This window comes from Callithrix jacchus, chromosome 3 (genome assembly GCF_049354715.1).
Source record: "Callithrix jacchus isolate 240 chromosome 3, calJac240_pri, whole genome shotgun sequence".
NCBI classification, from domain to species: domain Eukaryota; kingdom Metazoa; phylum Chordata; class Mammalia; order Primates; family Cebidae; genus Callithrix; species Callithrix jacchus.
In genome coordinates this window covers 40,536,677-40,608,765 of record NC_133504.1, presented here as the reverse complement: position 1 = coordinate 40,608,765, position 72,089 = coordinate 40,536,677, and the positions used below count along the sequence as shown (strand labels likewise).

At 38.5% G+C, this 72,089-nt stretch overlaps 2 protein-coding genes across 2 annotated transcripts; one reads left to right on the top strand and one right to left on the bottom strand.

Annotated features, from left to right (window-relative positions):
• Window positions 1-19,673: 19,673 nt before the first annotated feature.
• On the top strand, window positions 19,674-36,225 carry TDO2 (tryptophan 2,3-dioxygenase). The gene is made up of 12 exons (XM_002745296.7): window positions 19,674-19,765; window positions 19,990-20,095; window positions 21,019-21,109; window positions 23,654-23,724; window positions 24,797-24,924; window positions 25,812-25,998; window positions 27,438-27,545; window positions 30,395-30,506; window positions 32,045-32,102; window positions 33,247-33,326; window positions 33,993-34,083; window positions 35,665-36,225. Exons 1-12 carry the CDS (start codon window positions 19,731-19,733, stop codon window positions 35,816-35,818), a joined length of 1,221 nt encoding a protein of 406 aa, XP_002745342.1. The 5' UTR covers window positions 19,674-19,730; the 3' UTR covers window positions 35,819-36,225.
• Window positions 36,226-39,866: 3,641 nt separating this feature from the next.
• Window positions 39,867-70,986, bottom strand: CTSO (cathepsin O). The gene is made up of 8 exons (XM_008992551.4): window positions 70,806-70,986; window positions 59,478-59,586; window positions 58,747-58,886; window positions 55,615-55,782; window positions 53,693-53,814; window positions 45,607-45,770; window positions 44,610-44,702; window positions 39,867-42,377 (listed from the first exon to the last, which is right to left on the bottom strand). Exons 1-8 carry the CDS (start codon window positions 70,929-70,931, stop codon window positions 42,343-42,345), a joined length of 957 nt encoding a protein of 318 aa, XP_008990799.4. The 5' UTR covers window positions 70,932-70,986; the 3' UTR covers window positions 39,867-42,342.
• Between the last annotated feature and the right edge of the window lie 1,103 nt (window positions 70,987-72,089).

Here is a 72,089-nt window from a genome sequence, read left to right as displayed (position 1 = left end):
CTCAATGCCACCAATCTCTTTGCTAAAACATAGCAAGGGTCACCCTTGCTCCAGTTTCCAACAAGATCCTCATGCCCATCTGCGACCACTTCATCCTGGACCTTATTGTCCATATCACTATCAGCATTTTGGTCAAAGCAATTTAACAATTCTCTAGAATGTTCAAAATTTTCCCACATCTTCCTGTCTTCTTCTGACCCCTCCAAACTGTTCCAATCTCTGCCTGTTAAACAGTTCCAAAGTTGCTTCCACATTTTGGGTATCTTTACCACAGCACCCACTTTACCAGTACCAATTTACTGTATTAGTCTGTTCTCACACTGTTAATAATGACATACTTGAGACTAGGTAATTTACAAGGGAAAGAGGTTTAATGGACTCACAGTTCCACATGGCTGGCGAGGCCTTACAGTCATGGAAGAAGGTGAATGAGGAACAAAGTCCCGTCTTACATGGGAGCAGGCAAGAGGAGGTGTGCAAGGGAACTCCCCTTGATAAAACCATCAGATCTCATGATGCTTACTCACTGTCATGAGAACAGCATGGGAAAGGCCTGTCTGCATGATTTGTACCTCTTACCAGCTCCCTCCCACAACATGTGGGAATCACAGGAGCTACAATTCAAGATGAGATTTGGGTGGGGATCAAGCAAAACCACATCACTAATTTTCCACAATTATCTATTAAAAGTAAGTGATGGAAAATATGTTTTAGAAGAAAAAGCATTGATAATTTGATAATTCAAACTTGTAATGCTTTAGAATTGGATTTCCTAATTTAAAGCACCAACATATTTAGCTATGGAAAAGGAGATAGGTTTCCTGATCATTCCAGCTCTCGATAATTTGAGTGGTTATGAAGAGAGAGTTAAGGCAACATATAGAAATACTAGCTTCTGGATATTCCTTTTAAATAACAATTTACTTATGTTATATTTATTTTATCCTTTTTTTAAAATCAGATATATGAAACTCCTAAACTTCTTAGGTCAAAACAGAAGCGAATCACATACTTCCTATTTTTTTTTCCATCTTTTGTACATGTCCATTTTGAACTTGTCCATTTCTTCTGGTTTTTACTTTCATTTACTCATTGAATGAAATGCTCATCCTTAGATCTTTAAATATAGGAAGCAACTGTTTTTTTTTTTTAAATTATATGCACAGGAGTAATACACATAGGAAAATATTACTTGCCTGTGACATCATTATCAACAAACATTTATTAAATGTGCCATGGATATATCCTAATCATTTGTACTTTTTTTTTTTTTTTTTTTTTTGCCAATCAGTTTGAGCTAATCAGGTTGCTCAGGTTAGCCTTGAACTGATGACCTCGCCTTCGCGAGCGCCATGAGCTCTGGCGGGAGCCACTTTGGACCCCTCGTTTGTACTTTTTAAAAAGCCCATAGCTAGCTGGTGTACTCAGCCATTGAAAAATGAAAGGCTTTCAAGAACCTTTTGATGAGTTTCTTATTCCAGTTCTTTAGTCTCTTGGTCAGTTACTGGCTTACTTTGCAGGAGGTTTCTGCTTGTCACTCAGTTGCAGCCACAACATTAGAGGCAAAGTTTAAGTTTAAAACAACTCCATGGTTTGTTGTAAAGTATTGAAAGCATTTCTATTATTGGTCAAGACAAGAGGAAGGACTCCACTAATGTTTAACTTGTAGGACCATTAGGTTGCCAAATTATTTGTCCACACAGTACATGATTTCATGGGTCAAGGTGACTTGGACAAGGTTTCTCTAAACATTCTCCCTGCAGTTTTATGTTTCTATCTGATTTCTCAACTCTGATCTCTTATCTCTGTGTACTAGAACATTAGTACTGTTACAAAAATATTGATTTGTCATTATTTCCATAACTTTGGGCACTATTCTAATAGAGGGTTATTAGTTGTGTGGTTCATGCATTTTCTAAGAAACAGAGCAAAATAAAACAAAAATAACTCAAAGATAGCAAAATAAAAAATAGAACATTGAAAAGGTACAAATCCTGGGTAATAATAGAATATAAATGATTAACAATTTTTTCTTATGTAGATTTTACACACTATAGTAAAATAGTATTTCCCAAATTCATGTGCATCCAGAACTTTAAATTATGACCTTATTTGGAAATAGGAGCTTCATAGTTGCAATTATTTAAGGATATCAAGATCCTGCAAACAGCTAGTGTTTCCCAAGATCCATGCCCATCTAGGATTTTAGAATGTGACCTTATTTGAAAATAAAATTGTTATAAATGTAATTATTTAAGGATCCAAGACCCTGGACTTAATGTGGTTCCTAAATCCAATAACTGGTGTCCATAAGAGATCAAAACAGAGAAGGAGATTTGGACATAGAAAAGTACAGAAAGGAAAGCTGTGTGAAGATGGAGGTGAAGCAGAGATGAAATTAATGCTGCTGCATGCTCAGGAAGGCTAAAAGCTACCAGAAGCTGGAGAGGTCAATGAACATAGTGATCCACTATGTCAAATGCTGCGGATAGGTCAAGCACAATGAAGCCTGTATACTGAGCACTGGTTTTAGCAATGTGGCAGTGTTTGTTGTGGTAGAGGCAAATAACAGACCACTGTCTTGAGGAGATTTACTACTATGCAAAACAATAAGATGGTGCTGACATGGAAAATGTAACCAATAAAAGTTTTTTTCATAAATTAGAGAAATAATACATATTTATACATTTATAAATGTATAAGTATAAATGCCCTAAAAAGTGAATATGTGGGAGGAAGATGGCTATTTGTTGGAGCAAAATTCTTCAGGAGTTCGATGAATCATAATGCAATGCCCAAATAGAGAGTTTGGTATAGATAGTTCATTTGTGATATGAACAGAGGAATTTAGATTATATGGGAATACATACTAGGAGGCTATAGAAATCTAAATGGTAATATTCCTCTGATTATTTGAAATTTCTTAGGATAAAAGACATCAAAGTTATCAACTGAAAGTAGAAATAGAGGTTGGAGAGAGAGGCTAAGGTGTGAAAATTCAATGGTCTAGTAGGCTGGGCGCAGTGGCTCACGCCTGTAATCCCGGCAGTTTGGGAGATCAAGACGGTTGGGTTGCTTGAGGCCAGGAGTTTGAGACTAGCCTGGCCAACATGGTCAAACCCCACCTCTACTAAAAATATAAAAATTAGCTGCACGTGGTGGAGGTGGAGGCACAAGAATCACTTGAACCTGGGAGGCAGAGATTGCAGTGACCCATGATTGTGCCACTGTACTCCAGACTCTGTGACTGAGCAAGACATGAGGCTGGCTCAAAATGTAACACGTGATCTAGCAATGTGGAGAGTCCACTTGATTTTCATGGTTATGGTTTTCAAGTGAACCTAGAAAGTTTGGTTTTGAGTTTTTGTTTATTTGTTTTTCTCCAGCCACATTCAGTTGCCAAAGAGCAGGCACAGAGTCAGTGGAGAGTGCAAGTTAGCCAGGATAGAATTTTGGATCTAGACATGTGACAAAGTGAGAGAGAACAAGGGAACTGAGAATAAATGCCAAAGAGTGACTGCAGTCACTAATCATTAATCACCAAGTGCAACAAAGTGAGAATGGGGCAAGCACATGCAAGGGGTGAGGGACACAGAAAAGTTAGTTAGTTCAGTGCAACATCAGAGATACCAGAAAGATTGCTGAGGTCAAGACGGTAAAAGAAGCAAGCCATAAACAGAAAGGCGGGCAGAAAATGGTTTGCAGGAAATTAAATTATGAAGAGTGACAGTTACTTGTTGTAGAAAGGTCCAGACTAGACCCATCCAGTAGAAATATAGTATGAGGCACATACATAATTTTGGATTGTAGATTTAAAAATGTAGAAAGAAATAAATGCAATTTTAGTTTTTGTTTGAGATGGAGTCTCACTCTGTTGCCCAGGCTGGAGTGCAGTGGCCTGATATGGGCTTACTGCAAACTCTCTCTGTCAGCAGAGCCATTCTCCTCCCTCAGCATCCCAGGTAGCTGGGGCTACAGATGCATGCCACAATGCCTGGCTAATTTTTTTGTATTTTAGTAGACATGGGTTTCACCATGTTACCCAGGCTGGTCGTGCACTCCTGAGCTCAGGCAATCCACCCGCCTCAGCGTCCCAAAGTGCTGAGATTACAGTCGTGAGCCTCTGTGCCTGGCTTAGTTTTTATTTTTATTTTTTTGAGACAGAGTCTCGCTCTGTAGCCCAGGCTGGGTTGCAGTGGTGCCATCTTGGCTCACTGATACCTCCACCTCTGGGTTCAAGTGATTCTCTTGACTCAGCCTCCCGAGTAGCTGGGATTACAGATGTGTACCACCATGCCCAGCTCTTGTTTGCATTTTTAGTAGAGATGTGATTTCACCATGTTGGTCAGGCTGTTCTTGAAATCCTGAACTCAGGTGATCTGTCCGCCTCTGCCTCCCAAAGTGGTCAGATTACAGGCTTGAGCCACCACACCTGGATGTAAAATTCAATTTTAATAATAGATTTCTTTTGGCCAAACACGTACGAGTCTTATTTCAACTTGTAATCTAATCAACATAAGAATTGTTTAGGAGCTAGTTTCTATCCTGTTTTAGTGCTTACTCTTTGAAATCTGGTATATATTTTACACTCACATCTCGATATGAACCAGCCACATTTCATGTGCTCAATAGCCACCTGCAGCTAGTGGCTATGGCATTGGTGATGCAGGTCTAGGTAATGACTGCAGAAGTGTTTCACTGAGAGAGAGCCATGTTCAAGACCCTCACTCAGGGGAGGAGGGGCTTCAAAGAACTGAATGGCCAGGCTATTGGTATGTTCATCCTCCCATGTGTTGCAGATTTCAAGAAGTTTTAAAGAGAATAGCTGTAAGCAGGTAGGTTAAATTATTGAGAAGTGTGGAGGGTGATGCTGGAGTTGATAGATAACAGTGACAATGAGCAGTGATGAGGTTTTTAGGAAGAAAAGGAGAATGGTGTGAAAGCAGTATTTAGAAGTAAGTAGGACTTCTCACCCACTTCCAGATCCCATGCTACCTGGGTTGGGGGAGACAAAATACCCATCCTTTGAGAAGTCTTCTGTGGGAGTAAGTACACCTTTAGTAGGAGGTTTTCAGTAGAGTCAAATAATCCCATTTTTAAAGAGATTCTGCTTTATTTACAGTTTTTATGTGTGTTTGTGAGACAGAGTCTTGTTCTGATGCCCAGGCTGGAGTGCAAGGGTATAATCTCAGCTCACTGCAACCTTTGCCTCACAGGTTTACGCTATCCTCACGTCAGTCCCCTGAGTAGTGGGGGTGACAGGTACATGCCACCATACCTGGCTATGTTTTGTATTTTGTGAAGAGACAGGGTTACACCATGTTGCCTAGACTGGTCTGGAACTCTTGGACTCAAGCAATCTGTTTGCCGCAGACTCCCAAAGTGCTAGGATTACAGGTATGAGCTACCATGCTCAGCCTACAGTTTTTAAGGATCAGATTTGGCTGAGACTGAACAAACTGTGTAGTAAGAATTGTCAAATATATATATATTTACACTTTTCTGGCAGACAAAAGGCTTTATCTAACATTGTATTGAAAATAATTGTTGTTATGGGAAAATTCAAGGAGGATATGAATAAAGTTAATGATGGGCTATTCCTGGAAGGTGGAATCCTGGTAACTTTCATTTCTTTAAGGAGTGTATTTTTATTTAAATATTTTAAGTATGTATGTTTGCATTTTAATAAGACCAGTTCTCTACTTGAGATCTTTTAACTTGATATAACCTGGCCTCTAAAGAAAACACTAGGTATTTTAAAAAATGGCTGGGTGAATGAGGTTGTTTTCTGTGTGTGTTTTTAAATATTTAGTCAGATAATGATTACAAAGGACAAATGAAGCAACGAAATAGTCAATAACAATTCTGGGTGTTCACGACAAACAAAGCAACACCAACCTTTCCCAGGAAAAACATGTTTCTCAGGCAGGACACCAAGGCAGGTAGCTAAAACAGAGCTGAAATCTATTGGTATACACATATTGCATTGTTGCTAGTTTCATGTACTTCCTACTTTAACTCCATGTACTTCCTGCTCCTCAACAGCCAATAGAAATGCCTTCTCTTTGTTTCCCCAGTAGTCAATCAAGGCCCACTTACCCAAAGTCCCGCCTGCCTACCAATGGCAGCTAGTTTCATATACTTTCTACTTTAACTACATGTACTTCCTACTCCTCAACAGCGAATAGAAATGCCTTCTCTTTGTTTCCCCAGTAACCAATCAATTGCCTGCACTCCCCATAAAACCCCACACCCTGAACGGCCAGGTGCAACTTCTCTGCCCCCCAGTTGGGCCACTGAAGCTTGCCCGGGAGCTGAATAAATTGGCTTCTCACTTTTTTATACTCGCCTCAGTTTCCTCATTTTACCTTGGCAATAAATCTTACATTTGGCACCGAAACCCAGGATGAGTTGTGAGACCCCCCTTCTGGGGAAGGAAACCGACTCCTCCACTCGGGGCCAGACCAGGAGCCACTCTGCCACAAGGTAAGACTTCTGTTGCCCATTACTTTTTTTGCTGCCTGCTCTCTGGAATCCCTGCTAGTAATCGCAGCCGCGTCAGGGACTCCTTCTTGTTACTTGCCGTGGGCCCAGGGCCCTGGCCTCGTTCCGAGGACCTGAGCGTAATGGAGACATCCCTACACTCTTGTCTTCTCCCTGTAAGGGGTCTCTCAGGGCCAGGAATCTGAGGGAGACGTCCCACCTTCCTGAACCCTCTCATAATCTCCAGTGTTTGGGGGGATGGCCCAGGACACTGAGCCACCCTTCCGATCATCTCTGCAGCAGCGGCTAAGGTTTGGGTGATAAGAAGTCCTGTTCATAAGCCCAGGCTCTGCCCAGGACTGAAACAGACCTCTGGCTCTCAATCTCAAACTTGCCCTTTGGCAGGTCAGCTCCCACTTACGCACTTTTAGTTTCTCTCTCTCTCTCTCTCTCTCTCAAGCACTTTTAGTCTCTCTCTCTCTCTCTCTCTTTCTCTCAGGCACTTTTAGTTTCTCTTTCTCTCTCTCCCTTTCTCTCTTCCCGAGCGAGTGTGTGAGTGAGTGAGTCTACGCGTAGTCCCACAGCTTAACAGCTACAGGGCTTGTGTAGGCCTCCACCTGCGGTTCCACGGGGACATCATAAGGCATAACGGTGATTCACCTCAGGAGCAACCTACTTCCCTTGAGGTACTGGATATTCTACAGTGGATAACAGACCACTAGCTTCAGGGGAACTTCATTGAGTTCCTGCCTCTACAAATAACTCTGTGCTCCTTTTTCCTTCTATTCTTCTTCTACCACTGAAACCCCACTTCCCACTTCCACTAGTTTCACTTCCTCTAACTCTACCATGTGGCAAATAGCTCTAGCCCTGTCCCTTTTTATTTTCTTCCTCATTGTTATCATTGCAGCCTGTAAGTTCTCTCAGCCTCCCCCTCCAGGAAAGGAGTTTTTCTGCCCGTGTTAGGTATAATTTCTTTTCGTGTCCACTTCTTACTCTGCCTCTCCTCTGTGGCCTGGCCACAATATCCTCTAGACAACCAGTCCAAGTGGCCTCCTGGGGGCACCCTTGACTTTAACATTCTAACAGATTTAGACAACTTCTGCCAAAGAAATGGCAAGTGGGTGGAGTTTCCCTATATTCACGTTTTCTGGCACCTCCATTCCGACCCCAGCGTCTGCTCATCCTGCAGTACTGCCCAAGTACTCCTAGCAAAAAACATCCCCCCACCTCCCTCAGCCCCTTCAACAACCTCCTCCTCTTCTTTTTCTGACCCCAATCTGCCTGAAGAACTCTCCTTACCCCCAACTTGGTCCACTAATCCCCCACCATACACAGACCCCCAACCTCCTCCTCCTCTTCCAAGTTCGAATGTGGACTCTCTTATTAGTGCTCACACTCGCTCACACAGCACTCCCAGTGACAAAAACTCCCTCCTTTGTCCTCTCTGCGAGGTGGCCAGAGCAGAGGGTGTTGTCTGAGTGCACGTTCCCTTCTCCCTTACCGATCTGTCCACCAGTGAGAAGCACTGAGGGTCATTCTCTGCCAACCCTACTACTTACATTAAGGAATTTCATTATCTCACTCAGGCATATGACTTAACCTGGCATGACACTTATGTAATCCTGTCCTCTACCCTTACTCCTGACGAGCGTAACCACATCCTCATGGCAGCCAGGGCACACGCTGATCAGGTACATCTCACTAATGATCAGATGCCAGTAGGTGCATTGGCGGTCCCTGAGGCTGATCCTGACTGGGACTATCAAACTGGCCAAAATGGCTGCCGCTGCCGAGACCAAATGCTACAGTGCCTCCTAGCGGGCATGCAGGATGCAGCCCAAAAAGTAGTTAATTATGATAAACTGCAGGAAATAACTCAGGGTCCTACTGAAAATCCAGCTGCCTTCCTAGACTGGCTAACTAACACTATGGTCCTTCATACCCAAGTAGATCCAGAATCTTTAACTGGGGCTACCCTCCTAGCGTCCCATTTTATTTCCCAGTCTGCACCACATATTAGAAAAAAAACTAAAGAAGGCAGAGGACGGCCCCCAAACTCCTATACGAGACCTGGTAAATATGGCATTTAAAGTTTTTAATGGCCAAGAGGAAAAGGCTGAGGCTGCCCGCCAAGCCCAGCTGCAGCAACAGGTCAGCCTCCAAACCCAAGCTTTTGTAGTGGCTCTGAGGCCAGCAACTCACCAAGCATTTGGTGTAAGGGGCCTATCAAAGCCCCTCCAAAAAGGTCCCTCAGAACCCTCTGGACCCACCCAGACTGCTTCAAAGATCCTGCCCGGGCCCTGTTTCAAAAGCAGCCAGGAAGGACACAGGGCCTGACAGTGCCCCTGTCCACGTCCGGCCCCTGGACCCTGTACTAATTGCAAATGGACCAGACACTGGAAGGTAGATGGCCCATCCCGGACTACAGGCTCACCCCCCACACCTCCATGTGAGTGACAGGCTGGTCTGAAGGATATAGTCCCTTCATTTGAACTCCTTGGCCTCCTGGACGACTGATGTGGCCTGGACTCAGAGACCCCTATCACCCTTGCCAAGCCCAGAATAACATTACAGGGAGCGGGTAAGTCCATTTCCTTTTAGTGGACATAGGGGCTACCTATTCTGTATTGCCTTTCTACTCAGGACCTAGCACACCTTCCCAGGTGTCAGTTATGGAAATTGATGAAAAGCCCTCCTGCCCCAACCAGACTCCTCCCTTAGCCTGTAACCTTGAGGGACACACATTCTTTCACTCCTTCCTAATCATGCCTTTATGCCCAGTTCCCCTACTAGGGTGGGACATCCTCCAAACTCTAGGGGCCACCCTCCAACTCACTAGCCCCTCACAGCAAACCTCATCCCCCACCCATCTTCTAATACTAACCCTAACTGGCAATGCACCTAGTCATAACCCTTCCCCTCAACCCCCTATCCCTCCTGAGATAGTTAGCCCCTCAGTATAGGATATCTCCAAGCCTGTAGTGGCCACATATCACACACCAGTTAAAATATTTCTCAAAAACCCTACCCATTTTCCCTCCAGTCTTCAGTTTCCCATCTCAAAAACCACCGTCAAGGCCTAAAGCCAATCATCCCTCGACTTTTGGCCCAGGGATTCCTTATCCCCACCAGTTCCCCTTGTAATACTCCTATCTTACAGCCATCCAGCAACTACCACCTAATTCAAGACCTCCGTCTAATCAGTGAAGCAGTAGTACTTCTCCACCCAGTAGTCCCCAACCCTTACACCCTACTATCCAATATTTCTTTCACTACCTCTCATTTTATAGGTCTGGACCTCAAAGATGCCTTCTTTACTATTCCCCTTCACCCAGAGTCTTACTTTCTCTTTGCCTTCACCTAAATTGACAAGGTATCAATGTGTTAAATTTAGCCAAATACACAAATTTCACCAACTGCTTTTTATGTGCCTCTCTCAACAAACCCCCCTTTGCCGCAGTTCCCCTCCAGACGAGGTTCAACCTGTCACAATCACCTAGAGGGCAGCCTACCCTCCCCTTAACAGACATCTTCCTGTTTAAAGTACACTCTCAAGGACTCATAAAAAAAAAAAGAAAGAAAAAGAAAGAAGAAAAGAAAAGAAAAGAAAAGAAAAGAAAAGAAAAGAAAAAGCCTTTAGCCACAGTTTCCTACTCACCAAATGCGTGGCAATCTGCTGGCCCAAGACTGGCAAATTAATTTTACTCATATGCCCACCCACAAAAAACTTCACTACCTCCTAACATTTATAAATACTTTTTCTAGATGGATTAAAGCCTTTCCCACCTCCAGGGAAACCGCAGACATGGTGGCCTCCCTCTTAATTCAAAAAACCATCCCTCTTATCATTATTTGTCTTTTACTTAATGTTAGCCACTTTCTTTCTCAGGTTTTTACAAACTCGCATAAAGAAAATTTCCAGGGTAGCCATAAATCAAATGCTGCTTCACCCCTCCGTCTGACTCACAACCGAGAAGCCAACCAACTGACCCACCACTCCGCCCCTGTTCAGCAGGAAGTACTCAGAGAGAAGCGGCATCCTATATCATCAAAAAGGTCGGAATGTAAGGCTGGTTGCCTTGCTGGGAGTCAAACGGACACATTCATCACTCTCCGTGCCTGATAACTGCGTCATCACCTGAGCTCATTATCTGGCTTCCCTACAAAGCTTCCTGCACCTGCCTCTGTACACCATGCTCAAGCCCACACTCAGTACTAAATTATGCATCCAACCTCCAGCCTGCTGTTAAAAAACCCTGCAGAGAAATTTTTTTAAAAGAAGCCCCACCGTTCCCTGCCCAGCAACAGCCTGACCTGTACGCCCCCAGCAGGCCCGCGTACCCAAGGTCCTGCCCGCCTACCAGTGACAGCTAGTTTCATGTATTTCCTACTTTAACTCCATGTACTTCCTGCTCCTCAACAGCCAATAGAAATGCCTTCTCTTTGTTTCCCCAGTAGTCAATCAAGGCCCACTTACCCAAAGTCCCGCCTGCCTACCAATGGCAGCTAGTTCCATGTACTTCCTACTTTAACTCCATGTACTTCCTACTCCTCAACAGCCAATAGAAACGCCTTCTCTTTGTTTCCCCAGTAACCAATCAATTGCCTGCACTCCCCATAAAACCCCATACCCTGAACAGCTGGGTGTGACTTCTCTGGCCCCATTTGGGCCACTGAAGCTTGCCCGGGAGCTGAATAAATTGGCTTCTCACTTTTTTATACTCGCCTCAGTTTCCTCATTTTACCTCGGTAATAAATCTTACACCTGGCTCACTAATAGTTTACTACATGAATTTTAATTTTTTTCCTGTTCTCCCTTTGTTTTTAGCTGCATTTTTTTCATGTCCATTGAATGTATGTTGTACATATTTTTAAGTTTTCTTTTTCCTTTTGGAACAGAAAGGTTATAAACAAATAATATTATTTTAACAAACTACCTTTTATGCATTTTGTTTAATGAGCCCACTCTTAAAGAAGTTTTGAAACATAAGGGAATGATCGTTGGTGCCATGACACTTTTAAATGGCTTAGTCCCACTTTCACCTCTATTTAGCTGATGCATTTAGGCAATATTTTGAAATTCTCTGGGCTTCCATTTCCCGTTTGTGAAGTGAGTCAGTTAGAAACAGGCAGCCTTGGTTAAAAATTACACAGCAAGTAATTTTGGCAGGAGACATAATGCAACTTCTGCCAGCTGAAGAAAAAGAGTAGAATGAGATGGGGCTAGCTTCAGTCAGACAAAAGGAAGAAATAGGGTGGGGCTAAGATATGTGGGCAACTAGAGTTAGCAAACAATTTGCTTTCCATTTAAATTGATATTATCTTATAGATTTATTTCTTTTCTTTGTTTGGTGGAGGAAGGAAAAATTTTATTTGATTAGAATTGTTTTTAAAAACAGACTCATTCCCAGTATCTAAAGTGAAATGAGTAGACAGAAGAAATTCAAAAATGGCATCTATATTATTCTGTTTTAATATTTTTTTCTAAAGCTAGTGTAAAAAAGGTAGAAAAATTACATGTTGAAACAATTTGTTCCTATTAAATGGAAATATTTTTGCACAATTTTGTTTCAGAATTTTAACCAACTGCAATGCACATGCTTATGACAAGAATGCACTACTGCAGGAGGTCAGAGCTAATGAGTTTGCCCTCCATCCTCCCAGCTTTGAGAGTGCTTCTGTGTTGGCAAAAGCAAGCTCCATTACATTTCACCAGTGAAACAAGAAGGTATGCATTTGTTTATATGCATGTCATCACTCAATACTTCTCTAACTTCTGTTCTAGGCAAATGAGAACACAGGTGAGATTTATAGGTGTATGACTGCTCACACCAAACAAACACTGGATGTCATCACTGTGTTCTATTGGAACAGATGCTTCAGGATTGTACAAATAGACAAAAGAGCTCAAGAAATTGAGACATCACAGAGCTCTGTCATCGTAGACCAGCAAGACTCAGAAAACCTGTGTTAAAACAGTTGTAAACAGTCACACTGTGGCCAATACCTCAGTTTCAACAGAATACTAAATTATATTTGTACATTTAAATATATTGCACATATGATTTTATTTGTATGTTTTTATAAATTTGCTTTGGAATTAAAATTCTATAAAAGGTATAAACAGGGAGATGCAGGAGCCAGATATACCCTTGGGAAAGTTAATGTCATTATGCATAAGCAAGAAAGTCACTAGGCCTGGCTACCAGGAAGTGAGACACAGAATGGGCAAATTTAGAATGGGGAAGGAGACACATGTGAGAAGCCTGAGTGGAAATGGGGTGAGGATATGGATGCAGAGATGGAGAACAGTGGGTGGGGCAAATGACAGAGTGCGCCTGCGGGAGAGAGGAACAGTCCAGAAGATGCCAGCAGATGGCAGGCCCTGAACTCCACCAACCTGATTTCTCAGGCTTTGCCGAAAGTCACAGGATGGGCAAGTCAGCACGCTCACTGGAGGTCAGTCCAGGCGCTCCAGGCGCTTGTGCAGGGCGCAGCGAGGGAAGCGTCCATCTCTGCCGCATTCACTCGGAAGTGACTGTAGTGCCTCTGCAGGCGATTCAGTTCCACCCTGAACGTGTGCTGCCAGCCCCTCAGCAGCTGAGCACCTCTCCCAGTGATCAGGAGCCAGGTTCTCCACCAACCCCATCTGTGCCTGGCTGATTCCTTACCATCTGTGTTCCACTGTGTCTCCCTCTCAGAGGAGCTTTCCCTTCACTTTCCTTCTCTGCTATTCCCCATCTCATAACCCTGGTTAATTTTTTTCAGAGCCCAAATTGTGATCTAAAATCATCCTACTTTCTCATTTGTTCAATTTTTTGTTTTTGTAATTTCCCTCTTATCCTGCATGTTAACTTCATGAAAAAGTGGATCTTTTCTGTCCTGGCATTATTTTAACACTAAGAATCTACAGTTGTTACAAACAATTACTCTCTGTAACATAGTCATTACATTCAGTATGCTAAGTGAATGAATATTTTCGGTACAAATCTAAATAGTCTTTTATTACAGGTAATTTAAACAAACACTTAATATTATATTTTAGAACACAATTTTAAAGGATTTTCTGTTACCAGATAGATGATGAACTTTTAACTTCTTAAACTGATGCTGTATTAAAAATACCTAGGAAAAAATAAAACAAATAATATGTAGAAAACACTCATCACTTCCTTGTTGTTCTGAGTTTTTAGTTTTTATACTGATTTTATCCTATGACCTTCAGAGGCATTTCTTCCAATTTGACTGTCAAACAAGCCCCAGCCATAAAGCAAATTTGGAACTAGTGAGACTCATTGTTTACAAATGCCTTACTTCCTGAAGACAATAGTGAATTTGGCATATGGGTCAGATTCTGAATATTGCAGTTTTGTCTCTGTAACAAGATACAATTTGAAATCAAAGTCAAATTAACAAATAATTACCATAAAAATGTAATTTTCTTATTATCCAAGAGATAATTAAAGGTATTTCTAGATTTACAGCAGTGTAAAACAGGGCCTTATCTCCGATAAAGAAGAGAATCAGTATAGGTATGTTATTAAAGTCTAACTGCTGGGAATTATAAGGCAGGCTGTGTATGACAAAGAGTAAAGACTTCACAGTGAAAGAGCTCTTGGTCTGTACCCTGGCTCTGTCAATTTCCAGCATAGACAGCCTTGGCCAAACTGTTTTTCAGAGAGCTAAATACCCATGTGAAATACCCTAGCACAGTGTCTGACACGTAGTAGGCATTTTGAAAACATAGTTTTTTTTTCTTTTTAAATTTTTTTTCTTTCATTTGGGGAAGTAATTTCATAAATGCTGGTCAACTATTTGGGAGTGGTCAGTTTAATCTTGGATTAATGAGAATTCTAAATGTGTCAGAGAGAAGTAACCGCACCTGAACAACTTTCATTGAGAGTGCTCAGCAAAAGTTCTTGATTTACTGACATGGCTGTGTGCAAAGATTTGGGTATAAATATAATACAAGTCATGGCATTTGATGGTTCATGACTTTGAAACAAAATTCATTGACCTTCATTGGCTGCCCACATTTATTCCTTCCCATATTTCTAAATACTACTAATACACTAATTCTCTGCTACATACCTAAGCATTTGGATTCATCTTTGACTCTGGTGGAACAAAGGGTCATGAAAAATGGGATTTAATTTTGTTGAGGAATGTTTATTGTGTTTTTATTTGCCTTACTTATGTTGGGTGCAGAAGATTTAAAGAGAGGAAACACTCAGTATTTACCTGTAAGAAATTATAGCCTAGTAAGTGAATCAGGCACAAAAACCAAATGAGGACAGTTAAATGTGATAAGTGCTAAGAATTTAAATACAAACAAAGTCTTGTTGAACTACCGAGGGGAAGAAATGGCTCCTCTTGAGGATATCATGGAAAGCATCACAGAGAAAGTGCTATTTGAAATGTATCTTAAAGAATGAATGAGAGTTGAGGAGGTAGAGGGGTGGAGAGGTCACTCTAAGCATGTAAAGTTTAAAGAAGATTCCAGAACTTAGTTCCTACTCTCTAGATTTATCACTAGGTGTTTGTGGGGAAGTCATGGGAGATGAGATCTGAAAATGATACAATCTGCTGTAAGGGTGTGAACTCTTGAGTTTTCTGCTAATAAGTTTGGGTAGTTTGCAGATTTTTTTGAACACTGAAAGGAATAAATATATCATGCTAGCATCAGAATTTGCTTCCCCCTTCCCTTTAAACAAACAGATGGCTCTATTTGAGTATTTTTCATTTTTTTCTGACTTATGAACTACCTGTAATAGTGTTTTTAGTATTTAGTATTTACTTTAGTAGTAGTGATACGAATTATATAAAATTATTGCTATTTAACCATTCTGACCTACAAAAGCATCAGTTTCATATGGTTCAGACTGTATATTATGACAATAATACCTAAACTTTTAAAATCATTTTAATGTTTTATGCAGTTGATAATAAAATATGCTACTTAGTACTTTTTAAAAATTATAGAATATATTATGATTGTATCATAAAGTTTAATATTGTTTATACTCATAAAATAATTGTTAATCCCTTCTTATTTAAAAATAGAACACCTTGTTTTTTAAAATACTATTAAATTATATAATGAAAAACATAATTTCTTTTCAAATTTTCAATGATACTATATCATGTTGCTCCAGGGAAAAATGAATGTTAACATGTTCATATATCATCAATAGTGGACAAAAAGCAGTTTTCATAACCTCGTTTCTGAAATGGCTGGAACTTATTTAGAATCTCAATAAAATTGTTTTTGTAAAATGTTCATGATTTTTAATAAATAAAGAAATAAAATTTATCTGTAGACATTTCTCCAAACGCAAGATGAGAAAGGGTCTCCTGGTTTCTGGTTCCTTTGTGATGTATTCCATGTGAGGCAGGCCAGTTTTCTTAACTACAAGCCCATTTAGTGTAACCTCATCTACTCACATCTTCCAAGAGTTTCATTTACTTTTCTCTTGAAAATTAGTCATCCTAAATCCACATAGATAAATGAAATAGTCCCTTCATAGTCCATAATTTCTTCCCTTGAAAATGGTGTCCTAAGTTTATTTTCTGCGTCTTCTCAAGTCTGCCATAATTACAACTGAGCAAAAGTTACATGTTGATGGCTATTTCTGAGTTTTATCAAAGAGACTTTGAAAACCTCCTACTTGTGTAACTAAATTTAAATCCTAGCTAAGGAATTTTAATTCTGTTCAGACTTCCATCTATGGGAATCAAAGAAAACGTCAAGAGAACAAAACAAAGACAAGAAAAAGCTACTTCACAGAACAAATGGTATTAACTTTCAACTAAATTTTATCGAATGGCTGCTATGTTTACAGAAGATTCTTGGCTTTGAAAGGAAAAAAATCTGTTTTAAAAAAGTAAATATTCAATTCCTAAATATATTTTATGTCCTGATGAACAAGAGCTCTATGTATTAGATTGGCTTCCCCATGAGAAAGCTTGAGGCTGAGATAAGGATTTGGAGGAGGGGGATTTATTTGGGAGGTGTTCCCAGAAGGAAGTAATGAGGGATTAAGGAAGTTGAGACATGAAAAGAGCCACCAATAAGGATAAATTATTGAGGTGAATGCCAGGAGCACCTGGGGATTTCTCTGGGCTATTTGAAGAAAGGTACTGAATCCTTTCAGAATTTCCCTACTGAGTCAGCATTTCTGTGTCTGCCACAATCTACCACCGTTGAGTAGGAAAAATAGTTGAAAGTTACATTGGCAGATAGGAAGATGTTGCAGCAATTTTAAGCTGTGAAGAGTAGATGGAAAAAAAGGGTAGATGGAAGAAAATCTTACAGAAGAGCAAATGTGTTGCTTTGTAGAGAGGAATACTGTGATGGCTGAGGGAATAATCTTTATAAATTCCTATTCACATTTAGAATTTAGCTCACTGCAAATTCTTGCTAATTCTCATTGCTCTACCCTCACAGGCTCACTCTTTTCTGCACCCTAACCATAGAAATCATGAGGAAAGACCCAGAGACAAAGGTTTTTGTTATAATGATTTATATCTGATTTTCATATTCTTTTACTATATGTCTGAGGAAAGAAAGTTGTTATATCTCTTGGCTTTCCAGTACCTTTACTTCTGAAATAGATTAGATGGTTTCTAGGGTCTCTTTTAGGCCCAGAATTAGTTATGATTTGCATCTTCTAAACATGCTCAGTCAATCCGTCTTGCCTCCAGCATCTTCCTTCTCTAAGCCATGTGTGCACAGTTGTGTGCAGAGGGAAATAGAATGGGTTTAGAAGGTTACTGCAGATCATTGCCTGTTCCCATAGAATCTCCTCTCTTAATCTGTTAAATGTCTGAGGTTCTATTACATTGTATTCTTTGAGTTAAAGTATATTTTCAGAAATATACTTTAACACATAGTAAGTGTAAAATATTCAATATGTAAATAAACTGGGAACAGTAGATACTATAGTAATAGAAATTTGAAATCTAAGCCTGGGAGCAGTGGCTCATGCCTATAATCCCAGCACTTTGGGAGGCTGAGATAGGAGGACTGCTTGAGGCCAGAAGTTTAAGACCAGCCTAGTCAACAGAGCAAGATCCCATCTCTAAAAATAAAAATTAAAATAAGAAATAAATTCCAAAGGTGATTATAAAGAACAGTTACCTAATTAGATTATCATCAGATTGACAAATTGGGTTCAAAGTGGCAAAATTAAAATATTGGCAAGATCATGACCAAAATATAACCAGTAATACATTTGATAACGCTTTCTACTGCAAAAAATAATAAGAATGTATACGTATGGGGGCCTTCCATTGTAGCTATCCTCATTGATGAAGAAAATAAGTTATTTTTGGATTAGTTTACAATTTCTCTGATGCCTCAAACTCAACTCTTTCTTTTCTTTTTTGTTTTTTGAGATGGAGTTTCACTCTTGTTACCCAGGCTGGAGTGCAATGGCGTGATCTTGGCTCACCGCAACCTCTGCCTCCTGGGTTCAGGCAATTCTCCTGCCTCAGCCTCCTGAGTAGCTGGGATTACAGGCATGCGCCACCACGCCCAGCTAATTTTTTTGTTTTTTTAGTAGAGACGGGGTTTCACCATGTTGACCAGGATGGTCTCAATCTCTTGACCTCGTGATCCTCCCGCCTTGGCCTCCCAAAATGTCAACTCTTTCAATGATCAGTTCTTGTGATGTAAAGGCAAATACTGAATTGATACTACTTAGAAGTGAAATGTCATTTCCTTAAAAAATTTTTTTTGTTTCTAAAATATCTATGTTTTCCAAATCATAGAAAAATTTTTCCTCATTTCTTTCACTAGTATGTTGACCAATAAGTGAAGGAACTTCTAAGCTCAAAAGGCTTAAAGAGACTGGAATACATTATTTAGCATTATACTTTGTAAACACATACCCAGTTGAACAACTATGTAGAGAAAGAGGGGCTGTTAAACATTCTCTGCTTCCAAACACTCTAAGCCAGGACACAAGGAAAAGCAACAATGACTCCACCCCTCTATCAGACAAGGCCCATATTCAGTGTGTAGGTAATTTCCAGGATCATTCACAAAAACTCAAGGGAAATGTGACAGGTATAGCACATAGTTTTGATGATTTTCTAGTTCAATTATAACATGGCATTTTCATGTTGTTTATCCTTCTGTAATAGATATATAATTTATTATTCAGTAATAAAATTAAGATTTTAATATGGTTCAGGATTTTAAAGATTACCATCAACTAAAACAGTTTTTCTTTTGGTGAGGAAGTTGATATGTATAGAAGGTAAGTCAGTTTTTCCCATATTACAAAGATAGTGGTAGAGCCAAGACTAGAAATGAGGTTTCTGACTTCTAATGACTTTGTTGATTAGAAAAAACTTCATCATGGTAGATGGTGAAGTAAAGGCTAAGTGCTGTCCCTGCATATAGTTCTTAGTGAGTAGCAGTGGTGTGCTAAGGATAAGGTCGTGAAGCTTCTTTCCTGGCTTAATAGTTCTTGGGGCAATTATGCAGAGCCTAGATTAATAAATGATGTTTCTAGGAGGAATATTTTTATCACTGATATTATTTAGAATTGTGGGCACATGGCTATTAGTTTTAAAATTCTTTATAGGCAATGTATCCTAATATGGATGACTCCTACTACCATGTCATTGGTGTGCCACAGATGAACAGTACACTGATAATGTCCATTTAAATTCCAATACAATGTGTTGGGAGCTTAACTGCTGCTGTTTATTATATGATATTTAGATCAGAAGAACTCTGATGATAGAATGGAAATGGCTTTGAGCACGTACCCAGAGTTCATTATATAGTTAATTTCCCTAGAGGTGTTAATGTTCAGTTTTTGGTCTATAAATTCTTTGCTTTTTACAAGCTCATTGTTTTATGTATCCTAATACTATGTTAAATACTTTTTTGGGATTGAATAAACATAATTTTTTTTAACTTGGTCTCTATTGATTCATTGAATGTTTGTTACTTTGGTTATAAAAGCAGAACTTGGCAAGTCATATGACTCAATTTGGTAGATCACTCACTCTTAGCAAACAAACTGTGCCAAACATAAGTCCACTTTAAAGTTGACAGAGGTTCAGTTCTGTACCAATGGAAATCAGAAGTTAGCTAAGAGTACAAGAAGCATGCTGACTGGCTGGTGCAGGGTAAGCAGGATACATAAAAAGCTCCTGTAGAACATCCGGGAAGGTCAGTGATAGCATCTGCCTAGAGTCAAACCTTGGAGCTTCAGTGCCTATTCACCATGAGTGGGTGCCCATTTTTAGGAAATAACTTTGGGTGAGTATTTACCTTTATTCTGAGTGGGTTTAGGCTCTTAGAAGCATCCAGTGTGAGCATTTTAATTTCTGAATTTAAGGAGCATTGAAAACTGTCACCTTTATTCCTTTGTCTAACAATCTACTCTAAAGAAAATTTGCAATGAGAATTTTAATCATCCATATCATTAGTTAGCTGCATTTTCTAATGCACTATTTTTTTCTCTTGATTTATTAAATTTGCAGATATGCTTCAAAAAATCTCCCTTTAGAAGGCAGTGAAGAAGACAAATCACAAACTGGTGGGAATAGAGCCAGTAAAGGAGGTCTTATCTATGGGAACTACCTGCATGTAAGTGGAGGGTCCTTACGGGGTTTGGTGTCCATTGCTAGGCACTCAATTCTGCCAAGTGACTTTTTAATGATTTTGTTTCTTGGATTTTTTTTTTCTCAGTCACCAATCGTTTTCTAGACCTAGGGATATCCCTCTTCACAAACATTTTTACATTTTCACCTTTCTTTAGGATAATTCAAGAGACTTATAGGAGAAAATTCACCCCCAGTGGAAGCAAAAAACAGAGAATTTGGAATCTGGGCAGAGGCGTATACATGATAAGATACACTGTGAATGATTTGCAGACATTGGGCAACTTGTATAAATAAGACCTGGTTAATAAATGCCAGCCTAGATAACTGCCAATGCATCTTGAAAAAATTCTCTTTTAAATCTCTTATAATAGAGTAGAAATGTTAAAGGCACATGGATAATTTTCTTGAAATCTTTAACATATAAAGAGGGATGTTAACAAGCAAGGTAATTGGAGATTATTCTGGGCCAAGTTTCAGCCTGGTTCGTCTTCTATTTTTTTTTAAGAAGCAAAATGATTAGAGTCCTTGATGGATGATAAAGAATGTTAAGATGTTCCTTGAATAGGCTCTTCAGAGGAATAAAAGAATGGGAAATGCATAGTCAGCTCAGCAAGTTTTGAAACTTTCATCATATTCATTTCATGAGAAGGGATATGACTTCTCAAAGAGCATAATAGGATGTATTATGATCAAATCCTACCAAATAAAAATTTTCTGAGAAGAATAAAAATCACAAATTCAATTCACTCTTTGTGATGAGATTCATTGTTTAAAAGAAAACAGATTGGTTTCTGAGCATTTTGGGTTTGGAGGTACACTTTTCATTTTCATATTCTACTTCTTTACTAAAGCTGATAAAAACAAAGTTCTGCAATTTCAGACAGGCTTTTTACTTTTCATTTCAAGTTGGAAAAAGTTTTGAATGCACAAGAACTGCAAAGTGAAATAAAAGGAAATAAAATCCATGATGAACATCTTTTTATTATAACTCATCAAGGTAAGTTGCACAAAGGGTTTGGGCAGTAACTATTCCACAGGCATTTCTCATTGATAATGAAGAAAGTTACAATTTTTAAACTATAAAGTGATGAAAGATCATCGAATTAACTCTGTTAGAAATGTTTGAGAATATTTTGCTGCCAGATAAATTCTCGTAGGACCTATATAAGGATTTAAATAGCCATCTTTATGCTACCCCACTGCTAACTGGGTGAAGTAGGACTTTAGCTTTGTTCTTAACTCCAAGGGGACTTTCTGCCTCTTGGAATTTTGCAAGTGAAGATGTTACTGTTTCTTACCTTAGAATACTAGAAAACTATTTTCAAGATTATTGAAATTTATGGTGAATTGACATAATCCTGTAACAATCTGGTAATAAACAAAAACATGAACCAAAAATGTGTGTTTATGCTTTCCAGATTTCTATAATAATTTCTGGGCAGTGGTTTTTTTAGCCTATGTATCCATGACTTTACAAATTTAGGAGGTCTTGAATTCTGAAATTATGCACACATTTCCATGAATATTATCTTACAGAGGTCTGTGGCCCCAAAATATTAGTAACATTGACTAAGCTTTTCGGTGCCACTATACTGTCCTCTGAATGACTGGAGCCCGATCACTCCTGCCTGCCGGTGCCCCACATCTAGGTGTGTTTCCCTGCCTTACCAGTTCTCTGTGTTCTTTTCCAAATGGGTGCTTTCCAAACCGATTGACTAAATTAATAAACTTTTTTGAGTAAAGAAATTAAAAGTAAAAAAATTGGCTTAATGTGTCAGTTCTCCAGTTTTCATGTTTATATTTTAATTCGGGGCTTATGCCAATGAAAATCAATAAGAGAAGAATCATTGTATGGTAGCATAAATTAGGAATTTCAAAATTGTTTAGAATCTCAATTCTATTTTAAATTGCGTGACTTTGGTCAAGCTGCTTAGATCATAGGACTTCCATTTACTCATATGTAAAATGGAGAGAATTGCTGATGCTCTCACTTACAGTTTCTATGAAGATAAATGAGATAATGCATATTAAGCACTTAGCCCGAGGTATAGGATGTAATAAACATGCCACAAATGGTAGCTATCATTATTTTATAAAAACATTTTTCTTCTATTTTTTAGTTATAATATGTATCCAGTGGTTAAAAAGCTATACCTTTTTAACATAGGGTTAAAAAGATACACATAAACTGAACAATAAATACTCAGTTGTTCTTTGCTCAAATATAAAAATTAGGTCCCCCAAAATCTCCTTAAACATAACATAAAGTTATAATTGAATTCTCTTAGCATCGAAACAAGACCTTTATCCATATGATAGAGCCAAATAGTATGCACTGAAGATCTCTAAGATTATTGATTTCCTATGCTGATCTAATTATTACATTGTCTATTTAATGTATTCATAAAATAATCACCCAGTGTTTACTTTCTGCCTAACAGCATGCTAGGTACTGAAGAAAAATGGATGAATATGAGCAATTCCTTAGTTTTTAGTGGCATGGAATACTATGGGAAGGACAAGCCAAAGGGAGAACCATTTATATTTGCTATGAATCATCTGGTAACACAAAGGACTCAAAATGTCTCTCCATGTCTATCATACTGCTTTAAGTCTTAATGTTTTGAAGCGTAGGTTTCCAACTGTAGATGGGTAACTGATCATTTTACAAATGAATCAACTGAAGTTAAATAAAATGGTTTTGCCCCAATTGACATAACCACTAACTTCAAATAGATTGATTCCAACTATGCTTCTTCCAATATGTCATTATTATATCACTTCTCTTTAATGCCAATGTCATTGTTTGACAGCCCCTAGTAAAAGGAGAGAACAAACTTAATCTTTCAACAGAAAAACTTTGGCAGGATTCAGGTTTAAACAAATAAACTTTGGACTCATGGAAATTTCAAGAGACGATCTATTGGATAATGTGGACTCAATTTCAACAAAGCTGCCCCTGGGAATTAGCTGTGACAGTCATATGAAGCTTTGCCATTTTCATTTTACAACAAACATCTGGCCATTTTCCCATATGTCCCAAGTCTATGAGTTGCTAGGATTTTCACAAATGAAACAAACAGACAAAATGCTGCATTTTAAGTAACTTAGCTTTGTATTTTCAAGTTCTTAAAATCCTACAGTCTTTCATTTAGGTTAGGAAATACTGATTTCTCAGTCTGTGGTTGAAGTTGATTATCACTCTGCTTCCTCACATACTTCCAGCTTTCACAGAGGAAGCTAAATTAGGCTATGTGCTATATCCTCAAAGCCCTAAAAAATGCATTTGCTGAGAGTAATTACTGATAATGGATATGAAGCATTAGGTAACATGCCTAGCATATTAAAACATTTGATAAAAGGAGGCTGTTTCAACTTTAACACTAACATTTATTTCTGGCATACAATGGGATATTTACATTGACTGATTTTAAGGTAATATTTTAATTTCTCCTTCAATATGATAACCATATTTTTCATATAATAGTGATCAAAAAGACTCCCATAACTTTCCAATTCACAAATGATTTCCTTATTACAGCTTATGAACTCTGGTTTAAGCAAATCCTCTGGGAATTGGATTCTGTTCGAGAGATCTTTCAGAATGGCCATGTAAGTTCTTATGTCACAATGTTGGTTTCACATATAGTTTTGGAAGATTTGGAAAGTATTATGAATGAGAGAAAAACATTAACACCAAATTGCAACCTTACTGCTTAATGTTAAAAACAAACAAACTTTTCTGAATCAATGAGGAGTTCAGTCATGTTTCCCATTGCTACTCCAGAATTACATGTGACTTTAAGGTTCCTTTCAAATTCCATTTTCAAGCCCCTTGTTTAGAACTCATTTCCACCCACCAAGATATTAGAAATGATGGGGGATTCCCATAGGGATCCTTTAATGAAGAGGTACTAGGGTTGTATTTCTAGTGGAATATTAGCTGCAGGAAGATGGGAGCAATAATGAAGAAACTGAAAAAGAAAGAGAAGGAGGCAGTAGAGAAAAAGTAGCGGGAGGAAGAAAAAGAGGAAGAAAAGGGGGAAAGGGTGAATGGGGAAGAAAAGGACAGGAGGGCAAAGAGTGAGAGGAGAGGAGGGAAAGCTTCCAGAGTTTGAGCTACACTTCATCTCCCACCCCGCTTCCTCTTGCCATGGCCTCTGAGAATCCTGCCTTGGGTCCTCTACCTCTGATACCCTGCTCCAAGAAGGGCTAGGAGCAAGAGCACACACATACAGATGGGACTTTTCCTGCATCTGTGAATCCACTTTCCATCCACGTCAGGGGCAACTTTGGCCCTCAGTAAAGAGTAGATGGTCCACATGTTGTTTAATCCTCACCAAGAATTTCCTGTGTTATCTTGAACTCTCTTCTTTGAAACAAAACTAAAAGAGAGACTTGTTTTGAAATCAGTGGGGGGTTGTAGTCTAGAATTTACTTTTATCTTGCTTCTATATAATTTTCTATAGTCAAAGAAAGAAAAAAATCCATATTTCGCAGAAATTCCTTGCACATAATTCAGAATTGTTATTAGTTCAACATATACTCTTGGCAAATTTTGTTTCAAAGTTCTCTTTTAAAACAAAATTCGAGACGAAATTAATGGGAATGCAGTGTCATTGTCTATTTTGTATTTTCTAGAGGTGAGCGTTGCTAACTCAGTGTTTCATTTCTTAACCATCAGGTCAGAGATGAAAGGAACATGCTTAAGGTTGTTTCTCGGATGCACCGAGTGGTGGTGATCCTTAAACTGTTGGTGCAGCAGTTTTCCGTTCTCGAGACGATGACAGCCTTGGACTTCAATGACTTCAGGTGTGTACCTCCAGCATTTTAAAAAATGTGATGAAGTTCACTTTCTCATTTCAGCAGGGTAAAAGGAGCAGGTGTGTGTTGTGTGCCAGGAGGAGCCTGTCTTACTAACACTTTGTCACCATATGGACTTCAATCACAAAGCATTTGAGAAGTTATTAAAATTATTTTATTATTCATTTTTACATGTAATTATAACATGATTAATTAATTTAAATTCATCACTGTGTGTCCTGTGTTTCTCCAAAAAAAATTTTAGGCAACTTCGCACATTGACTAAAATACATGTAGTTACATTTGAAAAATACAAAAACTAAAAACAGGAGTGATATATACAGAAGCACGTCAATCAAAGTAGAAGTTATGGATTAAACCATAACATTTAGCTACACATTTCAAGGTAATACCATATAGATAGCTTTTTTCTTACCAAAATATGAGAAGAAAAAATTTTAAGAACCTTTCATTGGATGTAGGATGTAGTAAGCAATGTCCAGAATATGGCTGACAAAGGAAAAGTAGGGTTCGTGGTGAATTTAAAATGTTAAAGTCTTAGCAGCAACAAAATGAAACACATTTACAAGGCTGTAATATGGGGAGTGGGAGTAATAACATTTTTTGATATTTGATGATGTTTAAGTAGCTCATTTTTCTGATTTCAATAACAGTCAAATCACAGGTCTAACACTAGACAGTTGTGTGCATTGCTCTTGATATCCAGGAGAGTAAAACTGAGTATCTCTTACAGTAGAATAAACCATTACGGTGATTGATAATCTGAAGTCTTTTCTCTTCTCTTCTCTCCCCTCCCCCTGACTCCTCTCCTCTCCTCTCTGCTCTCTCTTCTCTTCTCTTTGCCTTGCCTTACCTTCCCCCATTTAATCTCAAAGAGAGCACTTATCTTCAGCATCAGGCTTCCAGAGTTTGCAATTTCGACTATTAGAAAACAAGATAGGTGTTCTTCAGAACATGAGAGTCCCTTATAACAGAAGACATTATCGTGATAACTTCAAAGGAGATGATAATGAGCTGCTACTTAAGTCTGAGCAAGAAACGACACTTCTGCAATTAGTGGAGGTATGGGCTCACATACAGTTTCTAAAATTTAAATCAATACATCTTCTTAATTTAGCTTTTGCTAAGTCGGAATTTTAAAAATGTATCAAAATTGAGTTACATTCATTGGATGTAAGGCTAGAAAAAATTAATAAAAATACTTAAATCTGTTCATTCATGTTACTAAAATGTTGAAAATGTCAAGGACCCTGCTGAGAACTCAGAAATGCTTATGTAATCAATTATATGTTAAATATTTAATAACCTCATCATCTCAATAAAACAATTCCTTAAACATCCACTAAGTAACACTTAATTAGCTGATTTTTAGACTGAATATGATTATTTAGTGAGCTGTATTATTTTAAAAATATTCCGTAATTGAAAATTTCCAGTTATTTAGCATTTTTCTGAGCTGAACTAAATTACTAAGAATATACACCACAGAAAATTTTCCCTTCATATCCAAATTCCCTAAAGGTGCATAAGTAGCCTTCAGGAATTATTATTTTTTCTTCAAAAATAGATTATTATTATTACTATTTTTGTATTTTTAGTAGAGACAGGGTTTTACCGTATTAGTCAGGATGGATGACCTCAATCTCATGACCTTGTGTTCCACCCACCTTGGCCTCCCAAAGTGCTGGGATTACAGGCGTGAGCCACCACGCCCAGCCCAAAAACAGATTATTAAACAAAGCTTGTATTGACTTGGTTTCCATTACAAAACCTTTTATTCTGTGAATTTACTTTTACTGTGTTGAATTACATTCCGCTCATGAATCCCCTGGGTATTGTAAATGTGGATTTAGGTTAATGTATTTTATATAATGCCAAATAATGGCATGTAAGAATAGGGAGAAAAATAGTTACAAAACTAATTTCAGATTTATAATAAGTATGGGTTAAATGAGGACCCACAGAGGTACATGAATTTAGTTTTATTTCTAGATTGAAAAATATTTTAAAATCTCAAAGTAATTGCATGGATGGCTTATTTTAAAGTTGCTCAGTATACAGAGCCCGTGAATTTAGAAGCGATCATATCTTACACATGTCATAATTTCTTCAGCTCCTAAGACATAAAGTAAATTGAGAATAAACCAGAGATATCAGTAAAAGAATTATTAGGAATATATTCTTTATATATGTTTAGATAGAACATATGTTTAGATATGTTTATAGATTTCTAGAAGACAGTTGGAATTTCTGTAATCACATATCTCTTAAGAAGTAAAGAGTAAACATTATTGACAGTTTGCTATAAAAATTAAGAAAATTGAATACATTATTGCATAAATGAAGAAATTGAAGAGAAACAAAATTTACAAATAAAACTTGTAGCGTATGTTTCTGGAAACCATGAAGATGTCTTGTTTCAAGTTTATATATGTCAGTTACAATGCATTTTACATAGTTTAAATTTGATCATGTACTCACTTAAAAAATGTTTATTTAAGGCATGGCTGGAAAGAACCCCAGGTTTAGAGCCGGATGGATTTAACTTCTGGGGAAAGTTAGAAAAAAATATCATCAAAGGCCTAGAAGAGGAATTCATAAGGATTCAGGTATTTAATACAGAAATATTCCAAATTTTATTTTAATTATTTTTGTATTTTTAGCCTTTCATTCTCTTCATATTCTTTTCCTTTCACAAATGTATTTTCTTGGACGGTATTACATGATTGATTTAACTCTCTTTCTGTGGGATAAATATTATACTAAAATAAGACCTTCATTGCAAGGGAGAATTTTGTCTATGATAAGTAGCTGAAATTAATATTACTTTTTCATTTCCATTGAAAATTCTATATTAGGACCAATTCTAAACAGAACTAGGCATACAATGGACTAACCAACTAAATCTCTTTAGCCCTGTAACTTTGCTTTTGCTTTTGTATATTTACTGGGTGCTTTCTGGCAGCTCTCAGACAATGTCAATTTTCTTTTACTTAAAAGATACTACTGATTGCTCATTGCCCTAATCTTACATATCTCTCATCCTCTTTGTGTGACTAAATTTCTGGGAAGAGTTGTTTATATTCTACATCTTGGGAGGCTGCATCAGGTAGTGCTTAAAGCATAGACTTTAAAGTCACAGTACTTGGGTTCTAGTTCTACTTCCACTTCTTAACAACTATGTGACAGGGAACAAGTGACTGCACCTCTATTTGTCTATCTTTCAGCATTGGCAAAATAGAAAAATAAGAATATCTAACTTTTAAGACTATTTTGAACAGGAAATTAAATATTTGTAAAGTGTTGAGAACGGAAGTTAAAATAATTACTGCTCTCCCATCTAGTCCTCAGCTTACTTCAAGCTGTCTTCCTGTACTGTCATTCTCAAGTGCCTTCATGTACATAAATCCCATGGCCATTTTATTTATTTATTTATTTATTTATTTATTTTGAAATGAAGTCTCGCTCTGTTGCCCAGGCTGGAGTGAAGTGGTGAAATCTCAGCTCACTGCAACTTCTGCCTATCGGGTTCAAGTAATTCTCCTGCCTCAGCCTCCCAAGTAGCTGGAATAACAGGACCCTGCCACCATGTCCAGCTAATTTTTGTATGTTTAGTAGGGTCGGGGTTTTGCCATGTTGGTCAGGCTGGTCTTGAACTCCTGACCTCAGGTGATCTACCCGCCTGGGACTCCCATTGTGCTGGGATTACAGGTGTGAGCCACCATGCCCCTCCCCATGGCCATTTTAAATTTTAACTTAGTTGACCTCACAGAATCATTCAGTGCTAATGACTACACTTATTCTTTCTTGAACATTCTTTTCTCTTGGATTTAGCACACACCATTATGTTTGCTTCTAATTCTGTGGCCCTTATCTCTCTGTCTCTTTTATTTGCTCTTATTTCTCTCTCAGACCAATAAATGGTAGAGTTTTGTAGTGCATTGGCTTAGATCCTTTTTGTTCTATCTCTACACTCTTTTTGTTTTTTTTGAGACAGAGTCTCGCTCTGTCATCCCCAGGCTGGAGTGCAATAGCATGATCTTGGCTCCCTACAACCTCCGGCTCCTGGCTCAAGCAATTCTTCTACTAAGCCTCCCGAGTAGCTGGGACTACAGGCATGTGCCACCATGCCTGGCTAATTTTTTGTATTTTTAGTAGAGATGGGTTTTACCATGTTAGATAGGATGGTCTTGATCTCCTGACCTTGTGATCTGCCCACCTCAGTGTCCCAAAGTGCTGGGATTACAGGCATGAGCCACTGAGTCCGGCCTCTCTACATTCTTTCATTAGATGAGGTTATTTACACCCACTGCTTCAATATCTACTTAGCTGCCATAATTCTCAAACATTTAGCTCTGGTTTATATATCCCCTTAGATTTCAGAACATGTATATAATACCTTACTTGATATTTCCTCCTGGTCATCTCAAAAACACACCAATAGAATCAAACTTGAACATTTCCCCTTCCATCCACTCTTGTACCAACATTGTCTTCCCTGAAAAAAGAATTTTTTCTCCTGTAATCCATCTAGGTTGTCCTCAGACTCCTATCAATCAGTGATCCTTGGCTCTGCCCTCTTCTTTCACCACTTCTTCAAGCTATCATCAAGTCCTACCAGTGTTACCTATTTAGTTCTCAAATATCCTTTAATCTACCACTACCACTTAAGTACAACCTGCTATCGCTTTTCACCTGGACTATAATAATCTCTGAACTGTCCTTCCAATATGCCTCTATTTCAACTTAGTCTTCACATTGCAGTCTGAATAATCTTTTCAGAATGCAAATCTGATCACATCTCCCATTTGTGTAAAGCCTTTGATGTCACCCCATTGTTTTTAGAATTAAGATTATAGCCTTAATGTGGTCTATAAGGCCTTTCATGATCTTATATCCATGTGGTCAAAGCCATACTGTTTATTAGCTAAGTTTCGTTCTTTGGATTTATCATCAAGGAGTCCTTTTATGTGTTCTTCTCTGGGCTTGGAATATTCTTCCCATTTTTAAGATCTTGGCTAAAGGAAAATTTCATTAGGAAGGTCTTTCCTAAACTTCTAATTACTTAGAGTTATGACACCAATACTGCTTCTGCATAGTATAGTTTATGGTTATAATTTAATGCCTGGGTGATTAATTGTTCAATGTCTTATTCCTACCAGATAATACCTGTATAATGTCAGGACACTCAATTTTTGCTCACAGTTTCATATCTATCATTTAAACTTAAATAAAAGAACAGAAATCATTTAAACTTAAATAAAAGGATAGAATCATTGAGTGTGTGAAAGATTCCTTCTCATAAGACATAATTTCCAAATAGTAATATTAGATGACACAGGAAATATTGAAAGCACATAATTTCTACAACCACAAGTCTCTTTCTTATAAGCAAAGCTTTCTAAAGTATCAATCTATTCTCTCTCTTGGGATTATTAATGCCATATTTTTCCTAAAGGCTAAGGAAGAGTCTGAAGAAAAAGAGGAACAGGTGGCTGAATTTCAGAAGCACAAAGAGGTGCTACTGTCCTTATTTGATGAGAAACGTCATGAACATTTTCTTAGAAGAGGTAGGTATTTTTAATTTATGAATCTTTTCCCTGGAATGTGTGAATATGAGATCAAGCTTTAATTTTATAAGACTATCAAGCCTTAATTGGGGGATATAGAATGAAAATTGGATACCTATGTAACAATCCTGCACTATCTGCACATGTACCCCAGAACTTTTAATTAACGTATAATTCAAAAAAAAAAAAAAGAAAATTGATATTCTACTGATAGGAACAAAAATTGAGCAAATTTTCTGGTGAAAAACCTGTTTTAACAGGTTTCTATGCTCAGATTATTTCAAAAACATTAGAAAAAATATGTATAGTCTATGCCAGATATAAGGGATATCAAGATCAATTGCATGTAGTTTCTCAAGTAGTTCACAGCCTAATGGCGACAGAAATGAAGACAATTGTAATAACAAACACTGTGGTAGAGGTAAGATAAGGAAGGAATAGCTACTGTAAGAGCAAGTGTTGATGTCGCCCTATTGTTTTAGGATTAAGATAAAATCTTTAATGTGGTCTATAAGGCCTTTTATGATCTCATATTCATGTGGTCCAGTCTTACTAATTTTCTTTTATTAGCTAAATTTAGTTGTTTGGATTTATCACCAAGGAGTCTTTTTATGTGTTCTTCTCTGGACTTGGAATGTTCTTACATTCCAGTTACATGGAATGTTCCTGCCCTGTTTCTCTCTTCCTCGCTCTTTTGCGTGTGGGTGAGTTCTTTCATCCGAATCTGCCTGGTTGACCAGGAGACCAGGAAAAGCATACATTTAGACTTTCGGCACAATTGGTACTGAGCCATTAGTTCCTGAAATTTACTGAGCAGTAAAATCAGTACTTTCATTTCTAAACTTTTGTGTTCATTTTGACTTAGAACTTTTATTGTAAAGCATGTCAAACCTTTTTGGAAATGGGCAGGATAAATGCAAAAGTTCACTTTTATAACACAAATACAAAACATAGCAACATATGAAATTGTATTAAATTTTATAGGCTTAAAGGTTGTTAGCTTCAGTTTTCTTTAAAAAAAAAAAAAAACCCTCAGTAAAGAATAGCAAAACCTTGTTATCCTGTGGCAAGGAGACAGCCTTTCATTAGAGCACACATATATGATTTTACATAATTGTGCTCATTAAAACCAAGCAAACTAATTTCAAGTGAATTAGTGAAAGTTACTTTCAAATGATGCTTATAATGTATCACTACTTTTTTGAAATGAAAGACACATAATATTTTACTTAGAAAATGCATTTTATTATGAAAGTTAAATATTTTCTAGAAAAATCAGGTTTTCTTAAGATGCTAATTGAAGGTTTTGAGAATTTAAAATACGTACATTTTTAGTTTGTTTTTTAAAACCCAAAGTTAAAATTGTATTTCAAGGGATAGGTTTACAAATTCAAGCTGAAGGATAAAAAATGTAAACTAACTTATATTGTTTTCTAAATACATGTAATACATTAAATTTTTTTAAGATGACGATGCCAAATTAATATAAATTTGCCTTAAGGGACCTAACAAATTATCATTTGCTATGTATTGTGCAGGTGAAAGACGGCTGTCATACAGAGCACTTCAGGGAGCGTTGATGATATATTTTTACAGGTAAAGCAAATCGGAAGAGAGACTGAAGTTAAAATTGAAGAGTGCATATGAATTACATACCCAGTATAAAGCCTAAAACTTACAATCATAGTTTAATGCAGTAATTAATTTTTGAAGAAAACTTGGAAAATAGTAATGAAGTTTTATGAGCCCTTTTTTTTCCCTTTTAAATAGTAAAGGCATAACTTTTTCCCTAAACAGGGTTAAATGGGGTTAAACACCCCACAAATTAATCAAATAACCCTTTTAACTGAATTCTGCAAAGCATTATGTAACCCTAACTGACTTAAATGGCCGAAGTTTACTGTCTCTCAGAGATTCACTCATGAAATGTGTTCTATCATTAAACAATGTTGTAAGGTTATTCCTGTTTAGTAAAATAAAAAACTCATGAAGGGAAAATAACTTGTAAACTGCACTACTTGCAGTTTCAATTAAATTGCTTTCGCTGTCTAAAATGTTTCAAGTATTCCTTAAATATTGACTCAATCCTACTCTATTGTATAAAGGTCTCATCCTCAGGGTTCCTGAATTAAATGTGTCAGAACAATAAATATCACACCAGTAAAAAAATACTTATATTCACAGGCTGTCTTACTGCTGTGTATTTATTTAATTTTTAAAATCTGAAGTCTTTCTTCAAAATGGCAACATAAACAAAATCTTTTGATTCTTTTCCTAAATTAGAGTAAATGCCAGTCAGGCTTATGTGTCCTAACTAGGAAATATACTGAAAAAGCTGAAGAAACAGATGTAAAAAGAAAAACAAAGAGATGAAAAGAAATAAAAAGTGGTCTTTCCTTTTGTGTTTTAATATCTTTTCCTAGAGGGTTTGACTACTGTTGGCTGGGAAAGCTGATATAGTGCACCTGTCTCTCTTTTAATAAGAAGTGTTAGGTGTGACTCTGGGGGATTACTTCATGTATATTACATGGAATTTTCTAGACTTCGAATAAACACTGCAAGTTGAGTAATATTATTTCATCTTTGAGATGAAGAAACTGAGACTGAGAGAATAAGCCAAAGCTGCCACAGCTCCTCAGTAGCAAAGTTGACATTGTTTCCAGGGCCAACTGATTGCAAAACTCACGCTCCTCTTAACACATTCGATTTACTTGAATATTTTCTTCTTTTCTTCCTTTAGGGAAGAGCCTAGATTCCAGGTTCCTTTTCAGTTGCTTACTTATCTTATGGACATAGACTCACTCATGACCAAATGGAGATGTAAGTCCTTCCTGCTTACCCCATGCTGCTGCCCCACGTGCTGCTCTGTGCTCTTTATCTTGGTCTTTTGCATGTCCTCTTGCCTGCCTTCTCTCTTCCTCCCTCCTTTGTGTATGGGTGTGTTCTTTCTTACAAATCAGCTTGGCCATCACTCTCTCCCGGGGCAACTTATCCATATGCACACTAGGCACAGTACGTAGGGCCCACAGAACTTTTGCGGACTCATGAAAATGTTTTATTTTAAAATCTGAAGAAAAAAATAAACTTTAGGTCAAAACAAATGTTTTATAAGAGTAATATATTTGACATTATGCCAATGCAGTTTTAAATTTTTAATTTTAATAGGTTTTTTTTTTAATGAAGGACCCCCATAAAGGCAAAGGTGGCACAGGGTCATGAGTCATATTATGGTCCTGGTCTCTAATATTGGGTGCATGGGCTAAATGTAATGAAGGATGGAGTGAAATGCATGTAGCCTGAGGCAAGTGGAGCGCTAGGCAACCTCACAGTCTCATCTGGCTCTCACATATGAGCCTTCCATATGGCCAAGTGTTAGTTGTCAGCATTTTCTCAGAAGCAATGATCATTACCAACCCCTTGTTGTTAGAACATTGTGAAACTAATGGAGGAAAAATATCCATGGAGTGAATTTGTGTGTTTGCCTAGATAACCATGTGTGCATGGTGCACAGAATGCTGGGCAGCAAAGCTGGCACCGGTGGTTCCTCAGGCTATCACTACCTGCGCTCAACCGTGAGGTAGGTGGGGAAATCCTCCTTTCTCCCTGGTGACAGTCACCAACAGTTTGTTTCTCCACCTATACATTTATTATAAAAAAAAAGACATTTTATTTGCTCCTGTCTGAAACTAACAACACGTTTTCAGTTAGATTATATTCCAATTGAGTCTTTTGGAGGTAATTTTATAAAATTCTTAATTATAAAACTTCACCGTTTTGATCCTCTATGAAAAGGGATATGGTACCAATGTCTGCATGACATGTCAGGGCACAAAGGGTTTAACAGGCTTACATCCAGGCAGAAAGTCTTCAACTCATTTTGGCTCAAGTTTTGACTAGAGTAAAACATTTATTATTAATTCTGCTAATGTCTTCCTGGCTAGATAAATGACGCAGTTAAAATAGCTCGTTTTCTGACATGACTGTATTTTGGATTATAAAACGATTTCCATCTAATCCAAAGAGTGCCCTTTTAGAGTGTTTAGAAGGAAAGAGATAACATTTATTGAGGAGTTAAAATATGCTAGAGAGGTTTCTAAGGCATGTACATTCCTATTTTGATACTCAAAATATCACAGATAAATGGACAAAAGGATATATATGGAAACTGGGAAACTTCTATGGTCCCTTGAAAAAGAAGAATCAATTCAAGAATACATTAGACATTTAACTTTAGTCCCTCCCCAAATCTTTACAGTACATTACTTTCATCCCTACTGTTATTACCATATTGGCTGATTTCTAAAATATGCAGTTTCAAATTTTCATTATTCTTATACATTTTCACTTTCCCTGGAAATAAATTCTGTAATCACAAAACAGTCAATAGCTGCCTGTACCACATGAGCACAAACCTCGGTGGGTGGTGGGAATAAACACAAACAACATTTCCCGTGTGTTGTCTCATTTTTAAAAAGAACTGACTGAAAGGAAGGACTGATGTTTTCATTTTACAGAGTTACAAACTGGGGCATTGAAGTTTAAACAACTTGTCAAAGGTCTTTGAATTGTAGGTGACAGATCCAGAATTTGAACCCAGATTTATTTGACTTCAAAGGCAAAGGTTCCTCCTCCATAAAACCACAACAGTTAAAATTGGTGACTAACAACACGAAAGCAATTTTAATGTTAAAATCACTCTATAGACATTTTTTACTAGTCTTAAGATGGCATTTCAATGTATTAATCCCTTCAGAGAAGTTATTTGGCAGCTACTTTTCACTTGGAAATATTTCCAAATGAGTATCTAAGAACTCTGTGTGCTTTAAATTTATTACCCTGTACACCATCTTTTAGAAGCAGGAAATGAGAACACATCCTTGCCTTTATGAAGGTATCAGCAATACAACTCTCAGATTTCATATGAACCACACTGGCCTAAAACACATAGTACTGTTTATGGGCATAAACTTTGCAAATGGAATAAAACTAGTACTACATAATACCTAATATAATGTAAGATATATACAACATACCATGTATATTATAATATTGAATACTAATTATTATGGAAAATAGCTGAGAAAGAAATTTCCTAATTGAAATTTTACATATTTCATGTCAACCAATGTAACACATCTTCATGTATGTGTTTTTCCAGTGATAGGTACAAGGTGTTTGTAGATTTATTTAATCTCTCAACATACCTGGTTCCCCGCCACTGGATACCAAAGATGAATCCAATAATTCACAAATTTCTATATACAGCTGAATACTGTGATAGCTCCTACTTCAGCAGTGATGAATCAGATTAAAGTCATCTGCAAAACTGATGAAGAATACCGGTTTCTCAGTCTATTTTTTATTTTCTGCGAACTTTCATATAGTTTTAATAAATGTATATAAATAGTATTCAGCACCACAGTGCTCTCATTTAATTCTGGAAATAATTACCTTTGTTTGTGATGAGACTAAGCATTAAGAAGAGAAATGATTCATTTCAACAGTAACACTGTACATAGAGTGTTTTCCTATTAAAAATTCAATTTCCCCTGAGACTTAATGTAACTCCTTAATATAATCATTATCTCATTGTTTCATATTTTATAAACTTATAAACTTCAGCTATTTCAAATATTTTATGCAGTAAACTATGTCATTCTGTACAAAGACTTTCAAACAAAATTTAAAAAATAATAAAGCATTTGTCTTTCTTCCTGAATTGTTTTTGAAACATTAATTGTCTTTGTTTGGAATCTTAATGACCAAGACAGAAATCTATCTGAAGTTTGTCTAGAGGAGATATAGTAGAGAATTACTAGGTTGGAGAATTCAAATGAACAGTGGCCAAAAAGCCTTAAAAGAGGAGCATGGAAACTCTCATGCCGCCGGACTGGGTTCAGTTCCTGGAGTGCTATATTCCTGGAACTCTCAGAGGATCTCTTCTGTCTCATCTCCTCTTTTCTGTGGGTGTTGGCTTTATTCTTCCCTGTAGTAGAACGGTTCCTGTCTCAGGCTGAGTCCCAGTTTCCAGCACCACTGAACTCACACAGGGAGAAGCTTCTCTTTTTCCCAGCTCCCATGCCTGTGTTCTGGGAGGTGGAGTGAACTCCAATGCATGTAGAACTGAGGTTGGTGCAAGCAGCAGTTCCATCGAAGAAGATGCGACACAGACTAAACAGTGACCCACTTCATTTCTAATAAAACATATTAATTAGACTAAGAGTTTAGATTAGACATGAGTTTTAGTCTTCTTTTTCTAGCTTGGCCAGGTTATTGGCAAACTTAAATTTTTGTTACAGGAGGAAGTACATAATATTATTTAAAAAGTCTAAACTGTATGTCAACCTTGACCTAGAGTGATTATCACTAGCAAGCAGCAAGTTTTTTTTTAAAATAAGGATCATATGATCTAGTTTGTCTCAAAATTACATATCATTGCTTTTGCCTCCATGACTGTTGTGTGTTCACGTATGTGTATATGCACAGTATCTGATGGTGGCTAAGCTGACATTATACAGAGGCAAATCGCATGGTGGCTAAAAGGTGCTCGCTTTGAAATCAACAAGTTCGAGGGCAAATTCTGGCCCTGCAAACGTATTAACTATCTGGTGCAATCACAAGTTGAAGGTAATTTCCTATCTTTCTGGGGATAAAAGTACTTGTTTTATAAACTTTGCTGCTTCTCAGGAAAAAAATATGTTAATAGATATTTTTTTATCTATTAACATATAGTTTTATCACCAAAGTGCCTTAGAATATTGGTGTAAATGGCATTTGTCAATGTTTATCATTCTTTTAACAGACTGTTAGGATTCTCCAAAGGGACAGAACTAATAGGATAAATGTATATATGAAGGGAAGTTTATTAAGGAATATTGACTCACACAATCACAAGGTGAAGTCCCATGACAGGTCTGCAAGCTGAGAAGCCATGGAGCCAGTCTGAGTCCCAAAACCTCAAAAATAGGGAAGCCAATAGTGTATTCTTCAGTCTGTGGATGAATGCCTCAGAGCCCCTGGAGAATCTCTGGTATAATTCCAAACGTCCAAAATCTGAAGAACTTGGGAGTCTGATGTTGCAGGGCAGGAAGCATCCAGCATGGAAGAAAGATGGAGGACACACGACTCAGCAGGTCTGTTCTTTCCATGCTTGCTTTCATGCTGGCAGGTGATTAGACTGTGCTCACCCAGGCTGAGGGTGGGTCTGCCTCTCCCAGTCCACTGACTCAAATGTTAATCTCCTTTGGCAACACCCTTACAAACATATCCAGGAACAATACTTTGCATCCTTCAATCCAATCAAGTTAACACTCAATATTAATCATTGCAAGTCCATTCCTTGTCAACTTGAACCCACACACATCTCCCGAAATTATACATAATCTTCAAATAAAGGCAATAAGGTCATAATTATACCTAACACAAAACAGCTATCTTTGTACAAATGGCAGTGTACCAATCCCCAACCCAAATGCTATTACATAACGTTAACAATGCTTAAATGATGATAGGAAGTCAATAAATCTTACGTCACATCATAAAGGAAAACAAAAGGAAATAATTTGAATATATTTTCTTAGTACAAGTTTTTATATGTGCAAACATGTTCTCAACAAAATAAGGAGGAAATACTCGTGACAATTAGCCTCCTTGTTTCTGCAACTGGTCACATAGCTGAAGCTGGTATCAGTGACTACTTTATTCTACTACCATTCCTTATTCTCTTTGCCTTCAGCAAGCACCTCAGGAGGTAGCAATTTTTTACCTGGTGAAGTGACCCAAACCTTTATTCCTGAAGGGTCTGGGCCATTTGTAGTCTGCCAGGATAGGGCTGTTATAGTTTCCCATCGACATTTATCACAGGCATGGCAATACTGAGACACACCCTAAAGGATCTCCTGTGTCCCATGCATACTCTTCGTTACCTCTATTGTGGAATAGTAGACTGATTTCATCTTGACAGTCTGGGTCAGTCACCCCAGCCAACACCATAACTCCCTTCTTAGCCTGTTATATTAGTCTGTTTTTATGCTGCTAATAAAGACATACCCCAGACTGGATAATTCATAAAGGAAAGAGGCTTAATGGACTCACAGTTCTGCATGGTTGGGGAGGCCTCACAATCATGGTGGAAGGCAAAGGAGAAGCAAAACCACATCTCACATGGCAGCAGGCAAGAGAGCTTGTGCAGGGGAACTCCCATTTGTAAAACCATCGGATCTCACGAGACTTAATTCACTGCCATGAGAATAGTATGGGGGAGACTACCCTCATGATTCAAATCTCCACCTGGCCCTGCCCTTGACACGTGGGGATTATTACAATTCAAGGTGAGACATGGTGGGGAGACACAGCTAAAGCATCTCATAGACTATACAGTCATATTTAGTTCTTTACACCTGTATTTCTTGGTGTGACTACGCTAGAATTGCAAGAGTTTTATCAAAGGATGTATCAGTCATTCTTAATGTAAATATCAAAATAATTTAGACTGCAAGTTCCCACCCTTGCCCAGCCACACTTGCCTCTAATGCTGATGAGCCACTTTATAATTTTTAAATGGGTTAGGAAATCACTGTAAGGTTGGCTAATTTAGTATGAACTTTGAGAACTTTGTGAAACCGTATCCAGAAACATATTGATGACTTTTATTATGACTTCTAATTATTATGTGAGGACTTCAAGTCGTTTGTTATGGCTGGGCAAGAGCATAACAGCCATCAACCTATGCAACGCAGTAGCAATCATGGTTAAAAAGGTAGAGAGGGGCTTCTTCATGATAGCTCACTTAAAAGAACTTGCATGGTATCATACAGCCATTGGGAGCCCTTGAACGGTTTTAAACAGAACAACTGATGATGTTTTTGCGAAATGTAAATGCAGGGGAAATACGGTAAATAGACTGACTGTAAGAACATTGATCTGAGTCACCAGACTTCCGGTCTGGATTTAGGGATGTAGAATATAATGAGTAGGCTACTGAATAATGGAGATAAATGACACTAAAGAACATGCAACTGAAAAAACAACAGTAGCAACAGGAGGTAGGTGATTCGGTGATGGGTTACCAAAGTATAGATGACCTGTCTAAATATTTAGGATTTGTCTTAATTTTACTGATTGGGTGATTCCATAATGTTGATTCTGTTAACCAAAACAGAGGCTCTAAGAGGTAAAGGAGCTTTTTGTTGGAGGCGTTGGGAGAAGTTAGGGAGGATGATAAATGGAGTTTTTGAGGTTAAAGTGCCTAGGGAGAAAAACCAAAAGCTGGTTATATTTAGAGCCGAGAAAACAGTGTAAATATAAAGCACTTTAATACTGTGTTGATGAAATGTAAGCCATACACCTAAGAAGAGGTTCTTTTTAAACCGAAGTCAAATGTAGTTTGTTTTATTGTAAATGTCATTGAAATCCAGAACAGCACAAACATATTAATCATTCTGAAATTTTAAAAATCCTTTAGCACTTGAAAAAGAGTATTAGAAATGCATTTATAATACATAGAAAGTCAGTAGCGGACACAAACTAGAACAAACAGGACATAGTTCTTTTCTGGCATGCCTGGATAATAAGAATATTTGTCAATTAAAATGTCAATATCTGTCTTCCTGGAATAACTCTAACCTGAGTCCACACACATTCTTTTGGGATTGGTTCTGATTGGTGTAATAAAAGAAATACAGCATTTTGCTTTTTATTTTGTCTAATCATGGAGAAGGATAAACAAAGGGCAAAAGTGAGAGAAAAAAGAAGATGGCCTTGATTTTTTTTTGTGGTTGCTGCTGCATTTAATATTTCATTTCTGTTAGATCATATACATTAGAAAAGTATGATACATTTTAGAAAAGATATATGTACATACAAAGTATTAGAAATAATTTTCTTGCATTGACTCATTTAATATGGTTGTACTTATATTCAGTTAGAAGATCAACTATTTTGCTCTAAGGTTCGTACACTGCTAACAAGACATGGCTTGTTTTCCGGTTGCACGTCATGAGCAGCACACAGTATTCCTTCTAGGCACACAGGATTACTGATCACTGCGCAGATGCAGGCCACTCAGAATTGCACCCGAAATCACTTACGCAATTAGTGATGCAAGAGTGATCACAGGGATTAAGACTGGGAGCCAAGGGAAAAAAAAAGAGGTGCACAAACAAGCAGTTCGGATGGGAGATCGGGAAAACTAAGGGGAAAACTGGAAAACAGAGTCTGCAAAACTGATATTCTGGCAGATACCCAGGGTTAAGAGATGCGACTTTGATAGGAGTAGTGCTTATGAATTGGAGGGTGAGAAAGAGGTGAGATCCTAATGTTGGTAAAGGTATAGAGACAAAGGGAGTCAAGTAAGTGGTTAGAAAATAGAAATGGAGGCCAGGTGTGGTGGCTCATGCCTGTAATCCCAGCATTTTGGGAGCCTGAGGCAGGCAGATCATAAGGTCAGGAGTTTGCAACCAGCCTGGCCAATATGGCAAAATTCTGTCTCTATTAAAAATACTAAAATTAGCTGGGTGTGGTGGTGCGCACCTGTAGTCCCAGCTACTTGGGAGACTGAACCCAAGAGATGGAGGTTGCAGTGAGCCAATTTCGCACCAGGGCACTCCACCCTGGGTGAGAGAGTAAGACTCCATCTAAAAAAAAAAGAAAGAAAATAGAAATGGAAAGTAAAAATGAGACTTATTTCTTTTCTTTTTTTTTTTGAGACGGAGTTTCGCTCTTGTTACCCAGGCTGGAGTGCAATGGCGCGATCTCGGCTCACCGCAACCTCCGCCTCCTGGGTTCAGGCAATTCTCCTGCCTCAGCCTCCTGGGTAGCTGGGATTACAGGCACGCACCACCATGTCCAGCTGATTTTTTGTATCTTTAGTAGAGACGAGGTTTCACCATGTTGACCAGGATGGTCTCAATGTCTTGACCTCGTGATCCACCTGCCTCGGCCTCACAAAGTGCTGGGATTACAGGCTTGAGCCACCGCGCCTGGCCAAGACTTATTTCTTTAGTCGGGGAGGAGGAAAGCCAAACTGCCAGGAAAAGTTGGTAAAGAGCAAGAGAAAGGGAGGGAGAAAATGTGAGATAATATTTTGTTCTCTAGTATAAAAAGAACAAAGGAATCCAATCTATTAGATTCCTATTCACAATAAAAATTTTCAAATAATAATTTGTCTCTCAGGCAATGCTACTAGAAGTAATTTATGTAGTTGTCTTACAGTTCATTTAATTTTAGTTTAACTGAAGAGATTTTGCCTTTTTCCTTCCTTCTACATGGTCACTCTGCTGTTCAAAGGGTAAGCACCATTTGTTGAGGTAAAGCAATTGGCATTTCAAATCCTTCAAATACAACATCTTAGAGGGCTGCTAATATGACTAACTGTACAAGGCACACATAATTTTAGGTTGGCCCTTCTTGTGTGTAGGGGTAATCTAAAGCTAGTGATTACACCCCACAAAAGAAAATAAATTCTTATGACCTCTTTGGTCCCACCCGAAATATAACAAACAAACAAATAAATAATAAGCAAACGAAAATGAACAACGGCCTCCCCCAATCGCAGGGGCCTAAAATATCTTCTAATCTGAATTTTTTTCTCAGGGTCAGAAACTGTTCCATAGACTGCCTTGCAGGCTTCTGTGCTGGAGTCTCTCCAGCTGCCTTTGGGTGTCAGTTTCTCTACAAGCATGGAACATTCTGTAACTTAGTTTAAATCCTACCAGGCCTTAGAATCTTTTGTAGGTAGCTGCTAAAACTTGAAGTTGAGTAATGCTTGGAAGTGCTATGTTACACTGCATCATGAAAACCTTCATTTCTGTAGTTGTCTCTTGATCTGCCCAACATGTCAAACAAATATAGAAGAAACTGAATCTGCAATACCTGAGGGGAAAAAAGGGGTAATTATTAGTCTATTTCCTCACTAGATACTTTTTAAATAGTTAATTAAAGCATTTTTTCACCTGGGTTCAGAAAGAGTTATTATCTACTAAGAAAATAACGTAATACTTATCATGGCCTGTCAGTGTAAACATGGTGTCATCAAAACCAGACATTAGAAGAGTATTAGGCATATTAGAAGTATGCCGAATATGTTTAAGAAACTAAAATACTTTTAAAGATTTAAAAAATCCACAACAAAAACTCCTTGTTAACTGAATAAATGAATGCATTTGGAATCTGTATTGAACTAATACATTATTTCTTAGAGGCAAAACAACTTAAGGAATTATTATTACTATTATTTTGAGACAGAGTCTCGCAGTTGCCCAGGCTGGAGTGCAGTGGCACAATCTCAGCTCACTGCAACCAATCCCTCCCGGGTTCAAGCGATTCTCCTCCCTCAGCCTCCTAAGTAGCTGGGATTACAGGCGCGCACCAACATGCCTGGCTAATTTTTTGTATATTTAGTAGAGACGGGGTTTCATCATGTTGATCAGGCTGTCTTGAACTCCTGACCTTTTGATCTGCCTGCCTCGGCCCCCCAGAGTGGTGGTATTACAGATGTGAGCCACTGCACTTGGCCAGGAATTACTTTAAGTACAAATTTCATAACTCAAATTCTAAAATTTGAATGTGGACAAAACTTTAATAAATCACAAGTTGGTTATGCTTTCTTAACACACAAGACCACAGATTGCAACATCATGGCAAAAGCAATAAACAGCCCATCTGAAGACTGGCTTTCATTGTAACTAACCATATCTTTGAAATTCCTTGTGGCTATGAATTACTATCTGCCTTATACCACTGTTCATAAGAGTAATATGACATCATTGTAACTTTCAGGCAATACTCAGTTTCAGGAAGAATTTCAATCCCTGTATGATTGATAACCGGGCATGCCCTTTAAGATTGACATCATAAATGCAGGTAGAGAGCAGAAATTATCTCCACTCACCCTTAGTAGCTGAGGGATGGAGGAAGGTTGTGAGAGGGATGCAGTTATAATTGAGGCAATTATGAACCAATATTTATGTTATTTTAACTCTCCTGTCAGATGTTTGAAAACAGTCACCCCTCAGCCCAAATCCAGGATCCACCACTGCTGCAGTCTGAGATAATATATGTCCAGCAGCAAGGGTTCAATTATTAGCAACAGTAATTTATCTGCAAGTTCCAAAGATGTACAAGCCCCCAATGATGCTGAAAAGTGGAGGCCTGATGAGGTTGCTAGTGCTCTGGCTAATACATTTCCGTGATGTTCACTTTTTCAGTGAATAACTTATTAAAACTGTCTCATCAGGGTGATAGAATAGATCATTCATTAACTTTCATTGATTCTGCCTTTGGAATGATTGGATAATAGTCATTCAACATTAACTTTCAAACTTTTCTGTAACTACATACATAGTCTCATTATATCTAGAAGATTCTGTATTTTAAAAAATTATACATATGTTAGAACGAATTATAATGAGAAATGGCACGATTGCTCTAATATGTAATTTAGTTTGGGTCTAGCTTGATTCAGAATATGTGTTGCTTTCTAGACCAAAAGTTTTAGAATATAGGTTTGAATATGGGTTTTATAATATGGTTAAAATTCTTAACTGTTTTAGTTTGGTTGTTGGTTAATTTAAAAAGTTGTCATTCCATAAGTAAAGCTTGTTTGAAATTTGCCTAAGCCTTTCAATTCTAGTGGGTGTCTTGCCAGAATTTTGTAGATGGCAAGGGGCGTACGAAGTCACAGACAATACTAACGCTCAGTTTTTGTATATTTTAAACTCTCAATAATCATTGAACAGATATTATAATATACAAATTAAGAAAAATCCACAGTTATGAAATGTAAATTTGGAACAAGAAGACATTACTGCAGGAGCTCAGTCTCCTAAGCTGCGTGTTTATTTATTTTTTAAAGTAACCTTGGTAAATTATTACCTTATGTTTTGAGATATATATATGTAAAATACAATTTTTACTGAGGTCCCTCTTCCTTTTTCAAATACGAATATTTGCAACAGTTCTGTTTGTAAAACACTATATTTTTATCATTTGGTTAAAGGACAAAATTATTACTGCTAAACTTGTTTGAGTATATGCAACTCTAATGTATTCAAATAAGCTCCTGAATATTTATCTTGCGATTTTAAACACAAATTCATAACTTACCACAAACATTACTTCCCATTTTGACACGGGCATAACCATCTACTCCCCATGAACTTCCCCAGGAATTCCGCACAATCCAATACGGAGTACTTCCTACAAGAAAACATAAATGGTAATGAACCTTGAAAACTCGAATTTGTTATGAAAGCTTAAGTTTCTTTAAGTTGGATTTTTGACAAGGATAGTAGCTCTAAGAAAAAGATTAGAAAAGTAAGGTAATGATAACTTAAACTACTTTATTATTTATTTATTTTGAGAAGAAGTCTCACTCACACCCAGGCTAGAGCATGATCTCTGCTCACTGCAACCTCTGCCTCCTGGATCAAGCGATTCTCCTGCCTCGGCCTCCTGACTGACTGATTGGATAATAAGATCATTCAATGACTAGCTGGGGTTACAGGCATCCACCACTACGCCTGGCTAATTTTTTGTATTTCTACTAGAGATGGAGTTTCATCATGTTCTCCAGGCTAGTCCTGAACTCCTGACCTCAAGTGATGCGCAGGTCTTGGCCTTCCAATGCTGGGATTACGTGCCCAGCCTAACCTACTTTATTTTAACTAAATAAACCAAAGCAGTACTTAGGGACACACGCCAATCAGTAGAAATAGATGTTTGAATTCATTTCCCTCAATGCAGCGACTGCATAAAATGAAAAGAAACATTCATTTCCAAGGAATCAGAAAAAGGAAAAAAGAATTGTTAGGTACCTATGATAAAATAATATGCATTTACCTTTTTCCAACAATTATTCTAAATATTCCACACACCGTTTTATAATGACAAAATTATCATCATTTTAACAAGATATCTACCCCAAAACTGATAGGTAAAATCTGACAAGACATTTATACTTTTAAGATTGTTGAGAAGTTGTGAAGGTCTTATAAGGACTTAGCCATAGCAGAACCGATTTTCAACATTCTACAGGAAGGTGATCATTTTGCAATCAGCCTCCAAGCTGGAAAGCAATCAACTGAGTGTTATCAGCACTTACCTGTTTTATCAAATCCAGTTACGAGAACTGCATGATTTGCTTCTCCACTAGAGCAGTGATGCTGTATAATGCCTCCCAAGTAATCTTGCCAGCTCACTGCATCTACTATGACTACCAAAGGGCCAAAGGTAAGAAGGGCTTTTGCCATTTCATCTTCTTGATTACTATGAAAAAAGGAAATATTTGGTTAGAAAATTTAGTTTTTAAGGTAAAAATAAAAATGATCTATATAATCTGTGTATGACTGAGTAGGTTTGGTTGCAGTTACAAAGGACCTAAACAATGGAAGCTAAGTTGGAGAGACTGGCAGTCTAGGACTGCGATAGGGTTTCAGGATGTCAGGAACCCAAGCTCTTTCTCTATCATTGTGCTGCTATACAAAGGTTTCCATTTTCAAGGTCCATTCCTGGTCCAAGATGGCTGCTGGGACTCCAGCCATTTAACACATATTTAAGACAGCATGAAATAGACAGGAGAAGTGTTACATCTCTGTTGAGAAGACTCCCAGAAATAACACACAACACTTCCACATATATCTTCATGGATCTCACTGGCCAGAACTCAGTCAAATGACTAAGTCTAGCTTAAAGGAAGATGGGGAATGAGTTCTGTAGCTGGCTGGGAAGTAGTTAAGAGATAGGGCTTCTTTCAGTAAGGGAAGTGGAAAGACTGGATATTTGGCGACATCTTGCCGTCTCTGCCACACCGTGAGAATCAAGAGACTAACTTACGTTAGTGATTGTCAAATATAGAAATTATAGGGAAGGGCTATTCAAAAGTGGCTAATATAACTCTACAATAGAAAACATGTTAAGCAAAATATTTTAAAAAGAGAAGAAATGTTAAGATGCCAGGACAACTAGGTGTTAGCTGTAAAGGTTGCGAAATACACAGGTTATTGCTTTCACACATGGACAGAAAGTCTCATTATTACACAACATTTGTCCTTCACTGATCTTACAAGTAAGTGATAAAATCATTATTTACATTTTTCAAAGATCAGCTTTGGGGGTGAAGGATACTGAAACCAAGTTCCTAATAGTTCAAGCCATTAAGATAGCATTTGGTAGTTTACTGCTGTAGTCAACCAGCAGTGAATTAGTGGCTTGAAAGAGTAAATAATCTTTCATGATGACCAGCTGGAGACCAGTTTCTAGAGAGGGAATATTTTGTCCACGGAGGAGGAAAAAGTTGAATGCATAATAATGTAATTTATTGAAATAGAAACTACATATTGATTTTATACATTTATTCATGTTACATATTAACATGAATATCTGCTCTTTGAGATTTATAAGTAGATATTTCTAATTTTTGCTACTGTAAAACTGTTCATATTAACTAAGATTAGACAGGTCAAATTATAAAATTTTTAAAAGGCATCAGGATAGGTTATAGATTTTTAATTATCCCACACCTGGGTTCAAATTCCAACTATGTACTGCAGCCATTCAACCTACCATGCGGAATCATATGGATATAATTTTATCATACTAGGATAAAATTATGGGACATAATTTTGCAAAACATAAATTATGTAGCATACCCAGCACAGAAATAAGTTATACTCCAAGTTTACAATAGGTCATTTATTTCCCTAACTTCTAACTCATCTAATAAATAATTTTGTTCCCCATAGGATTTAGTGTATAAAGTATATCTTATTGTATCAAAATTCTTTGACTCTTTCGTGAGTTAAGTAAGATATATATAATAATCTCTGTAGCAACGGGAACACAGCTGTCTCTACCATTTTAAGATAACAAAAGGATTACTGGAAGTGCATCCCATCAAAGATCCAGTTACAGTGAAACCAGGAGGAAAGCAGAAAGATCAAGAAGAAGAAATTCTTGTTGTTGTTGTTGCATTTTAGGTTTTGGGGTACATGTGAAGGACATGCAAGATTGTTGCATAGGTACACACATGGCAGTGTGATTTGCTGCCTTACTCCCCATCACCTATATCTGGCATTTGCCCCCATGCTATCGTTCCCCAACTCCCCACCCTCTGCTGTCCCTCCCCTATTTTTAGAATGCAAAGAGTAACTAACACTGCAGAATCAAAAAAAAAAAAAATTTAGTAATAATCCCTGATTTGAGCCAGAGCTGAAGAAAAAGTATCAAAATTAGAAGTAAGAAACAGAAATGACAAGCCTCATTCATAAGCAGAATTGAGTGGCATTGCTATCATTTGTCTTTAAGAAAGATGTCAGCTTTTAGGGAGTTCAAATATACTACAGACAGCATTTTAATTTCAACTATTAGCCCAAATATAGAACTATTATCAACATGTATATTGTTAAGGGTTATATTATCAAACATTGATTCCATAAGCTTACTATTCATTTCACAGATTAATAATTCCCAAAACCTACAGTCTTTGAAGAATTTTCCTAAATTTTATTGTCATCAAGATGCACTGATTAAGGCAAGTCTGATCTGTTACTGACACTTGAAGATGTGCATTTATATCCATCTCATCTTCCCTAGAATTCAATGTGTTATACTGTGTCTGAATTTTTCTGACTATTGTTATATGTAATAGGTTCCTACCCTTTTTGTCTATTTACATAGTCATTCTCACACTCCAGTTTGAGTTCTGAAATTTCTGGGGCCTGATAAACAAAAATTCATGAAGAACCCTGGGTGGGAATGGTCATTTTGCTTTAAAATTAGGTTATGTTTATATGCTTTAGAGGATTTTCCCTTTCTTAGGTATTTTCAGGTTCTGTACAATGTATTAAGGAGTACTTGGCTGGAAACCTAAGACCTCATGAACTTACCAATAGTGTTAGGAGTAAAAGTGAAAAGCACAAGCTTTGGAGTTCAACAGATATGAGATCTGATCTGACTTCACCGTTTACTAGCTGTATGGCTCTCCCTGAGTCTCAGGCATCCCCCTTACATGGAAATAATATTATTGAAGTACAAAGGACCAGGTCTTGTGCCCAGTTATAGCAAATGCTTTGGAAGACCCTCCCACATCCTCTGTCACCACTGCAATGCACACTCACCCAACTTGCAACAATGAGATCCTGCAACTCTTTCCCTGAGGACTTTCCCTCATAGAACCAGGAAAGCAAGCCCTGTCCCCATCTCTATACCCAGCTGCACCCTCAACTAATGAATCAGGGAAGACAACAATCATCAACTTGGGTGGAATAGCACTGAAGTGCACATTCATCCCTGGCCACCAAGAGTTCCCTAGGAGGACTAAGCACAAGGTTAGCCACAGCAATAATTGGCTTAATCAAGAAACCCTGCTGCTCCAGTTCTCTCATTTCCCTGCCCCACTACCAGTCTTTCCTGGGATCACTTCCTATATGTTCCAACTTAATTCTTGCTATTTCCTTCTAAATCTGTTCCTGTCTTAGACTTTCATGTTTAATTAATGGTGATTCTATTTTTCAGTTATTCAGATCAAAAGGCCTGGAATCCTCCTAGACTCCCTTCTCTCTTATCTCCTCTCCAATAAAAAACTGTGTAGGGTTCTTCACTCTGTGAGAAGTATTAATCTATATTTACCCCTAGTCTCTCAACTCCAAGGCCATTCTTCTAATACTCTGCTCTGAGGCTATGGCTCGGGGACTGATATGGTTTGGCTATGTCCCCATCCAAGTCTCAAATTGAATCTCCCAGAATTCCCATGTGTGGTGGGAGGAAACTGTGGGGCGCGGGGGGCGGTGGTAATTGAATTATGGGGGCCAGTCTCTGCCATGCCAGTCTCATGATAGTGAATAAGTCTCATGAGAGCTATAGTTTTATCAGGGGTTTCCCCTTTTGCTTCTTCCTCAGTTTCTCCTGCCGCTGCCATATAAGAAATGCCTTTTGCCTTGCATCATTATGCTGAGGCCTTACTAGCCATGTGGCACTATAAGTCCAATGAAACCTCTTTTTCTTCCCAGTCTTGGGTATGTCTTTATTAGCAGCATGAAAATTGACTAATACTAGTCAATTTGGTACTAGTAGAGCGGGGTGTTGCTGAGAAGATATCTGAAAATGTGGAAGTGACTTTGGAACTGTGTAACAGGCAGAGGCTGGAACAGTTTCCAGGGCTCAGAAGAAGATAGGAAAATGTGGGAAAGTTTGAAACCTCCTAGAGACTTGTTGAATGGCTTTGCCCAAAATACTGATAGTGATATGAACAATAAAGTCCAGGCTGAGGTGGTTTCGGATGGAGATGAGGAATTTGTGGGACGGGAGCAAAGATGACTCTTGTGTTTTAGCAGAGACTGGTGGCATTTTGTACTGCCCTAGAGATCGATGGAACTTTGAACTTGAGAGAGATTATTTAGGGTATCTGGCAGAGGACATTTCTAAGCAGCAAAGCATTCAAAAGGTGACTTGGGTGCTGGTAAAAGCATTCCATTTTAAAAGAGAAACAGAGTATAAAAGTTCAGAAAACTTGCATCCTGATGATGCAATAGAAAAGAAAAACAAATTTTTTGAGGACAAATTTGAGCCTGCTGCAGAAATTTGCCTAAGTAGCAAGGAGCCAAATGTTAACCCCCAAGACCATGGGGAAAATGTCCCCGGGTTATGTCAGACACCTTCACAGCAGTCCCTCCCATCACAGGCCCAGAGGCTCAGGAGGAAAAAGTGGTTTCATAGGCCAGGCCCAGGGTCCCTGTGCTGTGTGCAGCCTAGGGACTTAGTGCCCTTTGTCCCATATGCTCCAGACATGGCTGAAAGGGGCCAATACAGAGCTCAGGCTGTGGCCTTGGCAACTTCCATGTGGAGTTGAGCTTGTGGGTGCACAGAAGTTAAGGACTAAAGTTTGGGAACCTCTACCTAGGTTTCATAAGATAAATGGAAATGCCTGGATATCCAGGCAAAAGTTTGCTACAGGGGTGGGGCCCTCATGGAGAACCTCTGCTAGTGCAGTACAGAAGAAAAATGTGAGGTCAGAACCCCGACACAGAGTGCCTACCGGGTCACTGCCTAGAGGAGCTGTGAGAAGAGGGCCACTGTCCTCCACACCCCAGAATGGTAGATCCACTGACAGCTTGCACCATGTGCCTGGAAAAGCCACAGACACTTAATGCCAGATCATGAAAGCAGCCAGGAGGGAGGCTGTACTCTGCAAAGGACAGAGGTAGAGCGGCCCAAGACCATGGGAACTCACCTCTTGCAGCAGCATGACCTGGATGTGAGATCTGGAGTCAAAGGAGATCCTTTTGGAGTTTTAAAATTTGACTGCCCTGCTGGATTTTGGAGTTGCATGGGCCCTGTAACTCCTTTGCTTCAGCCGATTTCTCCCATTTGGAATGGCTGTATTTACCCAATACCTGTACTCCCTTTGTATCTAGGAAGTAATGAGCTTGCTTTTGATTTTACAGGCTCATAAGCAGAAGGGACTTGGCTTGTCTCAGAGAAGACTTTGGATTGTGGATTTTTGGGTTAATGCTGAAATGAGTTAAAACTTTGGGGGACTATTGGGAAGGCATGATTGGTTCTGAAATGTGAGGACATGAGATTTGGAGGGACCAGGGATGGAATGGTAGGTTTGGCTGTGCCCCCTCCCAAGTCTCAACTTCAAATATATCTCCCAGAATTCCCACATGTTGTGGGAGGGACCCAGGCGGAGGTAATAAATCATGGGAGCCAGTCTTTCCTGTGCTATGATAGTAAGTCTCACAAGATCTGATTTATCAGGGGATTCAGCTTTAGCTTCTCCCTCATTTTCTCCTGATGCCACCAAGTAAGAAGTGCCTTTTGCCTCCCACCATGATTCTCAGGCCTCCCCAGCCATGTGGAACTATAAGTCCAATTAAACCTCTTCTTCTTCCCAGTCTTGGGTATGTCTTTATCAGCAGCATGAAAACAGACTAATACAGGGACAGTATGAGCTCATCTTCTACTAGTCTTGTCTTTCTTCTCCACACTACAGCCACAGTGGCGCCATCATTGTTCTAACATGCCAGACATGTTTCTGCCTCACTATCTTTGCATTTAAAGTCTCTCTGCTGGGAACATTGTTCCCTCAGATGCATGGTTAAGTCCACACACTTCCTCAAGTCTTCACTTGAACTCAATGTTTTCAGTGAGGGAGGCCTTACCTGGCCACTCTTTCTCAAATTGTATACTCCTCCTATTACCGGGTCTTTCCTCTCCTTCACACTGTTTTCTTTTGTTCTCTTTGGAAATTATCAAAGCTAAAGTGTCATACATATTTTTATTTATTTGTTGTTGATTGTCTGTCTCAATCACTAATGAGGGCAAGGTTTTTGTCTATTTTGTTTTATGCCAAATCCCCAGAACTTAAAAAAAAAGTCAGTATATATTTTGAATGAATAAATGAATCAAAGAAAGATCTTCTTGCAGTCAAATGTTGTCAGCTTAGCAATGTACCGTTAGAGGTAATCTTCAATATAAACAAGAGAGTTTGATTGGGACCTCTGCCCATAACTCCTACATTCTGTTTCCCTTAATTCAGACTAATGCCTATTATTCTTTTGTGTCTTCTTAATTTGTTTTTCAATTTCCTACCATGAAATGGGATTCCCTTAATCCCTTTTAATGATATTTTCAAAATCTACGTATTTCTTGTACACATCCTTCCTTTATACTCTCAAGGAACTCACAGTTTATAGAGCATACTTTCTCATTTTAGAAAGCACATTATGTTTACCCCCAAAGGAGATGTTGACCAAGGTGCTCAGTGACCCTGCACATTTTCTTATAAATCCTATGTAGCCTCCCAGCTGTGGAATTAAGGCTGTCTGGTATATGGTTCCTAGGGTCACCCTGAGGACCCTTGGTGCAGACCAGAGCTGTGTTGACAACCTGCCAGTTCTCTGGCACACTTAGGCTCATTTAAACAGGTACATTTTGTTCAAGGAGGCAATATGACTCTTGACTTCTTTCATATCCCATAGGTAGATACCATCTGGATCAAGGGATTCTTTTTTTTTGAGACGGAGTTTCGCTCTCGTTTACCCAGGCTGGAGTGCAATGGCGCAATCTCGGCTCACCACAACATCCGCTTCCTGGGTTCAGGCAATTCCCCTGCCTCAGCCTCCTGAGTAGCTGGGATTACAGGCACACGCCACCATGCCCAGCTAATTTTTTGTATTTTTAGTAGAGACAGGGTTTCACCATGTTGACCAGGATGGTTTTGATCTCTTGACTTTGTGATCCACCCGCCTGGGATTCTTTTATATTCAGGACCAGTAATTCATAGGGCATTCTGTTACCTTATCCAAGTTTAATTTAGTTCCTCTGTTTCAAAAGACTGCAAAGTTCCCATCAAATGTTTTCTTAATGAAGCTAGGAGTCGGTTGGGCCTCTGTTTGTCCTTTTCACCCATGAACACTTATTTTGCACTCTATTGAATGGTCATGATGATTCCCCAGCCAGCTTTGTGCTTTTCACGTATTTTGAAAGCATGTTTAATGATTGTTTCCCCTGAAACTATCCAAAGTTACCCTGCTCTTCAATTCCAACACAAGTCCTTTTCCTCAGCCTGTCTTTATCTGCTCCTGCATTCCCATCATGCTTCTAGTGTGTGCCACATAATTTATCCTCGGTAGTATACGCTTCTCTCTTGTTTCTAATCTGGAGTTTTGTGTTATAGTTTTCAAACGGCTGATGTCTTCAAAAATGCAAAGAACATAGAGGGTATTCAAAATATGCTTCCTGATATGTAGCCTGCTTGATATTGGCTGCAGAGTCTATACAAAGCAATTCTGGATAGACCCGCTGTTAAGATTGAAATATGCTAATAGTATTATAACACCTAAATTAGATAAGATGAAGGTGGTATATATTAATAGTAATTATGCACTAATTATAATTTATAAGTGTAATAAATAAAATATAACAAATAAATACACATATACATTATACCTTAAACAGAATTTAAATTTGTTATTTCTATTATAATGACACTTGGAAAAGTAAGTAGATTATAATTAAGAAACAACATTTACAACATTCCATTGTAATTGCTAGTTTCTCTAGATAAAAGTAGGTTTTACAATGAATAAGAGTATGCAGTGATGCCTTCAATCAAATTATTAACTAAATAGTCAGTAGGCCATAATCTAAAATATATAAAGAAAAGCATAATACAATATGATCTTTACCTGAAGTCATATGCAGAATAACCTTTGATTGAAAATCCAGAATGTGAACCAGAAAAGTAATGGCACAGACCATTTTGTGCTTTAAAAGGATATTCTGAATCCTTCACCAGTTTTACTTGCATCTAAAAAAAAAAAATCACCAAAAATGTTTACTGTCAATTGTTTTATAAATCAAATAGAACTTACTTCACTGTGTCAAAACAGGTCAATTTCACACACCTTCATCATGTGTATATACTTTGCATTCTTTTCTTTTTCTGTTTCTATTTGTTTTTTCTTTCGAGACAGAGTCTTGTTCTGTTACTAAGGCTGGAGTGCAATGGCTGTATCTTGGTTCACTGCAATCTCCACCTCCTGGGCTCCAGTGATCTTCCCATCTCCATCTCCCCAGTATCTGTGATTACAGGTATGTGCCACCATGCCAGACTGATTTTTAGTATTTTTTGTAAAGACGGTGGTCTCACTATGTTGCCCGGGGGGCCTTAAACTCCTGGACTCAAGAAATCTACCTGTCTCGGCCTCCCAAAATACTGGGATTACAGGCGTTAGGCATTGTGCCCAAGACTATACTTTGGATTTTTAATATTATAAACTAAATCTTTAGGTGCTTGTTCTGGATATCCTAGACATTTAGATTCAATATCTTTCCTTTTCCCCTACTTCTCTTTATCTTATAGCATCCTTTTGTAGACACCCGCCCCCATGGATCTGATATCAGTCCTATCATCGTTCTCCTGATGATGAAATAGGGCAGCTCACTTTCCTCCCAGGGATTCTGCTTCTGTCAACCAGACCCCATCCAGTGGTTTATACACAGGCAATGGTCGAGCTAAGCATTGTTTCTATCACTTCACTTTCATGCCATTCATATAGCATGTGTCAAATACTTTATAGTTGTCTGTACAGAATCCTCCATTTTTGAATTCTAGGCTAATAAAAGGGAGGAGACTCACAATCCATTGTTGTCTATAGTGTGTAGCTCCTGGAATATGTAACTAAAAATGCAATCAATGGATAATGGAAGAGATTCAGGTTTGGGAAACTCTGGCTTGATGACATTTTACAGAATCTAATAGCACCCTCACTGGCAAATTTCATGCAGTTGATTTTGGATCTGGGACACTGTCAGGGTAAGTCCTAGGAACACTGAGGGACACCGTGGTATATTGAGCAAAGCCCTACTGTAGGAGGCTGGGGAATGAAGGTGCAACTGACTTGGAAACCTGATCTCACCTCCCTGGCCTCATTTCTTCATCTATAAAGAGAGCTACAGGCTGGGTATGGTGTAATCCACAGCACTTTGGGAGGGTGAGGTAGGCAGATCACAAGGTCAGGAGTTCAGGAGCAGCCTGGTCAATATGGTGAAACCCCATCTGTACTAAATACATACATATATATATATATATATATATATATATGTACTAGCTGGGTGTGAAGCAGGAGAATCACTTGAACCTAGGAGGTGGAGGTTACAGTGAGCCGAGATAGCACCACTGTACTCCAGCCTGGGCGACAGAGTGAGACTCCATCTCAAAAAATAAAAAAAGCTGCAAAATTGGTTTCTAATGCCCCTTTTAACCTTAACATTCAGAAATTCTATGAAAATAAAAAAAATCATATATTTTCATATTTCTGAGGCATTATGAGATATTCAGATATGCAAAAGAGCATTTACATATTTTAAAAGTTAAGAAACAAATATAAATATTTCTCTGGAGACAGACTTCAGATTTCTCCCCTTTTGGTTCCTTGACAACCGATTCATCTGGAAGTGATTCATTTTTAAATATTCTGATTACTTCAAGCTTTGATCATCTACATTTCTGATGTGGAAACATTATTTAATATATGTGAGCAAATTGTTACACAGTAAACAAGCAAAAAAGGAAAAACAGAGTTTAAAAGGCTGAGAGACTAGTCACCTTGTTTAACCAGTTCAAAGCATTGAGAGTAGAGCCTCCATTGCAGCCATAGTTATTATACGAACAGTCAATGACCTGCTGTACACTTAGGTCTTCCAGCGGCTTTCCTTTTATCGCACATGCAGATTCCACTGCCCCCACCACGCTGAAGGCCCAGCATCCTCCACACTGTTTAAAAATAGAACAAGGAAGGGGTAGTATATACAGGGTTTAAATCAACTTACCAACGTATCTCAACATAACAAGTTATCAAATCAACTAAGATTTCCAGAATCTGGAAACCTACAAAATATATATGCCTATCCTCCAGATTTTTAAAGCAAAAAAAAAGAAAACCAAAAGTCTCTTCTGAGCATCATTTAATTAATTATTAGTCCATATTGTTAGCATTATTACTATTCTAAATTTGGCAATGCAAGATACAAGTGCGTATTCAGAGACTGAGGAAATACTTGGACTAACTGATGCTCTTTTAAAAGACGATTCAGTTCGGTGAATATGTGACTTCTCCTTGTAAGGGGTTTTTCTGCTGGAGAGCATGTGCTGACTCCCACCCCATCCTTCAATCCCCTTTGCTTTTTTTTTGAGATGGAGTTTCGCTCTTGTTACCCAGGCTGGAGTGCAATGGCGCGATCTCGGCTCACTGCAACCTCTGCCTCCTGGGTTCAAGCAATTCTCCTGCCTCAGCCTCCTGAGTAGCTGGGATTACAGGCACGCGCCACCATGCCCAGATAATTTTTTGTATTTTTAGTAGAGACGGGGTTTCACCATGTTGACCAGGATGGTCTCAATCTCTTGACCTTGTGATCCACCCACCTCGGCCTCCCAAAGTGCTGGGATTACAGGCGTGAGCCACCATGCCCGGCCCCCTTTGCTTTTCTTAAGACACTCTGCTTCAATGGTCATATATTACTTCCAGCCTAAGGGTGGGGAGGGGAAACATGTAATTTGTGCTCATTATTTGATGGAGATAAGAGATTAATGAATTACTTTTTAGGCTATAAAGATGCCACATGTACCTATTAAGTATGCTTATAGTAGCTGCACATGAAATGTCCTAAGGACATAAACCCGTATTAGTCGTGACTCCAGTATTGGCTGCCAATCATGCTGACCGTGGATCTATGAACTTGCTTTTACTTGACAAACTAGAACAAAAGAATAAAAGGACTAGTCCTGAAAGAAAGAGAAGAGACAGAGGAAATGAAATTAGGGATCACAAGATCACATAAAAAAAAGAAGGATCCACAGAAAAGGCAGAGGACGGGAGGATTTGAGATTGGATGAAACTGACTTAACCAGAGGGCCATGTGTGGCAGAGTTAGACCAAAAAAGGAATAAGGACAACTGGGTATCTTTGCAGAGCTAAGTTTTGGGCAACTTAATGGCTTTAAGTACTCTTTTAAAGGTCTATCTATATCCCTAGTGCCTATGGCGTAATAAAAACACTCACTAAGAGTTTTACTAATACCCTACTATAGCAGGGTCTCCAAACTGAATACAGGTGGCTGACACCACCCCTATAGCCAGCTTTAGTCAAGCCACAAGGGCAGTTTCTGCATAAAAAAAAAACAACAAAACTCTCATATATTCCTTTAGTTAAAGATGCCTAATTAAAATTCCCTTTTTAGTCGGGGGGGTGGGCCTAGGAGAGGGATAGCAGGAGGATTGGGGAGGGATAACGTTATGAGAATACCTAATGTAGATGACAGGGGGATGGATGCGGCAAACCACTGTGGGACGTGTGTAACCATATAACAAACCTGCACATTCTGTGCATGTACCCCGGAACTTAAAGAATAATAATAATAATAATAAAAATATATAATATATATATTTTTAAAAGTCCCCTCTTTAATACACGGTGGATAATTTTTGGCAGGATTGGATTTGTGGCTAATTCACATTATTATAAATTCAGTAATAAATCAATGATTTGGTGGTAAAACTTAATGCACAAAAATAAATACAGAATCTGAGAAGCAAAAATCATTCTAACTAGCCATTGACTAAGAAACTTCCAGGACCAAAACACTTTGCACACAAGGGAAGGCTGAATGACCTGTTGAGATTTCCACTGCAGACAAATTGAGACTAGCCAACTCTGGTTAGGAGTTTGATTTTCTCTAGTCGGCAGGCATTCCCTATGCTGACACTGGAGGGTGCAGACAGGTAGGGGGTGTCAGCACAGCATGCACACACCCCTCAAACATCTGCCAGCTAGGTGGATTCACTACATGCATTTTAGGCCATACGCCTCCACACCTGTTCTTACCACTGTCCTTTCTATTCTAAAGATCCCTCCTTTGATCACTCCAAAATCACTCACAAGCTGCAGTCCTTCCAACTTCCATGTCCTCAGCACATTTTGAGCCCTTTTTCAAAGTAAATTGCTATATTTATTGCAGTACTTACATATTTCTTAATCAGTATACACGTGTAAAACTGTTCTACTGTCTTTATTAGTTTTCTGTCTTTTAAAAAGTATGTCATTGACTAAGTTCCTAGATAACGTGACCTAAACTTATTTCTCCCATAATCCCTGTCATGTTACTGCTCAATTCTGCATAGGCAGTGATTTTCTGGAATGAATGTGTCACGTTATAGCTGAATTGACTACTGACTATAGTTTTAAGGCCTACAGATTAAAAGATATACCATCCTGTGAAGTTGGGGCAGGTTTTCTGACAGAGCTTGCAAGATCAGACTTGAGAACCCAGAAGATCTGGCCACACTGTTGGTAAATTTATCCATTTTAGTTTTACTTTTTCACTTTTTTTCCTTGAACCATTTAAGCCTTTAGTGCTCATGTTTCCCTTCTTCAGCCTTCTATCTGCTACTGTACAGAGAGCTTGGCATCTGTGATTCAGCTACTGGGAAGTATCCCTGAGTGAGTGTGTTGGTGGCAATGGCAGTTAGTAAGAGAATACAGCAAGGAAGGTTTATCTTCAGGAATAAAAGTCAGGGCTTTGACATTTGCCTCCCATTCCTCCAGAGATTCTCCTTTCATTGTCATTTTTGGATGACCAAGGTGTGATTTTTCTGGAGAAATTATGGGTTCCATTACAAGTTTGATCTCAGAGGTGCCTTTCAATGCTTAGATGACTTAAAAAGAAAAGGGATTAAACTTACCATCTGCTGGTTTCTCACTTGTGTCACAACATGCTTGTCCCTCCAGTCAAATCTTAATGGCAAAGACACATTGGGGATGGACATATGTACTTCTGCTGAGTATCTGGGATACTTGGAAGGTTTGCTTCTTAAATAAATGGCTGAGTAGAAACATAAAATGAAAAGACAACCATTATTATATTATGGGGAGGGGGACTCTTGGGATTCCTCGGGAGAAACTTTTTGAGAGGAAATGGTAGCCTACTAGACCTGCCGTTTTAGATTTGCCTTTGTGCTTTTGTATAACATAAAATGCATTCATTGATGACTACAAAAGAGAATTCCTACAATAAGGCTGGAGCTGATACATAAAATGACTTGTTTGATAGAACCAGGTCATTAATAAAAATGAGTATAAATGATGTCATTGGTTCTATTATAACCCATGGAACCATGTGTGTCCTGAACAGAAACAGCACTAGAAAACTGCAGAAGTGATTAGACAGTTGTCCTTTATAGCTAAATGGAAATGTTCACGATTATAATATGTTTCTTAAGCAATAATTAGAAGAGAGTGTCCGTGAATTTATTTTTTTATGTGAGCACATAGTACATGCCTGACACGTAGTAGGTAAATAGTTCATAAATGTTAACTATTACTCAATTTATTAGATTTATAATTAAATATTTATCAAAAGTTAAACAAGCAAGTCAAAATCAGGAAATCACCCAATAGCACCATTGGACCATACCTTTAAACTCTTCAGGAAACAAATAAGAAAACTGATTTATTCCATAGAAGGCGGTCGAGTTTTCACTGGGAAATAAAGAATTCAAGTATCGATGTCTATTAAGACTTTCCTAAAAGAAAAACAAAAACTATTTCATATCTACTATATCTGTTTTCCAAAGTAAACTGTGTATAACTAACGTGGAGACATTTTTCAATTATAAACTGAAAGCTTGATTTTCTTCAGACTTCAATGTAAAGTTGTATAAGATATCCACAGGAGATTCATAAACATTTTCTGTTAGAACTGTTACCTAATTTCAGACAGATTTTGAGGCTGAGAAAAGTGTAGTTTATTCGTTTATAATTCCCCATCACCAGGCTTGTTGCTGGCATTGTATATAAAGCTGTTAAAGAACTGACATAGTTGGAAAAGGGTAATATACTGCAAATAAACACGAGGTACTAGATTCACTCGTGGTTAAACAATTATGAAGACGGAATATGTCTTCTTCACCTTTGTGTTTCCAGGAACTAAGTAATGAAACGTGAAAAACAGACTGAGTAAATAAATTAATAAATCAATCTGATTCTATTAAAGCTTTAGAGATATCTCTATCTCATGTACGATGCAAAGCTCTGTGACAGATGCAATTCTGGCAACGTTCTAAGACAGCCTGGTTTCTCTATCTGGAAGGAAAATGTGACCATTATTTATTGATTTCTCAACTTAGAATTTTGTGATAATTTATCTTAAGCTTATCTTGTATATGAGCATGCTTCAATTTCCTGATACCAACCAATTACGCAGAATAAATAAAATTTCAGGGGGCTATCATTTGGTACATTTCCAACCCTAATGCTTCTACATATTTGCTTATGTACTTACGTGTTTATTGTGTGTCTGTCTTAAAAACCTATAAGCAAAATGGCAACTGGCTTACAGGTCTTATTCATTACCATGATGCCCTCACTGAGCATATGCCTGGCACACAACAGATCCTCAATAAGTATTCGTTGTTGAATAAATAGATAGGTGACATTTTTCATGTCATGCCCTTAATAACTTTAAGCTGTTTATTTTTAAGTAAATTATTGCTGGAAGTTACCATAATCTTATTTTTATTTCCCTTTTGCGCATACCTAGGAACACTGCTAACCAACAAATTAATAAAGTTTCTGAGGTAGTCAAAAATAATCCTGATGAAGCAGGGCTTTCAGTATGACCTGGATATATAAACATAAAAACAGAACTAGAATACAAGGTAATTCTTTCTACGGCAAATGACAAATGTAAGCCAGAGACTATTAACTGCTAAGGAATGCAGTGGATTCATTCAATCAGTAAGTACTGCCTGGCCATCTTCATGAGCTGGAGTAGTCAGGAAGGCACTGAGAATGTAGGATGTTAAGAACGCACAGGAGAGAATACGGCAGCTGTAAGAATGTGCCTCCAGCCTTCTTTCTATAGGGAGCTTAGTTGCTGCTAGTTGAATCTCCATGATCACACCAAGGGAAGCCACAGTTCCTGCGGGCTGCACCTAGCTCATGACTGATCGCTAAGACTCGCTACTTGGGGCACAAATGGGTCTCTTCTGCCAGTTGGTTTTTGATTAATAACTCCCTGATGACTTTGCTAAACCTTCAAACTTTTCAAACTTTCCTTAGACTGTGAGACTTCCCCAACCTTCTTTTCCTTTTTCCTTCTTTCTGGGTCAGAGTTACACTGCAATCAGACAGCTCTACCTGGCCCTCTTTCTGTTCGCTCAAAGGAATTGCTCCTGATTGGCTAAAAAAAAAAAAAGAACAAGAAGTCATGAATGACCAATTTACCAATATTAGGAATGAAAGAAGAGTCATGATTACAGATGCTTCAGGGATTAGAAGAATAATATTTTGACAACTTTATGACAATAACTTGGCAAACTGTACAAAATGGACAAACTTTTGGAAAGGCACAGATTGCCAAAGCTGGAAGAAGAAACAGAAAACCTGAGCAGCCTTTTATCAACTAAAAGCATTAAATTTGTAAGTGAAAACTGATTCACAAAGAAAACTTCAGATTGCTTTTTGGTAAACTTTATACAATGAAGAATGAAGTAATATCAATATCATCCTTTGAGAAAATCAAGAATAGAACACACTGCAACTTCAATAAGACCAGTGTTATCCTGATTCTAAACCAGAAATATATATCTAAATAAAATAGAGCTACATACAGATATCCCTCATAAATACGCTGAAGACGCAAAATCCTTAACAAAATAGCAAATCAAATCTAACAATATATGTAAAGCACAATACATTGTGACCAAGTAAAGTTTATTCAGAAATGCTAGGTTGGTTTATATTTTCAAAATCAGTCATCATTTTTATACATCATATGAACAGAACAAAACAGGAATATACCACACACACACGCACATACACATATGCACAAGCAAACACACACACGCACATACACACACGTACAAGAGGTATAAACTGTTATACCCTTTCAAGATTTTTAAAACGACAAAATTGTTTAACTAAGAAAATCTAATTCTAGGAATGTATTTTAGACTCATGCATGTAGGCAATTCTATAGCCCTAAGCATTGTGTGTTATGTGTGGGTTCTACACATGTGTGTCTGGGAGGGGAGGCAGCAGTTGAGACACACATTCTATTTAGTTGGAGAGCTAATGCAAATTAATTCTCATAGATCGTTTGTGACATCTATGAGAAAAACCGCATGTCTCAGGCATCTTGACCCTCTTAACCTTTCCAGCTGTGAGTAACAATAATCTTAGACGATGTTCTAGTTAGAGTGAGTTAAGAGGAAAGATGTCATGTTCAAAACAATCTAACAGTAGAAACCCATGGAGAACAGCCTGAGGAGTTCTCAGATATTTACTTAATCTAATTCCATGAGAACTCAAGTTGGCAAATGCCAGATGAAACAAACTTGTACGTCATTGTCAGGGAGTTCCCATGTCCTTCTCTTAATTTTTGTGTTGCCTTATGAGTGTCATTTCAGCATCCAGAGTTTAGGTGTTCTGGTTGTGAAGTAGTTATAAAAACACCAGTTTAATAATGAAAAAAAAATGAATGTATTATTTATTTATTTGAAATATTTATGTCCCTAATTTTCAATGATGATTCCAGTAACAGTTACTTGGTTTTGGTCTTGTGCCATGTGTTTGAAAAGACAAATATCTCCACATATATTTTCTATTTGTTACCACTTGATATACTGTTGTTTGATTTATGTCAGCAGCACCAGTATCCACCGGGCTTTTGAAAATGTTGCTTTCTTCCACTTGTTCAACCAGGAGCCAACTTGGAAGAGAATTCCATCTGCTATTCTGGTGCAATGACTCCTGTCATTTCACAGCTCTCCATATGTCATGTCGGGGCCACTCAATCTTTTTTTTAATTGCATTTTAGGTTTTGGGGTACACGTGAAGGACATGCAAGACTGTTGCATAGGCACATACATGGCAGTGTGATTTGCTGCCTTCCTCCCCATCACCTGTATCTGGCATTTCCCCCCACGCTATCTCTCCCCAACTCCCCACTCCCTGCTGCCCCTCTCCTATTTCCCCCCAACAGACCCCAGTGTGTGATTCTCCCCTCCCTGTGTCCATGTGTTCTCACTGTTCAACACCCACCTATGAGTGAGAACATACAGATTGTTGACTTTTTTCCAAGAGCAAAATACTCTAAACCACTAAGTGCTCTGCTTTGTCCTCTCCATACCACTAATACCTACCCACTTGCTTTGATTTTGCAAAACCATTAATAACCTTAAAAGTACTTCCCAGGAGGCTTCTGAACACAGGATAATTATTTTACCCATGCACACACACACAAACATCTACACACACTAAACAGATGAATTTCTCTAATCTCTTTTTAACTTTGCAACAATCTAAAATGTCTTACCATTGCTGTGCAATTTTTGGCTATATTCTCAACCTCTCTGAGCTTTATTTCCATCAACAAGTAGAGTAATACTTATCTGGCAGAATGTAAGGATTAAATAAAATAATAACTGGAAAATACATATTACAAGGACTGGCAAAATAAATGCTCAGTTAAAACACTCTCATCCTATAGCTTCCTTTCCCTTTAAACATAGAATATTTGGATTATAGAAATGGCATTCAAAGATCATACTTTCAGATTCAGTTGGAGCAAGTATTTTTCGTGTCATTAGAAATGAGTTTCAATTGTCCATTGAAAACAATCAGTGGCTTTCATGGTAAAATAATACTGTCAGTATATCCAAGAATATTTGTTCTCTTATCTATTCTCTTATTTGCTATATATTTATCAAGTTCACCTAACATGGGTTTCTCTTCATTTAAAATTTATAAAGCCCTGTATTTCATTTCTTGAATTATCAATTCTTAAAGTGACTTTTCTGGTGTCCCTTGATTCTGGCTGTTAAAGACTTCTAGGAGAATCACAAACTGGGAGTCTGTATGGGGCCCTTGCTGCTCATTACATCAACGACCTCTGGTAGGTAAAGGATCAGTGAGCATATGTTCTTACCAGAGGGCAACAGGGGACATGACAGTGAGCAAATTTAGAGTAGCCATCTCTAGGGCCATATAAAATATTAAAGAAAAAGCTGAACTTTAACTTCATTTATGAGAGGAAAGATGTGAAGTTTTGATGAACATATAGGAAACTTCTAATTAATACTTTTGAAAAGTGCAGAAGTTTAAAAATTGGATCTTACATGGGAAAAATTAGAGCTGAAAATCAGAACATCCTTTGAACAGATTTGGTGAAAAATAACTACCTTCACCTATTTTTTTTTTTTTTTTAAACAGAGTCGCCTTCTGTGGCCAGACTGGAGTGCAGTGGCATGATCTCGGCTCACCACAACCTCTGCCTTCTGGGTTCAAGTGATTCTCCTGCCTCAGCCTCCCAAGTAGCTGGGACTACAGGTGTGCACCACCACATCCAGCTAATTTTTGTATTTTTAGTAGAGATGGGGTTTCACCATGTTGGCCAGGATGGTCTTGATCTCTTGACCTCATGATCCACCTGCCTTAGCCTCCCAAAGTGCTGGGATTACAGGCATTAGCCACCGTGCCCGGCCCACCTATTTTTTTTTTTTTTTTGAGTTAAATGTGTTTAATTGAATGAGTTACAAAGGGAGATGCCAGATTCCTGCACAGAAGGGTAACTCAGAACCTAAGAGCTTGAGGAAGTTATCCTGATTTTAAAACTAGGAAAAACATGTCCCCTGGGCATTAGTAGATCTTGTGCACCCTAAATCTCTCTTTATTATAGGTATAATCTCTCAACATTATACCTAGGACCCTGTCCCTGTGAGACTCTGTCCCTACTTATTGTGACTTCTAGCAGCCATCCTTCTAAGAGGTAGAATCTCTTAAAGCTGCCTTAGTGTGTGTGTGCACACGTGTGCTGGAGGTTGATCACATATTTGAACTGTGACTCAAATGTAACATGTTTCTAAGCCGTGTCTTCCATGTTCTAATTTCCTGCCTGTTGGCCTAGTCAGGATACTTCATAACTACTCTAAAGGAAGTTGATAAGAACTGCAGAGAAGTCATGAAACATCCTAGGAAGGCCGAACAAGAAACAGGATGGTTTCAGTCTAATCATAAAACAAGGTAACTCTATTTGACAAGAGACTTGACCCAGTTTCATGAGGAGATTAGGCTGCAGTCTTATAATTCCTCAGAAATCAACTTTTTTCTTAGCCCGTCCAGCTATCTCCGGCATCTTTACCCTCTTACCTTTCCAGCTGCAGTCTTAAGACAATGCTCTCGTTAGGGTAAGTTAAGAGGAAATGGTCCTGCTCAAAATGATCTAAGTGTAGAAACCCATGGAGGGCAGCTTGAGGGGTTCTCAGGTATTTCCTTAATCTAACTCCTTGAGGAGAAAAATCTGTGAGCTTTCTCACCGACTGCCACTGATTAAGAATAAATGAAATAATGTATTTTATTCTTTCATGTACTCACCTCTTTCTAAAGCAGTAAGCAAATCCTTTAAGAGCAAACTGTTGAGTTTTCGCTTCTCTACAAAGAAAGTTCTTAGCCATTGAGTACCCTAAATACAAAGGTTTGAAGGGGTTGTTAAATTGAATGCAAGTATTCATTCTAAGTGCTTTATATGAATTAACTTAGGCCTGTATAAAGGTAATTGCTAACATTACACCCTCTTCACAGATGAATAAAATTGAGAAACAGATACATGATTTGCTGAAGGTCACACAACTAGTATTTGGCGGAGGGGTATAGTTATTTAGCCTGTAAGAAATCCACAGAAGGGATACAAACTTTAAGGGATTTCACATCTGTTTTAGCAGCTGAAAAGCCAGTGAACATTTATTTTCTTCCCCATTGATATCTAAGTTTCCTTCCACTAATGATGATTTATTTGTACGTATCAATACATGCAATGATGTGTGTATTCCCTTACAATGAGTCCCATGTATCCATGGGATAAGTTTTATATCGAAATTACGAGAGAAGCCTAAGGTACTTTGTAAGATCACTTTCTCTTCAGCACTTTAAACTAATTGATTGTCTTGCAGTTCCATTACTCAGACTTCTAACAACTTTCATTTGCAGATTTTGAAGTTTCATAGGATAAATCATAAATTGTACACATAGATTTAAAATGTTCTCCTTGGGAGTGCTTTCATTTCTGGAAATTGCAGTGAACCTGAGGATGAGCAAAAATGATAAAATATTTCTATAACCGTATTAGAGCATTGCTGAGAATTTCTTGCAAGACTTGGGAGCTGTAAACATTAGATTAGTGATTCAACTGAGGATAATTTTGTCTGTCATTTGTCACACTGGGGATTGTCATACTGGTGGGATGCCACTGGCATCTAGTGCATAGAGCCCATGCATGCCCTTCAATGAAGAGGAAGGCCCCCTCACAAACAAATCACTATCCATTCTCAAACATCAACAGTGCCACTGTTAAGAAGCCCTGGATTAGAACAGTAACAGCTTTTTATAGGATACACTTTTATAAATTCCTACTTTTGAAAAGTTTCTTAGACAAAATATTTTATATACAGTGTACTGAAATCTGTGTAAACATAATGCAGATAAATGTTTACTATGTATGATAAGAAATGTGGAGTATGTGTGTGAGCATGTACACAAAAAGATTAAATTAAAAATACATTCCTTTGTGAATGTCTACTTGGGAGAATCTGTTTCTCTAGTGTGTAAGTCTTTACATTCTTCTTTTTGTTTACAGGAAAATGGATAATAATACAATCTTTAAACATAAGAATATTCATTTTTTGAGTAAATGTCTTAGAGCACAGCACTTTTCTTATTCTCCACTGTATCCCTCAGAAAACCCAGACCAGTTCCTTAGACACAGTAGAAATTAAATAAAGTATTGTATGAATGTATGGGAAGATGAATGAATGAATGACTGAATAAATTATGATCTATGATTTTAAGTTTATATTTCCATTTAGTCAATGCATGCTTTAAGTCAGAATCAACAGAAAAAGTCTGCTGAATGACATTATCTAACATCAAATTCATGTCTTTATTTTTATACAAGGTAGAAGAGGTGTACCAAACCACTGGGCTATGGACCAGTACTGGTCTGTGGCCTGTTAAGGACCAGGCTGCAGAGCAAGTGGTGAGGGGCCGTAAGCGAGCATTATCACCTGAGCACCACCTGCTATCAGATCAGTAGCAGCATTAGATTATCATAGGAGCACACACCCTACTGTGAACTGTGCATGAGAGGGTTCTAGGTTGCACAGTCCTTATGTGAATCTAATGCTTGATGATCTGGGATGGAACAGCTTCATCCTGAAATCATCTGCATCCTCCCTACCCCACCCCACATCTCAGTCTGTGGAAAAATTGTCTTCCATGAAACCAATCCCAGGTACAAAAAAGTCTGGGGACCACTGAGGTTTAAAATAGGTTTTAGGCTGAGTGTGGTGGCTCATGCCTGAAATCCCAGCACTTTGGGAGGCCGAAGCAGGCAGATCATGAGACTGAGACCATCCTGGCCAACATGGTGAAACTGACTCTACTAAAAATACAAAACTTAGCAGGGTGAGGTGGTGCACGCCTGTAGTCCCAGCTTCTCAGGAGGCTGAGGCAGGAGAATTGCTTGAACCCGGGAGGCAGAGGTTGCAGTGAGTTGATACTGCGCCACTGCACTCCAGCCTGGGCGATAGAGGGAGACTCTGTCAAGAAGCAAGCAAGCAAGAAGGAAGGAAGGAAGGAAGGAAGGAAGGAAGGAAGGAAGGAAGGAAGGAAGGAAGGAAGGAAAGAAAAGGGGAAGGGACGAGAAGGAAAAGGGGAAGAGGAGGGGGTTTTAAAGCTTTCTTGGAGAAAGTCTATTTGGAGGACCTAATTCCAGATTTCAAGGGGCTGATTATGGCAAGTATACATAAGTGGCCCATTAGTTAGGATCATTTGTTATAAAAATACTATAGTTATTTATTTGTACATAAATAAATATTTCTAAATACATAAATAATCTTATAATAATATAACCTGTGTTATTATGGCAACTGCTCTTAAGGTAAAGCTTCTGAAATTTTATGTAAAATCACATGTGCGGCCGAGTACGGTGGCTCATGCCTGTAATCCCAGCACTTTGGGAGGCCCAGATGGGAGGATCACAAGGTCAAGAGATCGAGACCTTCCTGGCCAACATGGTGAAATCCCATCTCTACTAAAAGTACAAAAATTAGCTGGGTGTGGTGGTGCATATCTGTAGTCCCAGCTCCTTGGGAGGGTGAGGCAGGAACATCGCTTGAACCCGGGAGGTGGAGGTTGCAGTGAGCCAAGATTGCGCCACTGCACTCCAGCCTAGTGACAAAACGAGCCTCCGAAAAAAAAATAAATCAATAAATCACATGTGCTTTGGCATAGGTATTATTCTAAAGTGACGGTATCAAACAACTTTTATTGGATCCAATATTGGTCCATGCCCAAAAGGATAAGAATACCAAATGTTCTGTGGTAAAATAATGAGCATCAGTAAAGAAGAAGCCATATCTAGGTTTTGGCACAAAGGAGAGTAGGCTGAATTCAATAGTTAAGAGCTTCCTGAGCACTGGAAGTTTCCAAAGGAGTGAAGGAGCAGACATAAGCCATCCCGTCAGATATCTTGTGAGACATCCCATAATAAACCATAGAGGAGTCTAGTTTTCACTGAACAATAATATAATAGTTTGTGGGAAAGTCATAGGGCTATCCTAACTTTCATTTAAGGTACATTCCGGGGGAGCATACAAAACTATCTAAGGCTAAGATTAAAACAAATTTGAAAAACCTTCGCCATTATCTAAACCCATGACCATGAAAGACATTACTAATTAATCAGGAACTTAACTGGATATTTAGCTGTAAACCCCTGAATCATCAATTCACCAATGAATTCACTTGATTTCAACAAGAAGTTTCATGGTTATCAAGGAGCCAAGGCCCTTTCCACCCTTCCCTGTGTCCAGCTCTTATCCCTAGTACAAACTGCAATCTCCAGCTAACTAATCTAACTATTGTCTAATGATCTGAGGTGGAAGAGTCCATTCCAAACCCATCCATCTCCCCACTCCTCCCGCACCCAATTGCCCATGGAAAAATCATCTTCCATGAAAGGGGTCCCTGGTGCCAAAAATATTGGGGACCACTAAGGTAGAAAATCGGTTTTAAAGCATTCTTGGATAACGTCCAGCTAAGCACCAAGAGGTGTTCAGTTTCCAGCAACTGTGCTTTGAAGCCTCAAACCTTTGTGGGTATCCACCTCATGAAGAAAACTCCTACTGGCAGCAATTGCTTTCACAACTTTTTAGGTCTTTCTTAACCCAAGGTTTTTGAAATGTACTAACAGTCTTCATAATTCTATCCTCCTCCACTTCCAATCTTCCACTGTTCAACCTGGATCTTTGTATTTCTCCTGAGAAAAGTTATATTTTCTAGATATTCATCTTCTGGATATGGCCTCTTCACAGGACCAATATGAGTCACTATATAAATTGTATATATATACACATACATATTTATAAATTATCTAAATAAACGTTAAAAATATATTTATAAGTCTGGCCCTTTGAGCTTTGTCCTGAAATAGGATTTTTTTTTTTTAGGGGCCTGACTGTGTTTATTTATTTAGCCAATGAATATGTTTCCAATAAAGGTGAGACTGACTTTTCCCCTAAGGGGTTTGGTTTACCAGAAAAATGAAACTAAGTTCAGGCGAGGGGTAGAGTACAGGCCAGAATTTTGTACTTCAAAGAGTGTAAGAGGACTTTCGGTTTTGAAAGCTAGAACTGAACTCCAGAATAATAAACTGGAGATAACTGTACACATCTCTGTTTGGACAAAACGCTGTTAGCAGACAGAATCAGGAAAAGCTGGCCTTCCTACACATTGGAGCTTTCCAGTAGAGAAAGGGGAAGAGAAAAGAGCATAGCTATAAAATCCTGTGAGAAATTCCAACAAACACCAGGGGAAAAGATACACTTCCTTGGGTAATATTACTGAACTCAGACTCACGTTTGATTCAGAATGAATGAATTTTCTTTTCTAATAAATTAAATCATGATCATGACATTTTTCATGAATTTAAAAAATGTGTTAAACAGTATCAGATATCTAGGACACAACGAGGCAAACACTAAATCTGCATTCCTTGCCGTTTCCTTGGTTTTGTGCTCAGCAAACTGGTCTCTTACAGAGCTTTCATGCTAGACTCAAATCTAAGCATTTATTATAAGGACTTTTTCATAATGCTATGAAAAGGAAATTAAATGTTTCTCTTTTCTCCAACTCAGTCTCCAAGGCAGGAAGAACTTTTAAGGCGACGCGTTAGTTTAAGGAGAATCATTAACCATCAGGATTCTGTAAGCGGGCTAAAGGCAGGCTCTTTGTCTCTAACTTCTGATCACTGGCGCCCTCCTCGGGAAGAAAAACGACAGGTTTCCTCCACCAACACGCTGCTCCCTGTTCCTGGTTCTCATAAATGTGAAAAAGAGCTTTGGAAGTTAGTGGCGACGATAGAGGGGATTGCTAAAAAAAGGGCCCTTCTTCCCATCAAAAACACTTTGGACGTATCTACTGATGTCTTTGGGTGCGTCCCCCAAATCCATAGCGACACATCTTTTCTGGAAAATCTAATCTTTTGGTTAGCAAAGGCATGGGGGAGCGACACAGTGGCACAAGGAGAGGGGAGACAGAAGCTGGCTTTTGCACCCGCAGCTCAGGGCCCCAGACGTATCTGGGGTGCCCACCAGCAGGGGCAGCTCTCCGGGCCCCTCTTCCGCAGCCCAGACCCGGGACAGGAAATGGGGGAGCGGGACAGACCCGGAAGGCGCGCGCTCGGTACCCGCAAGGCGGCGGCCTCTCGCTGGCGGCTCCGCGGCAAGGTCCGGGTGAAGGGGGCGTGGGAGTCCGCGTTGCCGCCGCCCCAGCACAGCAGCCCCAGCAGCCACGGCAACGCCCGCAGCTCCATCGCGGCGCCAGGCTCCTCCGCCACCCGGGCGGCCTGTTTTCTCTTTCGGTTCCTCGGCTCCTCCCCTCCCGGACTCGATGGGCGGAAGAAGCTGTCGCGTGGAGTGCAGGATGCGGGGATTGACCCCTGTGTTAGGTCCCAGGTGCTCTGTGCCTGAAAATCCGGTCAGCTGGAGACTATGAAACTTCTCTCTGGGGCTAGTGTTTTGGATTTTTTTTCCTTGTTTTTGGAAGAGTCAGGCACTTGCTTTCGAGGTTTCACCTCTCTCTGTCTATTAGAAAAAAGAACCCTGAGAGGCATTCTTTTTTTTGTGTGTGGTGAGATCAGGGCTCACTGCAGCCTCGACCTCCCAGGTTCAAGTGATCATCCTGCCTCAGCCTCTAGAATAGCTGGAACTACAGGCACATGCCATCACGCCAGGCTATTTTTGTATTTTTAGTAGAGATGGGATCTTACCATATTGCCCAGGCCAGTCTTGAAATCCTGGCCTCAAGTGATCTGCCCGCCTTGGCCTCCCAAAGTGTTGGGATTACAGGTGTAAGCCACCTGGCCTGCCTTGTGAGCCTCCGAAACCTGCCATGTTCCTTCTCCCCACGCTCCCTAAGTTCAAGACCTGCTTCTGAAATGATGTGGGCCAATACATAGAGGCATACATTCAGCAGATGTTTATAAATACGTAACAAAATTGTACAGTTGTGAAAAGCATAGACAATTTTTGGATCTATTACGGCAGTTTCAAAATTCTTGAAGCCTGTTTCTCCATTTGCAAAGGAAGATAGAGCCAGCTACATGATTTGCAGGGCCCCATGTAAACTGAAAATGAAGTTCCTGTGTTCATAAATTGTTAAGAATTTCAAGACGGCAACAGCAGAGCATTAACCCAAGCTATGGGCCTTCTAAGCACCCACTTCTGCACAGGTCACACACTCATGAAGCTGGCTCTACTGAGCCTTTCTATTATAATCTATTGTGAACAAGGCTTCCATGTCTCTGAAATTCCTATCACTACCCTCCTAGATTTTTAGATTTATCAGATTTATGTCTTTAGTTTTTAACCTAGATGCAGTGAGGTACAATATTCTCTGATGCAAAATTGGTAATAAAATAAAAAGAATGTTCTGGTTATTAAGAGGAAAGACATCAGAGGTTTCTTTGTTT

What these genes read in the sequence shown, in the direction of transcription:
- TDO2 (XM_002745296.7), top strand. Translation starts at nt 19,731, where the DNA reads ATGAGTGGGTGCCCATTTTTAGGAAATAACTTTGG. An exon ending in CACTTCTGCAATTAGTGGAG is followed by an intron (nt 25,999 to 27,437) that starts GTATGGGCTCAC and finishes TGTTTATTTAAG; the next exon opens with GCATGGCTGGAAAGAACCCC. An exon ending in AGGAATTCATAAGGATTCAG is followed by an intron (nt 27,546 to 30,394) that starts GTATTTAATACA and finishes TTTTTCCTAAAG; the next exon opens with GCTAAGGAAGAGTCTGAAGA.
- CTSO (XM_008992551.4), bottom strand. Translation starts at nt 70,931, where the DNA reads ATGGAGCTGCGGGCGTTGCCGTGGCTGCTGGGGCTGCTGTGCTGGGGC. An exon ending in CTTTGAACTGGTTAAACAAG is followed by an intron (nt 53,815 to 55,614) that starts GTGACTAGTCTC and finishes TTTTTTTTTTAG; the next exon opens with ATGCAAGTAAAACTGGTGAA. An exon ending in AATGGGAAGTAATGTTTGTG is followed by an intron (nt 42,378 to 44,609) that starts GTAAGTTATGAA and finishes TTTTCCCCTCAG; the next exon opens with GTATTGCAGATTCAGTTTCT.